General features: G+C 39.6%; 1 protein-coding gene across 5 annotated transcripts; it reads right to left on the bottom strand.

Moving 5' to 3' along the window:
• Positions 1 to 220: 220 nt before the first annotated feature.
• Positions 221 to 44274, bottom strand: LOC113424974 (P-selectin-like). 5 transcript variants are annotated; one of them, XM_087960917.1, is made up of 20 exons: positions 44168 to 44274; positions 41158 to 41227; positions 38826 to 39209; positions 34309 to 34416; positions 33031 to 33219; positions 31003 to 31188; positions 30188 to 30373; positions 28915 to 29100; positions 27490 to 27675; positions 26686 to 26871; positions 15665 to 15850; positions 13369 to 13554; positions 12946 to 13131; positions 9785 to 9970; positions 7725 to 7910; positions 6289 to 6474; positions 5342 to 5464; positions 3997 to 4027; positions 2733 to 2788; positions 221 to 982 (listed from the first exon to the last, which is right to left on the bottom strand). In XM_087960917.1, the coding sequence occupies exons 1-19, from the start codon at positions 44168 to 44170 to the stop codon at positions 2734 to 2736; spliced, it is 3009 nt and encodes a 1002-aa protein (XP_087817043.1). In that variant the 5' UTR covers positions 44171 to 44274; the 3' UTR covers positions 221 to 982; position 2733. The 5 variants fall into 5 exon arrangements, with proteins under 5 accessions (XP_087817043.1, XP_087817044.1, XP_087817045.1 ...); XM_087960918.1 differs by lacking the exons at positions 13369 to 13554; positions 15665 to 15850 and adding an exon at positions 26224 to 26409; XM_087960919.1 differs by lacking the exon at positions 13369 to 13554.
• Positions 44275 to 60948: the final 16674 nt, after the last annotated feature.

Raw genomic sequence — 60948 nt, 5'->3', positions numbered from 1 at the left:
ATCAACACTTTTGACTTTTCATGTATTTGCTACATGTGCAGAATGTGTCATTGATTGCAGCTTACATTTCCCTAAAGTTGTCCTCTTTCATTTGCCTTTGAAAACAAGATTCTAGCCATTATTTAAATTCCAGTATGTGAACAATTTCTAGTAAAGTCTCAAAAGCCACAAGGGTGACTGCAAAAGCTGGATATTGTCTTTCAAAAATATGGAGCACAGATGTCTTCTATGTATTTTTTATATATATTTTTGTATTATGAAAAGCAAGCTTTGAAAGAAGCAAGATTTATTAAGTCTTTACATCTGTATCTTGATACAAGAAAACAGGTAGAAACAATTTTTAAATCTACATTTCTGTTTGTTTTTTAAAGTCAATATTAAAATTAGTACATCTTGGAAAATCAGCCACAATTTCACCAAAAGACTTATTGGCATATCTACAGCATGTTTTAGCAATAATGGTTAGCAATGTTTTGAGTAGTTAAAAGTCCAATAACATGGGAAGAACATAGGTCATTTCAGGACATCTTGCCAGAAGATAAATGACAATGAATTTTGGGAAATTTTGAGATCCTTTAAGTGCTGTAGCTGGATGGTGAATGGAAGGAAAGATTTAACCTGGAAATAAGGATAAACTTTCTGACAGTGAGAACAATGAACCAATGGAACAGCTTAGCCGTCGGAAGTTGTGGGAGCGCCATCACTTGAGACTTTCAAGAAGAGATTGGACTGCCATTTGTCAGAAATGGTGTAGGGTCTCCCACTTGGGCGGGGGGGTTGGACTAGATGACCTACAAGGTCCCTTCCAACTCTGATTATCTGTTATCTGCTCCATGCAAGATATCTTTTAAAGCTACATGTTTCAAATATTAATTTATTTTCTCTGACTTTCAGTGAGCCCAAATCCTAATATTAACAGAACTGAACTGAGGTGTATTCCATTGCATCAGCGTTTTTCTTCATAGCATGTTCCAGATGAGTTCTGTGGGATATAAAGAAAAAAATAACTTGTTTATTAATATGAAAAAATAAGCAAACAAGTGATGTTAAGAAAGCAATTACATCTGACATGGACTCAAATGATCAGGCTTCCCTAATGTGGCACATTCTAGGTAGGTTGAATTTCAATTTACATTCATGCTTTCTGGAATTAAAGGTTGCGGTATGCTGGCTGAGATTTATGGAAAGTGAAATCCAACCCATTGGGCAGCACCAGTTCAGGTAAATAGAATATGTTATAATTAAAACTAATTTTGTAGGAGTAGAAGAAATACTTAAATTGCTGGATTTAATGTTGAAATAATTGTTTAAGGAAACATATTTGGGAACACAGAAGTTATCAGATTCAAAGGTGCTTTTTCAAAAGGCAACTGGACTTTCTTTGTTTTTTCTTGAAGACGTTTCACTTCTCATCCAAGAAGCTTCTTCAGTTCTGACTGAATGGTGGAGAAGAGACGGATTTATATTTTTTGCAGTCATCTGGTCATTAGCACTGTCTCTGAGAGTAGGGTCTCCCACTTGGGCTAGATGACCTACAAGACTAGATGACCTACAAGAACCCTTCCAACTCTGATTATCTGTTATCTGAGAGTTGTTGAAACCACTTGGTCTCATGCCCTGAAGGCTTCGAGCACCTTTGGGACAACAATGACCTAGATGACTGAGAATCTCCATAAACAGAAATTGTCAGGCTGTCGAGATATATTTGTTTATGGATATGGATGCATTTTCTTTGTATAAAATATATGCCTAGTCTAAGGTATATATTGTGATAAATTAAATCAGTAATTTGTTTTTCCATGCAATAATTTATATTATTATTTCATTCATGTAATATGTTTCCATATATTGGACAGTGAAATGGGCATTCAAGATAATTGGCAATGGAAACAGTGCAAAATATCATTTGCTGAGATAGGGAGCTATGGAAATAAAGTAAAATAAATAAATAGTTAAAGCCCATTTTAAAAGCTAACATTGATCTTTGAAGCAGCTGATCCACGGAGAGTGTCATGGTGATTCCAAGTAGGTTATGGATTTTTCAGATGCAATGGGAAAGACATAAAGCCAGTGGATTGCTATTGTGGGAAAGCTCTCAGTCAATAGAGGTTGATGCTGTTGAATAGAAACTTGCACAACTAAGAGTTTTGATAGTCAAGAGTCATTCACAGACCTTGAGCAAGTATCATGTCATAGAATAATCCAACAATCTTGCAGCTTTTAGAAAGGGTAAGACATTAGGCTAAAGGAAGTGTCGAGGCGGTTGACACTTGATTAAGGAACAGATTCAAACTTTGTAATAACAAACCTGTTTTCCTTGACCAGCGCCTTCCTTCTCTTGGATTTTTGGCTTTGATTTCAGGCTAACATATCTCATATTTGCACCAACTTCGTTCATGCTTATGAACTCTTATAGGTGATTCAGAGCAGTTTACCTCATAGCTTCTCATCTACTATCTGGCTTAGACATTTTGACTGTGGCTCAACTTCCTTACCTCATTGTTTGCAAGTTCACACCTGTGAACTATTTTGCACAGGATCAGGCTCATAGCCAAATAGCTAGTTGCCAGGGGAAGGATGGGACAGGAGTCAGCCTTGAACCCACTCCTTCTGCTCCCCATCCAAAGGCCAATTGTGTTACAGATAATTGTGAAAGGTTCTGATGGAGAATGGAGAAGGACAGTAAAGGCCTTGGAAATCAACATGACAAAATAAAGCATCTTTGATCTCACCTTAGGAGACTGAGTCAAATGCCGAATTGGAATATGTACCAGGTACCCCCAACTCACTAAAAGGCAACAGATAAATAGTTATCATTGTACAATTCATGTCACTTAGGAAAATAGAGCTGAATGCCTCAAGGCACACTTTACCAATTAGGGTTCTGAAAATCTCAGAATTAATTTAATATGTAATGATCCTAGTGCTTGAAATTGCTTTTTGAAATATGGAGTGAGGAAAAAACAACCATCCTGTAATTTGCTGCTATTCTCAGTAGTGCAACATCTTTTGTACTGAGCTTCCAGGAACAACATTTTAGACAAAAACAAGAACAAATTTTCTGACACCTTAAAAACTAACGCATTCATATCGTGTAACATTTGCTTAATCAAAATCCACTGAAAAGTTAGTAGTTGACAAGTGCAACTCCTACAAATAAGATCATCCAGAGCATTGACTATTGGCTTAGCTTGTGAATAGATGTTATGCATTAATTTGGGCAGTGAGGTAGTCATCTAGAGTAGAGGTCCCCAACCCTGGGTTGTGGCCCATTACCAGGCCGTGACCCATTGGGAACTGGACTGTTGAAGCCACGAGTGAGCTTGCAAAGCTTCATTTGCACATGCACAGGATTTAGGTTGCACACACAAAACCATTCCCCCTGCCACCAAAGCTGCTGCCAGTCCACAGAATCAAAAAGGTTGAGGACACCTTTTACACATAAGATACCCATCACACAGCAAGATATCTCCTTATCCACTTGTCACTCATCTATTCCCACAGATACCCCCCCCAATTGCTCCAGGATATTTCCAAATCCCTTTTCTTTACTGTGATGATACATAAATAAAAAGCCAATTTGCAAAGTGTTGGAAGAAGCCTTTCGGTCCTAAGCAAATAGAGTACACAGCAAGTTCTATTTATAATAAGAATAAAAGTTCTATTTTAAATAAGGTACATATTTCGATATAGATTTATGCTATGTGTCTGACTACCTTAAATTGTTCAATTCACAAATGAAATATCTGCTTTTCATATATATTTGTTCATCTTTACATGTTTTTTGGGAGGGGAAGTCCCCCTCTATCTCCTATCCTTCATTTTGCAGGCATGCAATTTTACTAACTTAGTATTTCATATGTTTAACAAAGTAGGATAAATCTATAAAATCTTATGCAATGATAAGTGAATTAGACTTTGAATCTTTATGGAAATTTGCGTTGTTCTACAGCTTCATGTAGGAAATTTGATGTAATTTCATATTGCAGTCAGTACCTGGTATGACTTAACAGCTTCTTTTTCTCTTCTGATGGAGTCATAGTTCCCATTGGATGGTTGTAAAAAGACAAAAAGATAGTTTATTCCAACGGATTACAATATTACAATTAAATTATTAATGTAAGCATTAGTAAAAATAGCAGCAGTGATTCTGACGCAAGAGTCAGAATACAAAATACATTAATGTGTTTATATCAGGGAACTTTTCTTTGTTATTCCTCTAATAAGCCTTATTATTCCTCTCTGCTGGGTAACACATAATTTTTCAGAAGATTTGATTAATTGTGACAATTGCTGCTCTCCTAAAAAGCCAATCTATGTTAGGAAGGAATAAGACAGACTGTCAGATTGACCCATATCAATAAACTGAACATGGTAGAGTCATCACATTTGGTTTAAATTTAGCCATTCCCATTGACTAGAGAGTCATTTAATCGCAATAGCACTTAGATTCATATACCACTCCGTTATGGTTTATAGTCCTCTCTGAGTGGTTTACAGCATATTCCCCCAACAATCTGGCTCTTCATTATACTGACCTTGGAAGGATGAATGTCTGAGTAAACTTTGAGCTGGTCAGGATCGAACTCCTAGCAGTGGACAGAGTTAGTGTGCCATACTCCATTCAAACCACTGTGCCACCACAGCTCTCTAAGCAACTTTATGCTGCTTGTTTACAGGAAACCCAAATTCTGAAGAATTCTGGCTGACCATTCGAATACATTGTTTTGGTTCATTAAAAGTGTTATTCTAATGTCAATGCTGGATTTATTTATTTTTATGGTCAGTGCAATGCTGTTTTTGTGAAGTTAAAATTATGTGGTTTTGAACTACAGATTGTCCTCGACTTACGACTACAACTGAGCCCAAAATTTTGGTTGCTAAGTGAGATAGTTGTTAAGTGAGTTTTGTACCAGTTTATAATTTTTCTTGCCACCATTGTTAAGCGAATCACTGCAGTTACTGATTTAGTAACACAGCCGTTAAATAGCTTCCTTATTGACTTTGCTTATCATAAGGTCTAAACGGTGATTACATGACCCCAGGACATTGCAGCTGTCATAAGTATGAGTCAGTTCCGAATTTTAATCACGTGACCATAGGAATGCTGCAACACTGTTTCAGTGCAGTTGTAACTTCAAATGGCCACTAAATGAATGGCTGTAAATTGAGGACTACCTGTTTTGGATAAAAATGTACTTTGGAAAGGCATTTAAATTGGAGGGAATGGGAAGCTGTATTCAGTTTTAACTATTATATCTGCTAAAAATGTGAACCCTAATGAGGATGAGAACACAGGTAACTGTGGGATTCCCCAATTGGACGGTGTGAAACTCCTTACCTCTTTTGCTGAGACGCTTAATTGCTAGAGCTATCAGGCCCCCAAAGATGATAAAAAGAACAAGGGATGCTGTGACTCCACCAGTATAAAGCAAAACTTGCTTTAGGTAAATGGCAGCGTTTTCTGAAATTCAATATATTGGAAATGAAATAAGTCGACTAAGAAGTACATTCTTCTCTTGTAAGACTCCAAAATCTTAATATTAACTCTGTAGCTCTACAGATCTCCATCCATTTACATCAGAACTAAATACCCTTGACCTGAGACTCTGAACAATCTCTCACGTACTTTCTATATTTGGAAATAACATGATGAGGAAATGTGCCAAAATAAACTTTTGAAGAAAACGGGGGTGGATAAGTGGGGAGAATATGACCTTTTACAAATCTTCAGCATTTCTTATCATTATGAGTCATTTTGGAGAAATAAATATTACAGCAAAATAATGCTTTTAAACATATTAATTAGTAAGCGCTTTCTAAGTTATTCTTTGTGATCGCTATGTCAAAAGAAACATGTTAAGTTCTTATAAATTAAAGATTTCCATTTTGAAATGTTGTCTTGGTGCTTCATTATATTTCTAAGATAGGACATAATAACAATAGCTGTAAAGCATAGAGACTGTAAAGAAAGTAAATATAAATTACTTTTTCTCTGAAAAAAATATAAGAGTAAGCCAGCAGAGAGCAGCACCAATACACACATCTTTGGCAAAAGTCCTACCCTCCTCACTACAGAACTGTTTTGCAACTGTTTTTCGAAATTATTTTACTAAGATTTTTTTTAAAAGAATATATATTGGACTACTGTACTATGATCCTTAAAAAAAATAATTCAGTGGATACCAAAACAAAATCATTGAGGAAATGGCAGCAACCGCTGACCCAGTGTTGGCTTAAATGGATACAGATGATGATTGCAATTTGCATAGAAAAAGATCATGGTACCTTGACAAACAGGCATCTCAGTAGACCACTGGCCATCAGGCTGGCATTGCATCTTACTCGTTCCATTGAGAAGGAAGCCCTCAGTGCAGTAGAAGTGACATGTGGAGTTGTAACTGAAGTGGCCCCAGGGATGGGAGCAGTTCTTTTTCATGTTTTCCATCTCTTTAAGGGGGGGACACTTTATGGCTGTGGAGACAGACAGGAATTAAAATTAATAAAAGTACATCACAGGGTCATTTAGAGCTGGACAAAGGCTGCTCAAATGGTCACATTGTGAAGAAACGTCACACACTTGGTGTACAGACCTTGGATTCTATTATTGAAAGAGAGAATAATTCTCCCTCTTGCCGGATTCCAAGATCATCCTATGACCCTGACTGCTGGCAGATTTGGGATGAACAAATGGATGGGTGGATGTGTATTTCAGGAAACAATGCCACCAATCCCTTCAAATTGCATCCAGGGACCACCTGCAGCCACAGAGCCTAAAGTATCCCTACCATGTTAATGTCCAGTTGATCAAATTTACATGTAATTAGGCAAGCTTTTTGGAAAGGGCATTTGATAGTTGGGATGTTATTGCAGGGGGAAAAAGAAACCTCTCAATACTTCTTCAGTGTTGTCTACCCTACCTAAGACGGGCACGTTATTGAAGGAGGGCTTTTGCAGATGGTCTTACACTGCAAGGTGAAGTTGAAAAGTGTTAGATTCTCCTCCACAATTAATATAGGAGGAGAACCACATTGGTCTATGGTGGCAAAAAAATCAGGAGTCTGATAGCACTTTTCTCATGGACTACAGCTCATTTTATCAGATGCCCACTGATATAGGATTTAAACTAAGCAAAGCTTTTCTAAAATAGTCATTTTGAGGTCTGCTATTCTATAGAACCATTGAGCGAGAAAGTGTTGTACTCACAGATACCAAAAAGTTTCAGCCATTTTCAGAATGGGTTGTTAACATATTAGGTTTTTAACACAGTACAACGATGATAAGTTGCCTGTAATCTGTTTTACATCTAATCTGTCTTCCTTTCACCCACCCCAGACTTAGCCCAGTTTAAATCCTACATCTGTCTGGCCACTTTGTGCTTCTGCTAAAGTGAGCTGGAGCTCACAAAATCATGTGGCTGTTAATCATATTTGTAATTGGAAAAAGTGCTACCAGACTCCTGTTTTTTGCCTTCACAGTTACAGCCATGTGGCATGAAACCAAGGAGCAGAACGTCTCCCATAAATCACAGAAAGTGAAATAGGAAATCATCCTAATATATTTTGTTCATGTACATTCATTTATTAAACAATTTTTCCAATTGAAGAGAATGTATGTTGAACTGTGGAATTCTTTGTGCTCTCTGAGCTTAGTTATTTGCTTGCAGATGTTTCCCTCCTGCATTTCAAGCATTATATAGCACTCAATGTGATAAGTTCTCTGACCTTCACAAGACAGTGCAAATCCTTCCCACTCTCCTGTGGCCGTACAGTTCAGCCTTTGGGATCCAATTCTTTTAAAACCCCTCTCACAGGAGAAGACGCAGCTGGAGTTATATGTGAAGTTTCCATAAGATTGAGAGCATTTGAACTGTCCGTTCTTTGGAGCCTGCAATTCAGGGCACTTGATTGCTGGCGAAAAACAAATTGAAACCTTTAGGAGAAAGATCTACAAATGTTGCAGAAAGAAGCAGGAGGAAGAAAATATTAAGCAATTAATAATAGGAACAGCAAATGAAAGAGAAGGTTGTTAGTGACTGATGAGCTACTGCATAATAAATTCACAAACTAGAAACATCTGGGAATATTAGACGCTAGGCCAAAAAAAATAACACTAAGCTTGTATGAAAATTGCTCGTTTATTTTAAGCTTTTTGAATTATTTGCATCATTTCTGCAGAATGTTCATATTCTACCTATCATTTATCACTGGAATGTATTATTTAATTTGATTTTAGAAGAGCACTGCTTCTTTGGTGCTAAATGCTTAAGGCTCAATTAGTATATCTGTAGCTTATTCACCAGGATTGTTCCTTTATGAGAGAGAGGGGGGAAAAGTGGGGGGGAGAACATCAATGAAAAATAAATGTTGTGTTCTGCATAGAGCATTGGCATATGTGCTTTGGTATATTACTTCAGATTGTATTTTAATTTTGATTATTTTATTATGTCAGGAGCGCAGAGTCACTGGGAGGTGGGTAGATTCTAAGTCCAATAAAATAAAATAAAAATGCTTTTGTATAAAGGTAAAGGTGGTCTCTATTTTTCTACTTGCATTTTTTATGTGCTTTCAAACTGCTAGGTTGGCAGAATCTGGGACAAGTAAGCTCACCCCATTATGGGGCACTAGGGATTCGAACCGCTGAACTGCTGACCTTTTGGTCGAAAGCTCAGCATCTTAGCTCCTGAGCCATCATGTCTGTATATACTGTTATACAGTATATGCTTGTAATAAACCAAACATACAGAAAGCGTTTTTGTTGCTAAGATGTGGAATGCTATCAAATTTGTTATTTCTGCTACTTCAATAGTGGGATTCAATTTTTTTTTACTACCGGTTCTGTGGGCGTGGCTTGATGGGCGTGGCGGGGGAAGGATACTGTAAAATCTCCAGTCAGAGGTGGTATTTGCCGGTTCTCCAAACTACTCAAAATTTCCACTACCAGTTCTCCAGAACTGGTCAGAACCTGCTGAATACCACCTCTGTGCTACTTGTTTGGAATTATAAACCAAGAAGCTTATTCAAACAGGCAGTGTGCTGAAAGAGTAAGCTATGTAATGTATCTTTATATCTGTCATATAATGCCTACAAAAATAAGACCAGAGGCATTATAGAAATCAGGAAAATTGACTTGCTGAAAATTAAATATTTATTTCATTTTTTTTGAAATCCTCAAAAAATTATATGACTTTACCAGCTCTAAAAATAAAGCTACATTTGATTTGGAGCAGGGGTGGGATTCTACAGGTTCGCACCTATTTGCTAGAACCGGTTGTTAACATTCAAAGCAGTTCAGAGAACCAGTTGTTAGAAGAAATTACTGGCCTAATCCTTTAAGGAAGGCAGGAAGGAAACATTTTGATGTTGCTTACAGAAACTGCCTCTCTGTTAATCCTTATTACATTCTTGGCAGGACTAGACTTCCTGTCTCAGGAACATCTCTGGAGTTTTTCCCCCCTCCTTTGCTGGTACTTTGCTTATATGGAGTAACCATTCAAAGTTACAATGGCACGAAAAAAGTGACTTATGACCATTTTTCACACTTACGACTGTTGCAGCATCCCCACAGTCATGAGAGGCCAGGTGAGGAGATGCGTGCCTCGATGTGAGTGATATTGAGTTGGCCACGCCCAGCCAATAACATGACCTCCAAGCCATGCCCACCAACTTAGCCACACCCACAGGTTGTTAAAAAATTTGAATCCCACCCCTGATTTGGAGATAAGCCACCATGATAGAGATAGAGAATTTCGAGCCTCCAACCCACACTGTTTCCTAAAACTTACCTTCACAGATGGGTGTCTGTCCAGTCCAGTTTCCCTGATCTGTGCAATTCAGCTTCTCTGACCCAGCTAACTGAAACCCAGAGTTGCAGGAGAAGGTGCAGCTGGAGTAATATGCAAAATGTCCATAAGGATTAGAGCAATTTTCTTTGCCATTTTCTGGGGTTTTCAGTGGTGGGCATTGGACAGCTAAAACAGGTACAAGTACAAATTAAAATAAACTATATCATCTTGGATGAATCAAATAATGCATATTGTTCAATTATGTTTTCACAGGTAATCAATCAGTTCCATACTGTAAAAAGGCAGTTATGCTACTTTCTGCTCCTGTCTTTTATCAACAATAAGTGTTTTCAGAATCACACTTTTATAGAGTCAGTTTTCTTTTGAAGATACAGCATTGCAGGCTTACTGTATTTTAACTATTTTTATTAATTTGCAAGTTGAGTGGAAGGACAAATTTAGACTAATTATTAAAGTTTTATCACCTCTTCTGAAAATAAACCCCATACAGTGCTTGAAGGCTCGCAAAGCTTTCTAATGCTTCTCAGTCAGGTGGTCAACTCTATCATCTTTTTTTTTTTGTCTTCCATTAAATGAATTATTCCATCTCCCACCTGGATAGATGGCAATTCATTCAATCACAGGACAACACTAGCTGTTAAAGCCACTAAGATATGCACACTATAAGAGATGGAATGTTGTTGAAATGGGACCTCCTCCTTTCCTCCCAAAGCATTCAGTGAAAATGGGAAAGAAAATTGGCTCATAAACTTCATGGGTTTCATTGTCTATACATGAATGCTTCTAGCATGGAAATATAATAAGTTTGATCTCTTAGTATACAAGAGCAAATATGATTTAGTAAACATAATGAAGATGGGCTAGGCTGACTACTCTGGTTGAAATAAACTTTGAAGTATATTATTCATTGAAAGAAACTGGTGCCAAGTCTTTAAAAGCTTAATAGATTAAAACCAGCAATTCAGTTATACTTCAAACTGAATCAGTAATAACAGCAAGGCCTGTAGTATGAGAGTTAAATGTTCCCAGCATTTGGAGACTATTAACAAGTGGGCTGCTGCATTCAGGATCAGACATAATTTATAGGTGGTCTTTAAAGACAGCCCCAAGTAAAGCACACTGAAGTAGTCTGTATGGGTGGTGGTGAGAGCATAATTTACTACACCTAAGTCCTCCTGTAAGGTTTTGGGTGATACTCCAGTTGTAGCTAGGCAAAATCCCTCTAGACAGAGTTTACATTTCCCCCTCATGCATCTGCCCATAAGTCCAGAAGAATCCACAAACAGAGAATCTATTGTTTCATAGAGGTGGCACCTGCCCATCCAGAGGCACCACTGGAATTGTGGAGAAGCCAATGTACAAACAGCAACTCGGTCTTGCTTCCATTCAACGTTAGCCCATTTACTCCCATCCAAACCTTTGCAGTCTCTAGACACCAGGATAAAGCATCAGTGTCTCTCCTATCGTCTGGGGTAGCAATATATAATTGGGTATCATCATGGCAGATCAAATGAAAAGCCATAAAGAGCCCTAAAAGACCAGAAGAGGAACACTAACTCCAACAAGGCCATTTAGAAGTCTTCTTTGTCTCCTATCTGAGCCTGAACCCTGATTGAAAAGAATACAGATAATCTGCTTCTTTCAGAGTGTTATGTACTTAATCCATCACCATTGTCTCAACAACCTTTTCCAAGAAGGAGGGCTTTCTAGGATCACAGGAAATAATGTGGCCTTTTCAGAAGAGAGCACTTCATAGGCTCCTTCAGAGCTTCAGGCAGCTCCCCTTCCCTTAGGAAGGAATTAGCAAACTAACATTAGATAAGTGATCACCTTTCTACTTATTCCTTGCCACAGTCAGGATGAACAGTCAGGATGAATATATGTTTGAAGGACAATCTAGAAAACTTTTAGAGACCTTCAGAAAAACACCCAATAAGTTCGCCTTCAATTCTGAATTAAAGAAAATATTAATCATAATCTTAAGAATTTAAAGAATTTAAAATAAACATCCCAAAACTATAAATAAAGTTTGATCTTACAAAGTTATAAACAGACTAAGGGTCAGGTAAGTTTGGAGTATCGAAACTTTTATAATAATATTTTGAAATTAATTATAAAGAACAAACAGCTTCTTGGGATAAATAGATCTTTTTTAGAGATTGGGAACATTGACACAATGTCCACAGTGTCTGTCATTATGTCTGTCTCCATGGACAGACTCTGTCCAAAAGATGTTATTGAATCACAGATATGGAACAAATTTTACCTAACAAGATAGAGATGGTAGTGAAAGTGGATTTACAAATGACAAAAAAGAACACTTGAAAAGGAGTCTCCGTACAAAAACTGTCTGAGTGTCGAGCATATTTTGTTGGGGACTTACTGGGAAAGCGTGGGAGGGGGGGGGGGGGAAAGCGAGTCTACTGGTAATTTCAAAAATTTTGGGAAGCGTCTCCTGAAAGGTTTGTTTAACCCAAAGAAGAAGTGATGATGACAGCGGGAGGAGGAGTCAGGGGGGGGGGGCCCCGGGGGGGGGCGGGGGGGGGGGGGGGGGGGGGGGGGGGGGGGGTTGTCTCTTCCCCCCCTCTCGGCCCCCTGGAGCAAAGAGAACAACTTGGAAAAGGATGTCTCACTGTGTATACAAAATAAACTAGCTGATGTTTTAAAACTCAAAAGGGAACATAGAAATGTCAAGTCCATACAATGACCTGGGTATTTTTTTCTTATTGGGTTTACATGAGAGGTGTAATGTAATTATGAATGATCTTGCGGAAAAAGGGCCTCCAGTGGTCAGAGAAGGAAATGAAGAGAGGACCCATCTTTATAGATCAAATAGTTAAAAGTAGAAGAGAGACGTTTGTACCTTCAGACTTTCAAAATTCTGTTAATGTAATAATGCCTTATGATAAAATATAATTTGTTTATCTAGTTGTGTTTCCTGTCTGGTTTACCTGGAAGGGCAGACATCAGACAAGTCTGAAGTCACAAACGTCCCTTTTCCATCTCCTTCCTCCACTAATAAAAGTATATACTAAATAAAATAATTGTTTGTTTCTAGTTTAGTCTGTTTCTTGTTCTACATACCATATAAACAGCACTGGATTCTCTATCTAACTGCCAAGTTTGTATTCTTTATTTACCTTCACAACTAGGTGTGGCTGCACTCCACTTTCCCAAATCTGTGCACTGAAGTTGACTTGTCCCAATGCGTACAAAGCCTATATCACAGGAGAATGCACAACTGGAATTATAAGCAAAACGTCCATGTGGATGAGAACAGTTTAATTCTCCATTCTTAGGAATATCCAGGTTTGGGCATTCAATAGCTAGAATGAGAGAGATTGTTGGTGAAAGAAAGAATTATAACAGCCAGCCCAATCATTCCAAAAGAAAGTCCAAGAATGAAAGCAGTGCTTAGAAAGTAGAAGCAACTATTCCAGATTACAATATTATGGCTAAGTTTAAATTGTCCAAAGTTGAAAGAACTGACTAATGTTAGAAAGACACTACATTTCATTGCAGAAAACAGCAACAAAAATTAAGGTGAGGAGAAGGAACATTACCCTGGCATGCTGGTAATGGAGAACTCCAATGCCTGGTTGCCAAACAGAAGGTTGTGTTTGCTCCAGTCAAGAGAAAGCCAGGTTGACATGCAAACTGACAGGTGGATTGGTAAGCAAACTCTGCAAATGGGTGAGAGCAGGCCATCTCCCCATTTTTAGGATTCTGCAAATGGTGGCACTGCATAACTGAAATTAAAAAAACATAAATTTTATAAAGACACTGATGGATTTTTCTTAAAAGAAATCATGCTTAAATACTCATTGAGTTGCAGCTATATGAGCTGCAATTACCCTTGTTTGACCAAGATTCATTTCTAATCTTTACTGATGTCTGAGCACTGACTTTGACCAACGTGCCTACCGTCCCTGTCCTATTGTTTCTTTTATTTTTCTTATATGTATCCATGTATTCATAACTATGTTTTTACTTATACCTATTATCTTGTAAGCAATTGACAAACCAAATAAAATAAAAATAAATAAATAAATAAACTTTCACAGAAGGGTGATATTGTAGTCCATTTTCCCAGAGCTGTGCACAAAAATTGTACTGTTCGATCTTTCACAAAACCCTTATTACAGGAAAAGGCACAAGTGAATTAATAAGCAAATTTGCGCATGTGGATGGGAATAGCTTAATTTTTTCTTAGGGACCAAGTTTTTTGGCATTCAATGAATACAATAAGAGATTTCAGAAAGCACAGCTATATCAGAATCTCTCCTTGATCAGTTTCCATCCATTGTTTCTTGTCTGGCCTTTGGATGCTTTGGAAAATAGCTTGACCCCTTCTTCTCTGTGGCAGCGGCATCCCCACAAATATAGGAGTATTGCTATCATGTCACCCCTGGTCCTTCTCTTTAATAGACTAGCCATGCCCAGTTCCTGCAAACATTCATTGTATATTTTAACCTATAGTTCCCTAATCGTCTTGATTGCTCTTCTCTGCACTCTTTGTAGAGTCTCAACATCTTTTTTATAGTGTGGTGACCAAAACTGGATGCAGTACTCTTGGTGTGGTCTTACTAAGCTTTTATAGAATGGTATTAGGGATCTTGAATCAATCCCTCTATTAATGCAATTTAGGTTTGCACTGGTTTTTTTGGCTGCCATCACATACTGCTGGCTCATATTTAACTGATTGTCCACTAAGACTCCAAGATCCCTCTCATAGTTACTGCTATTAAGCCAGGTTTCACCTAATTTGTATGTGTATTTTCTTGCCTAAGTGTAGGACTTTATTTTTCTCTACATTGAATTTAGTTTTGTTAGATAGGGCGCAGTGTTCACATCTGTCAAGATCCATCTAGATCTCGAGCCTATCATCTAGGGTGTTGGCTATTCCTGCCAGCTTAGTATCATCTGCAAATTTGATGAGTTCCCCTTCTATTCCCTCCTCTAAGTCATTTATGAAAATATTGAAGAGTACAGGACTTAAGATGGAACCTTGAGGTACCACACTGCTTCCTTCCTTCCAGGTAGATGTAGACCCATTAAGGACTACTTGTGAGCACGGTTTGTCAGCTACAAATCCATCTAGTGGTGATGCTATCACACTTTTTTCTAACTTATCAAGAAGTAGTTGTGGTCTATGTTGAATGATAAATAACCACTTCAAGCATCACAAATTCAATGATCTATGTATGCCCTTGTCTGTGCTTGGATTAATTTTTGGATTACTTTTATAACATTATGTTCTGTCTAGTTCAGTGGTTGGGAAATGCTGGGAGGCTGATGAAGCAAGTCAATTCATGATTGCCAGTCTACAACTGCTACCTAACAACAGATTCCTCCTCCTTAATTGCATGAATGTCATGGACATAAAAAAGACAAAGATTTCTTAATAAAAAGAGAACAAAATAACTTTGCAGTATCCCTAATTTGTGTGCAAAACACAAGACCTTTGAGAGTAGTTAAGTGGCCAGTATGTTCTCACCAGAGAGGAGTAGTAAAATGAAATGAGAACCTGAGAAAGTGAATACCTTTGAAATGCTGTAACATGAGAAGCATCTTTTTTGGAAGGGAGAAGCCCTCTGGGATGTCTGGAACTCTGAAAATTGCCAGGGATGACAGTTTTCTTTTAAAACAGATTATCTCCAATGCATGGGAGAAATATGCTATTACAAATATAGTGGACAGAATGGGCATTGTCATTAAGCTAGTACATTTTGTAACAATGGGTATGTGATAAATCAGTCAGAAGGCTTCCTTGTCTTCTTGCTGTACATCTACTAAATATTACTCAATTCTCATCACTAACACCAGAATCTTGGAATAGAGGAGACATAGAAAGCAAACCTTGGCAGGTTGGCTCTGAAGTACTCCATGCTCCAGAAGCTTCACACGTAGTGGTCTCTGTTCCGTTGATCAGAAAGCCTTCTTTGCATTTAAAGTTGCAACTAGACTGGTAATGAAATTCCCCGTGGATATGAATGCAGCTGACATTTCCATTTACAGGGATATTTAACGGCTGGCACGGGATAGCTAAGGGCAGGATAGAAAGAAATCAGGTACAATGCATCATACACCACAAAAGTTGTAAACATTCTGGAAAATTTGAAATGCTGAAAAACCATGTTTAGAAAATATAGAAAACTGGAGACAAACTGAAATATACAGAGCACTTATTTTTAGCACATTTTATATATACCAAACATAAAGTGAACTTAATGGAACAAGAAAAAATGGAAATAAATTTGAAAATGACTAAACAAATTTATTTTGAATATGCAAATAAACCAGGAAGATGGCTATCTTATAAACTTAAAAAAAAGAAAGAAAAGAGATTGATATACCAATTAATAGACGAGAAGGGCGACTTATAACGAGATAGAAAAGAAAAAAGACATCATTCACAAATATTTTGAAAAGTTATATAAAAAAGAAGAAGTCACTGAGGATAAAATAAGAAATTACTTAGAGGAAATGAAAGACAAAGTAATTGGAGATGAATGGATAGAATTATTAAATAAAGATATTACATGGTCCGAATTGAAATCAGCAATAGAGAATCAAGGGAATAATAAAACCCCAGGGCCAGATGGGATCCCGGCAGAATTATATAAGGCTATCGCGGAATTAATTGGACCACTGATGATGGAAGTGTTTAATGAGGTATTACTGCCAGCTAAGATGCCAGACTCGTGGAGGGGAGCACTGATTTCGCTGATCCCGAAGGAGGAATCTGACCACAGATATATTAACAACTACAGACTAATTTCACTCCTAAACACCGATTATAAAATATTCTCCTCCATTATAGCCAATAGACTAAAACAAGTTTTAAACCCGTACATACATGAAGACCAAAATGGATTCCTCCCGACTAGACAGATAAAGAATAATTTAAGAACTGTAATAGATGTTTTGGAATTTTATGAAGCCCACCCTGAGAAACAATCCGCACTTATGTTTTTAGATGCAGAAAAGGCATTCGACAACTTAAATTGGCATTTCTTAATCCCAAAAATTTATAATATGAATTTAGGCACCAAATTTGAAAATATCATAACAACAATTTACGATACACAGCAGGCCAATATCTTAATAAATGGGGAACACACAGGTCCAATAAAAATAGAAAAAGGAGTTAGACAGGGTTGCCCTCTTTCACCTCTTCTCTTTATATTTGCTTTAGAAACACTCTTAACACGTATTAGGCAAAATCCCGAAATCAAAGGATTGAAGATTAAAACAGAAGAATATAAATTGCAAGTGTTTGCCGATGATATGGTTTTCTTTTTGGAGGAACCAATAGAAAAAGGATATAAATTGATAAAAGAACTAGAACAATTTGGTGCAGTAGCGGGACTTAAAATCAATAGAAAAAAAACAAAATTAATGACCAAAAACTTAACAGAAGACCAGAAAAAGGAATTAGAGGTAAGTATGGGAGTACAGGTAACAAAGAAAGTTAAATATTTAGGAATATGGTTAACACCACAATGTAAGACACTCAAAGAGAATAACTATGATAAATTGTTGCAACAAGTAAAGAAAGATTTAGAATCATGGAGTAGGTTGCAACTTTCACTATTGGGCAGGATTGCTTCTATCAAAATGAATATTTTACCAAAATTCTTATACCTATTTCAGACAATTCCAATTAAATTGCAGAATTTTTTTTTGAAGAACTTAATAAGATAATACTCTAATTCATTTGGCAAGGAAAGAAATCTAGAATTAACATAAAGGAATTACAGGATTTGAAAAGTAGAGGGGGATTAGCACTTCCAAATTGGGAACTATACTATACGGCAGCTGCTTTATTATGGCTAAAAGATTGGGTGAACTTACTTAACAAAAGAATGCTATTATTAGAAGGCCACGACTTGCAGAGAGGTTGGCACGCCTTCTTATGGGAAGTGGGGAAACCCAATCAGTCATATTTTCATAGACACTTAATTAGGGATTCACTATTAACCAATTGGAAAAATGTACGGAAAAAAACACTATTTAAAAGTACCGATTTGGCTATTGACAATGGAGGCGATGGTTCACCCTAACAATTTGGACATTACAAAAATGATCAAATATAAAGACTTATTAGATGAACAAGGAAAATTGAAAACACGACAAGAACTACAAGAGCGGGGATTTAAAATCGATCAGTGGGTATATCTCCAAATCCATAGTAGATATAAACAAGATAATAAAGATTTTGGAATTAATAACAAACTTCAGCACTTAGGTAAAATTTTACTAGGATCAAATAAAAAATATATAACTAAATTCTATAACTACCTACTGGAAGTAGAATTAGAAGAAGAGACTGTCAAAGGGAACATGATAGCTTGGAGTAGGAATGTTGGACGGAGTATCACGTTAACAGAATGGGAAAAGATTTGGATCAGAAACAATAAAATCACCAAATCCGCAGCTTATAAAGAAAACGCTTACAAAATGTTTTACAGATGGCACCTTCCTCCTTCGAGGTTAGCGAAGATGCACCCCAACACGAGTCCAAAATGTTGGAAATGTAAAAGTATAGATGGAACCTTTTTTCATATGTGGTGGTCATGTAAGGAAACCCAGAAATACTGGCAAAGAGTTAGAAGGTGGCTAGAAGAGATAACAAAAGAACAGATTGAATATAAACCAGAGTCCTTCCTGTTAGGGATTTTTCACAAACAGCTACCTAAAAACGTGAAATATATAACAATACATATCTTAACAGCGGTCAGACTAACATTTGCTCAGTGCTGGAAATTACCTCACATACCTACTGAACAGATGATCATCCAGAAAATCTGACTGCACAGAAATGGACAAACTAACCTTAGCCTTAAAAAATAAAGATTCTTCAATATATTATAACAACTGGAATTGCTGGTATAAATGGTTAGACCAAAGATAGACTATATATTATAAAGTAAAAAAGAATGGGACAAACTTATATGAGTGCAATCTAAATATAGATATGGATAAGATGTGCGTATATGATATAAAATTAGAAGAGAAAAGATCTTACAAACTGTCGAAAATGAGAATGTTTTTAACTGTTCACTTTTTCTGCTTTCTCTTTCCTTCTTTTGCTTTTCTTTTCGCGTTTCTTTCCTTTTCCTTTGTTCTTTTCTGCCTTTTCTATTTGTGTATGTGTTGTTGATTTGTTTTTAATTGTAAATTCAATAAAATTTGTTTTTTAAAAAAGAAGAAAGACACTACATTTCATTGCAGAAAACAGCAACAAAAATTAAGGTGAGGAGAAGGAACATTACCCTGGCATGCTGGTAATGGAGAACTCCAATGCCTGGTTGCCAAACAGAAGGTTGTGTTTGCTCCAGTCAAGAGAAAGCCAGGTTGACATGCAAACTGACAGGTGGATTGGTAAGCAAACTCTGCAAATGGGTGAGAGCAGGCCATCTCCCCATTTCTAGGATTCTGCAAATGGTGGCACTGCATAACTGAAATTAAAAAACATAGATTTTATAAAGACACTGATGGGTTTTTCTTAAAAGAAATCATGCTTAAATACTCATTGAGTTGCAGCTATATGAGCTGCAATTACCCTTGTTTGACCAAGATTCATTTCTAATCTTTACTGATGTCTGAGCACTGACTGCCTACCGTCCCTGTCCTATTGTTTCTTTTATTTTTCTTATATGTATCCATGTATTCATAACTATGTTTTTACTTATACCTATTATCTTGTAAGCAATTGACAAACCAAATAAAATAAAAATAAATAAATAAACTTTCACAGAAGGGTGGTATTGTAGTCCATTTTCCCAGAGCTGTGCACAAAAATTGTACTGTTCGATCTTTCACAAAACCCTTATTACAGGAAAAGGCACAAGTGAATTAATAAGCAAATTTGCGCATGTGGATGGGAATAGCTTAATTTTTTCTTAGGGACCAAGTTTTTTGGCATTCAATGAATACAATAAGAGATTTCAGAAAGCACAGCTATATCAGAATCTCTCCTTGATCAGTTTCCATCCATTGTTTCTTGTCTGGCCTTTGGATGCCTTGGAAAATAGCTTGACCCCTTCTTCTCCGTGGCAGCGGCAACCCCACAAATATAGGAGTATTGCTAACATGTCACCCCTGGTCCTTCTCTTTAATAGACTAGCCATGCCCAGTTCCTGCAAACATTCATTGTATGTTTTAACCTATAGTTCCCTAATTGTCTTGATTGCTCTTCTCTGCACTCTTTGTAGAGTCTCAACATCTTTTTTATAGTGTGGTGACCAAAACTGGATGCAGTACTCTAGGTGTGGTCTTACTAAGGTTTTATAGAATGGTATTAGGGATCTTGATTCAATCCCTCTGTTAATGCAATTTAGGTTTGCACTGGTTTTTTTGGCTGCCATCACATACTGCTGGCTCATATTTAACTGATTGTCCACTAAGACTCCAAGATCCCTCTCATAGTTACTGCTATTAAGCCAGGTTTCACCTAATTTGTATGTGTATTTTCTTGCCTAAGTGTAGGACTTTATTTTTCTCTACATTGAATTTAGTTTTGTTAGATAGGGCGCAGTGTTCACATCTGTCAAGGTCCATCTGGATCTCGAGCCTATCATCTAGGGTGTTGGCTATTCCTGCCAGCTTAGTATCATCTGCAAATTTGATGAGTTCTCCTTCTATTCTGTTGTGTCCGTCGAGAAAGGAAGCTCGGAGTCAGTGACTTGGTTTCAGCTCTTTATTGGCTCCTGAAACAGCTTAAGCTTGAAGGGGAAAACTGCGGCTTTTTATTTCCGAGCCGCGGCGTGTCGTGCCAATGACACCGCTTGAATCTCCTCGATTAGTTTCCACCAATCGCGGGGGATTCGCAACGGGCCAATCAGTGCGGCTCGCCGACCAATCCGGTCGCCGCGCGCTTAACCAATCGCGACGCGGGCTACGAGTATGTAAATTGACTTGTACAGAACACCCCTCCCTCTTGGTTCGGTCCTACGTAACGTAGTCCCGTAGGTAGGCGGGCTTCGTACTTGTCTACTTGACTTGCGCAGCTTAGTTGTTGTTTGGTTCCCGGCCGGTTCGGTCGGGACTTCTGTTTCTCTTGGCCCTGTCGATGGAACCCCTGGAAGGTGTCGCTGGCCCTCTTGTTGCAGCTCCCTCCCGGTCTACCCGGTTGGTCGAGCTGCGACTTCGCCGCTCCTGCCTGGTCTTTCCGGGCTGGTTGAGCTGGCCTGGCTGTTCCTTCCTGGTGAGACTTCGGACTGGCTGTTGACTGGTGAGTATTGCTGGTTATTTCCTATTTGATCCCCTGTATCTTCCTCCCCTCTTGGTTTGTGTTATCGGGGTCGTCTGTGTTTGGTTGCGTGTCGGTTGTGTTTTTGTTCTTGATCTTATTTGATCGATGTGGCGTTTCCATGTTTGTCCGTCGGTTGTCTGTAACCGGTAGGAGTGGGGTCCTGTCAGTTGGGTTATAGTTGCCGGTACCCATAGTGGGTCTCCGGTAAGGTTTCTTGCATAGACTGCGTCGCCTGGTGCAAAAACCCGGTGCTTGCTAGATGAGTCCGGGGTTTTTCCGGGTTGTATGTGGGGTGTAGTCTGTCGAGTGGTGACCTTAGTTTTCTCCCCATTAGTAATTCTGCCGGGCTTTTGTTAGTCGTTGTGTTTGGGGTGATATGTTGTATTAGGAGCATTTTATTTATTTTTTCTTGTATGTCCCCGTGTTCGATCTTTTGGAGGGTTCTTTTTGTAAATTGAACCATCCGTTCTGCCCTACCATTGGCCGCCGGATGCGCCGTCGCTGTCAGTGCGTGTCGTATGCCTCGTTCCGCTAGGAATCTTTCGAATTCCAGCGAGGTGAACTGGGGTCCGTTGTCTGACACGATGACATCCGGGAGACCGTGGGTTGCGAAGAGTTTGTTTAAGACCTTGGTTACCGCATCTGTTGTGGTGGTCTTCATGTTGCTTACCTCCAGCCAGTTGGAGTAAGCATCCACCGTGATGAGGAATGTGTTCCCTTTTGTGGGCCCGGCAAAATCTATATGGAGTCTCGACCATGGTCCCTGGGCGTTTCCCATTCTAATATTGGTGCTGCGGGGGATTTGGTCTGGTTTCTTGGCAGCGCGAGCACTTGGCTACCCAGGCCTCGATCTCCTTGTCCATACCTGGCCACCAAGCATAGCTTCTGGCCAAAGCTTTAGTCCTCACAATCCCGGGTGCCCTTCGTGTAATAATTTTAATACCTTCCCTTGCAGTTTTTCTGGTATGACCACCCTGTCCCCCATAGCAAACAACCTTTCTGTAGTGACAGTTCTGTTTGCCGGTTTCGGAATGTCCTGAATGCTTCATCGTTGTCTTTCTCTGGCCATCCCTTTTCTACCCAATGTAATACCCGCGCCAGACGCTTGTCTTTATTAGTCTCTCGGGCAATGTCTGACGCGGTTATGGGTAGGTCCGGCAATGTCTCTATGCTGAGGGTGGCCGTCGTGGGAGCTAGATCGTCGCCTAGGTCGGGAAGCGGCGAGCGGCTCCGCGCGTCTGCATGGGAGATCGTCTTACCGGGTCTGTGTGTGAGCCGTAGTCGTAGGGCGGCGAGGAACTCAGACCACCTTGTCATCCTGGGGGATAGGATGTTCGGTGGCCTTGTTCCCCGCCAGGATGCCCAGCAGCGGCTTGTGGTCCGTGATGAGGGTGAATCGGGCCGTAGAGGTACTCGTGGAACTTCTTTACTGCTGCGACGATGACCAGTGCCTCCTTATCTAATTGGCTGTAGTTTCTTTCGGGTTTGCTGAGTGTTCTTGAAAAGAAAGCGATGGGTGCTTCTTTTCCGTCTGGGAGTGTATGGCTGAGGACGGCGCCGACGCCAAATGGTGAGGCGTCGCATGTGACGGCAATGGGTAGGGTCTCATTATACTGAATGAGAACGGCATCCGAGGTGAGCAGGTCTTTGGTATTCTTGAATGCGGTGTCCTCCCGTTTCCCCAGGTCCATTTGGCCGTCCTGTCCAGGAGCCTATGCAAGGGCTCCGCCGCGGTCGCTTTTTGGGGCAAGAACACATTGTAAAAATTTAGCAGCCCCAGAAATGCCTGCAGCTCTGTTTTGTTCTTGGGTGTGGGGGCTTCCTTTATGGCTTTGACCTTGCTTCCGGTTGGGTGGATGCCATGTCGGTCTAGGAGGTACCCCAGAAACTCGACTTGCTCTGTGTATAGCTGGCATTTCTCTTTCTTCACCTTTAGCCCGGCCCCTTTGAATTTTTCTAGTACTTCCCTTAGGCGACCCTCTAGTTCCTCCTGGTTGGCTGCTGACACCAATACATCGTCAAAATAGGGGACCACCCCTTGATTCCTCGCAGCAGTCTCTCCATGAGGCTCTGAAAATTCCTGGGGCTACGCTGACTCCAAACTGGAGTCGGTTACAACGAAACGCTCCCGGTGGGTAACTATTGTTTGCGCCTCGGCGGTTTCTTCATCGACCGGCAGTTGCTGATATGCTTGCGCCAGGTCGAGCTTCGCAAAGACCTTGCCCCCAGCGAGTGTAATAGGTGTTGCACTACTGGGACGGGTAGGCGCTTTGTTGCAGGGCGCAATTGAGGGTGGCCTTATAGTCCCCGCAGATCCTTACTGACCCATCTGGTTTGACTGGGGTGACTATAGGGGTCTCCCACGGGCGTGGTCGATTGGCTGCAAAACCCCTGTTTGACGAGCTTGTCAATCTGCTCGTCTATTTTCTTCCGGAGTGCAAAAGGCACCCGTCTGGGTTTTAGGCGATGGGGGCGACATTTGGGTCTAGGCTAAAAGAGATAGGGGCCCTTTGTACTTGCCTAGGGTGCCGTCGAATACTTCTTGGAAGTCCTCGCCAGCTGCTGCTCCCAGTCGGCCTCTGTGGTGTGGTTTACTCCCGTGACCTCGATCCCGAGTGGCGCGAACCATTGGAGTCCTAAGAGGCTGGGTCGGTTCCGGTCCACGATAGTCAGGGAAGTTTCGCGGTGCGGTTTTTGAAAGTCACCTCGAACTGTCCGGTCCCAATGACGGGATGCGGTTCCCCTGATAGTCCTTGATGATCAGCTTCTGGTTCTCCAGTCCTCTTTTCTGGATGTTCGGCACCAGGCGCTTGAGTTCTTTCCAGGCGACCATGGAGAGGTAGGATCCGGAGTCTACCTCCATCCGGCATGGCTCGCCTCGATGCTCACCTCCACGTAGACCTTCCGGGCATCCGTGGTTTCGGCATGGCCGATGGTGACCGTCTGGTGGGTTTCTTCTCTCTGGCGGCCTTCCCGCTCCGCCGTCCTCGGTTGTCTCGGTTCCAGCGATAGTCGGCTTGGCGATCTCTGGTTCTCGGGGGTGTCGTCTCGCCCCGGTTGCTTGGTTCTCGCCGGCGGGGCTGTGTGTCTTTTGAGTCGGCAGACTCGGGCGATGTGGCCCTTCTTGTTGCAATGCCGCAGATCGCGCGATAAAACGGCACTCTGATCGAAGGTGATTTCCCCGCACCGGCGCACTGGTTCCCGACTTACGACCCCGTTGATCTCGCCGGTCCCGTCCTGTTTGTAGTCGGTGGACGCCTTCCTCCTCGTCCGTGGTCTCGGAGGCGGAGTCCAGGTCCCCGTGGTGTGTGTGGTGGTTTCTCGCCGGCTTGTCTCGGGTTTTCAGTGTGGTCCCCGTTGTCTGCCCTCCGAAGTCTGGCTGCTGACTTCCGGGTGGCTTCGGCTGTGGAAGCTTCGGCCAGGGCGTCCCCGAGGTCGATGTTGCCTTTCGCCATCAGTCGACTTTTTAGTGCCTGATCCCTGAGGCCTAGGACCACGCGGTCTCGGAGGATATCGCCCAGGTCCCTGAACTCGCACATCCCCCTAGGTCTCGCAAGGCGGCTATAAAGTCGCTAATGCTCTCGTCCTGCCGCTGGTTTCGCCGATAGAACTCATCCCGCCGGATGAGGATGGGCACAGCGGGGCGTAGTGGTTCCGAAGGAGTGGCTCGAGATCGCCCAGTCCATCGCCTTCACGTCCTCGGGCTCGCGAGGGCTTTGGCCATCTTAAACACTGCGGGCCCGCAGTGTGTGAGGAAGACGGCCCTTTTCTTTCTGCCCGTTCGCATCCTTCAAATTGCTACTTTCGAGGAACATCAGGAATACTATCCGTGTACGATTCCCAGTCCTCGGTAGCGGGGTTGAAGGGTGCTGGTGGGGTCATGCTGGCCATCTCGTCGGTCTTTGTCTTCCTCGGGACACGTGCTCGGTGGTTATTCTCTGATCCCATCCTCGTCGCCAGTGTTGTGTCCGTCGAGAAAGGAAGCTCGAGTCAGTGACTTGGTTTCAGCTCTTTATTGGCTCCTGAAACAGCTTAAGCTTGAAGGGGAAAACTGCGGCTTTTTATTTCCGAGCAGCTGCGGCGTCGCGCCAATGACACCGCTTGAATCTCCTCGATTAGTTTCCACCAATCGCGGGGATTCGCAACGGCCAATCAGTGCGGCTCGCCGACCAATCCGGTCGCCGCGCACTGTAACCAATCGCGACGCTGGGCTACGAGTATGTAAATTGACTTGTACAGAACATATTCCCTCCTCTAAGTCATTTATGAAAATATTGAAGAGTACAGGACTTAAGATGGAACCTTGAGGTACCACACTGCTTCCTTCCTTCCAGGTAGATGTAGACCCATTAAGGACTACTTGTGAGTACGGTTTGTCAGCTACAAATCCATCTAGTGGTGATGCTATCACACTTTTTTCTAACTTATCAAGAAGTAGTTGTGGTCTATGTTGAATGATAAATAACCACTTCAAGCATCACAAATTGAATGATCTGTGTATGCCCTTGTCTGTGCTTGGATTAATTTTTGGATTACTTTTATAACATTATGTTCTGTCTAGTTCAGTGGTTGGGAAATGCTGGGAGGCTGATGAAGCAAGTCAATTCATGATTGCCAGTCTACAACTGCTACCTAACAACAGATTCCTCCTCCTTAATTGCATGAATGTCATGGACATAAAAAAAGACAAATATTTCTTAATAAAAAGAGAACAAAATAACTTTGCAGTATCCCTAATTTGTGTGCAAAACACAAGACCTTTGAGAGTAGTTAAGTGGCCAGTATGTTCTCACCAGAGAGGAGAAGTAAAATGAAATGAGAACCTGAGAAAGTGAATACCTTTGAAATGCTGTAACATGAGAAGCATCTTTTTTGGAAGGGAGAAGCCCTCTGGGATGTCTGGAACTCTGAAAATTGCCAGGGATGACAGTTTTCTTTTAAAACAGATTATCTCCAATGCATGGGAGAAATATGCTATTACAAATATAGTGGACAGAATTGGCATTGTCATTAAACTAGTACATTTTGTAACAATGGGGATGTGATAAATCACTCAGAAGGCTTCCTTGTCTTCTTGCTGTACATCTACTAAATATTACTCAATTCTCATCACTAACACCAGAATCTTGGAATTGAGGAGAAATAGAAAGCCCCAAACCTTGGCAGGTTGGCTCTGAAGTACTCCATGATCCAGAAGCTTCACACATAGTGGTCTCTGTTCCGTTGATCAGAAAGCCTTCTTTGCATTTAAAGTTGCAACTAGACTGGTAATGAAATTCCCCGTGGATATGAATGCAGCTGACGTTTCCATTTACAGGGATATTTAATGGCTGGCACGGGATAGCTAAGGGCAGGATAGAAAGAAATCAGATACAATGCATCATACATAATTCTAAACAAAAATGGGTTAACTGAATATTCGTTGTACTTGAATTATATCTACTGAAATCTACTGAAATTCCTGAGAGCAATTATTCATGACTAATCTAAATCTCATTGATTTGCATGGATCTTATAAAAAATCTTCAGACATAACTCAAGTGATGAATAAATAGACTGAACATCATATTTAGACGTCATATTTCAGAAAAGGTCCATACAATTCCATTAGATACCATACCCTGACATGTTGGTACGGGAGAAGTCCACTGACCAGATGCGTTGCAAATCAAAGGCTGGGAATCATTAAGTTCAAAGCCTACTTCACAAGCAAAGCTGCAAGTAGAGTTGTAACTATAATCACCAATTGGGTTTACACAATCTATCATTCCTCTTTCAAGTGGATGAATTGGCGGACATTGCTTAACTAAAAATAAATAAATAAGAAAGAATGGGGATGGAATTAGAATATATAGAATACATAAAAGCAAAACATGTAAAAAGACTATGCAAAATACATTTTCATATAATTATATGTTTAATAAATGGGAATTATAAATTATTACTACATTTCCTAACGTTCCTAGCCTTTCCTCATACCAGCATGATAATTTCTCAATGAACCCAAATTTGTAATATTTCTTCATCATTCATCAGGTCACAAATTAACATCTTTCAAATCTAATTTAATCCAGTGGATAGCCACACATTTTCCTGGAAGCAAAAATTATTGCACCAATTGATTGACTTCTCAAAGCATAGTTCTCCTCTATTAAAAGGGTCTTTTCAAAACTTAATATACCCACTATTTGTTTATCTGTAACACTATAGCGTAATGCTGTATACTTCTAGGCTCCAGGTTCTAAAAGAATTGCAACATGTCTTTCTTGGCTTTTAAAACCTGACGTCAGAACTCGTAAATTTTGTAACAATGGGGATGTGATAAATCACTCAGAAGGCTTCCTTGTCTTCTTGCTGTACATCTACTAAATAGTACTCAGTTCTCATCACTAACACCAGAATCTAGAAATAGAAAGCCCCAAACCTTGGCAGGTTGGCTCTGAAGTACTCCATGCTCCAGAAGCTTCACACATAGTGGTCTCTGTTCCATTGATCAGAAAGCCTTCTTTGCATTTAAAGTTGCAACTAGACTGGTAATGAAATTCCCCGTGGATATGAATGCAGCTGACGTTTCCATTTACAGGGATATTTAACGGCTGGCATGGGATAGCTAAGGGCAGGATAGAAAGAAATCAGGTACAATGCATCATACACCACAAAAGATGTAAACATTCTGGAAAATTTGAAATGCTGAAAAACCATGTTTAGAAAATATAGAAAACTGGAGACAAACTGAAATATACCGAGCACTTATTTTTAGCACATTTTACATATACCTTATATGTAAAATACATTAAGGGCATAAAAGAGATACAATGGTTTAATACCACTAAAGATGTAAAGATTTTGAAAATTTGAAATAATCAACAATACTTTTATTATGTTGAAAACATAGAACACTGGAGACAAAACAGGAATATACAAAGAACTTATTTTTCATACATATATTATGTTCTTATAAAAATATTATTTCATATATTTAGCCTATAACACAAAAGTATAGCTTTATTATTATAAATATATTTTATGTTTTTCACAAATGGGAACTGCAAGCTGCTGAATTTTACATTATACAGCATCACTTCAACTATGTTGGGAAAGATACGTCTGTAGTAAAGCTTGGGATCATACTCATGGTACATAGAGAAGGAAATAAGAGGGGTTGTAAGACATATAAGCATTGGCACCAAAGCATACTGCTCTATCATAGCATTCAATGCACCATTTTGATCTGAAAATCATTCAAGAAGTGATTTTTTTAATTATCTAAAGTAAAAAAACTTTTCAACTACTAGATCAGTCAATTGCTCTCCCCTGATATCAACTACTAGATCAGTCTGTTGCTCTCTCCTAATATGCATAAAAATCAGCTCAAGGATATGTATTGGCTATCAGTTAATGATCATTAGCTAAGACAAAAATGCTTTCACCACCCCAAAAATTGTGGGGGAGTCAGCTGGGTCGCCTCTGGTTCTCCCTGAAGATATATCAGGTTCTAGGATCAGGTTGCCAGGAGTATTATTTCCAATACCTTAAGCAAAGAGAGCCTTGCTTGTATTAATGAATGACTAGAGGAAGGAAGGATACTGAGAATCAGCCTATAACAATTCTAACTTATTCTCCAAATCTACCTTTAAACGACTCACTGTTATTCACTGAGATAGTAAACTTGATGTTACACCATCTATGCAGCATGCACAAGACTCCTGTCTGTAATTCTGATCTACGACTGTAATAAAAATTCTATTCACACAAATCTCCTTCCTACCTCTTTCTTGCTTTCCTACTTTCTGTTTTTTCTAAATAATTTCTACATGGACAAGAAGGGCCTTAAAAGGAAACTCCCAACCTTGGCAAACTGGGGCTGGGGCTGTCCATTCTCCAGAAGCTGTGCACTCGGTGACCTCTTTTCCAAGTAACTGAAAACCTTTGGTGCAAACAAAAGTGCAGCTGGATTGGTACTGAAATCCCCCATGGAGATGAACACAGGTGGTATTTCCATGAGCAGGTGCCTCTAGGGACTGGCACTGAATAGCTAAAAAGGGGAACAGAAAAGTCAGTCAGGATGAATACAGATAACAGGTTTAAAGAGCATTGAAGATGGTATTTATTTGCTTCTTTGTTTGTTTATTCATTTATGCATTTGTATACCGTCCCTAGTCACATTGTTTCATCTGGAGCTTAAGATGAGTCACATGATACTGGTAGCAAAATGGATCCTGCATCAACCAAAGAATTCATCTTTGTTTTTCATTGCAGGAGGACAGCCATGGTGGCAAAAATCAGAAGCATAGCAGCAGCTCTTCTGGCTAGCAAATATTAAAAGGCATAAGCTTCCAAAGAGCAAGTTCTAACTTGCACCTGCATAACAACCTGTATTCACCTTTCCCCACCCTATCCCTATTCACCCCAATTTAAGTCATACATTATTTTAGGCACTTAATGCATTTGAAGTGAGTGTAGCTCACAAAAATGTATTCATTTTAATTCACTGGTCAGAAAAGGTGCCACCAGATGATTTCTGATTCTCTGCCTTTCAGCCAACTCATTTGCACTTTAAATCAATCCTATCACATGAAGATACACCTATTCTACTGTATATGTAATTGGAAGGACTTGATTTAAAATTGATGTCATTTTATCCAAGTAACCAACTTCTGTATATTTTAAGTACTTGTGCTAACAGGACCTGGATTTCCTTAAACACAAACATGTTTTTTTAGGTTCAGTAATGAGTTCATGTTGGTCTTCTCCTTCTCACCAATTAGTTCACAACATCAGTTCCACCATTTAACTATAATGTAAATAGCTGCAGAAGGTTAATACACTTTAAATGAATTGTAATCTGGGAATTCTTAATATTAAAGTGTAATAGGACTTAGGGTTTGTTTAATTCTAAACAAAAATGGGTTAACTGAATATTCGTTGTACTTGAATTATATCTACTGAAATCTACTGAAATTCCTGAGAGCAATTATTCATGACTAATCTAAATCTCACTGATTTGCATGGATCTTATACAAAATCTTCAGACATAACTCAAGTGATGAATAAATAGATTGAACAGAAATTTAGACGTCATATTTCAGAAAAGGTCCATACAATTCCATTAGATACCATACCCTGACATGTTGGTACGGGAGAAGTCCACTGACCAGATGCGTTGCAAATCAAAGGCTGGGAATCATTAAGTTCAAAGCCTACTTCACAAGCAAAGCTGCAAGTGGAGTTGTAACTATAATCACCAATTGGGTTTACACAATCCATCATTCCTCTTTCAAGTGGATGAATTGGCGGACATTGCTTAACTAAAAATAAATAAATAAGAAAGAATGGGGATGGAATTAGAATATATAGAATACATAAAAGCAAAACATGTAAAAAGACTATGCAAAATACATTTTCATATAATTATATGTTTAATAAATGGGAATGATAAATTATTACTACATTTCCCAACGTTCCTAGCCTTTCCTCATACCAGCATGATAATTTCTCAATGAACCCAAATTTGTAAAAGTTCTTCATCATTCATCAGGTCACAAATTAACATCTTTCAAATCTAATTTAATCCAATGGATAGCCACACATTTTCCTGGAAGCAAAAATTATTGCACCAATTGGTTGACTTCTCAAAGTATAGTTCTCCTCTATTAAAAGGGTCTTTTCAAAACTTAATATACACACTATTTGTTTATCTGTAACACTATAGCGTAATGCTGTATACTTCTAGGCTCCAGGTTCTAAAAGAATTGCAACATGTCTTTCTTGGCTTTTAAAACCTGACATCAGAACTCGTAAATTTTGTAACAAGGGGGATGTGATAAATCACTCAGAAGGCTTCCTTGTCTTCTTGCTGTACATCTACTAAATAGTACTCAGTTCTCATCACTAACACCAGAATCTTGGAATAGAAGAGAAATAGAAAGCCCCAAACCTTGGCAGGTTGGCTCTGAAGCAGTCCATTCTCCAGAGGCTTCACACATAGTGGTCTCCGCTCCGTTGATCAGAAAGCCTTCTTTGCACTTAAAGTTGCAACTAGACTGGTAATGAAATTCCCCGTGGATATGAATGCAGCTGATGTTTCCATTTACAGGGATATTTAACGGCTGGCACGGGATAGCTAAGGGCAGGAAAGAAAGAAATCATCATTCACCACAAAAGATGTAAACATTCTGGAAAATTTGAAATGCTGAAAAATCATGTTTAGAAAATATAGAAAACTGGAGACAAACTGAAATATACTGTTGGAAGTTAAAGCCCACCCCTCTCCTAGGAAAATGAAATATTTTAGAATATACTAAAAAGGCAGAATATTTCCCCTAAAAAGAAAAGTAGAAACTCAGAGAGGCAGAAACTCAGCCCCACCACCACCACCTTTGCTAATAGACCATTACTCCGGCTTAGGCCAGTCTATTTTACATAACAAAGATCTACTCCAGGTAGAGCTATTATAGAAATTGCCCAAAGCTCTTTCATTACATCATCATCCAGCAAGGCTCAACCAAACCTGGGACTCAGGACAGCCTATAGAGTTGCCCCTGTATGGCCTCATGGGAGTCTGACAATCAAACAGAATACAAACTCAAATTCAAATTGCAACAGAGGGTAAAAAATCAAGGGACTCTCAACATCTCTGCCTTTCTTTCTTCACCCAAGGCATGTGATCCTGTCCACCATTAAACCATCTTTCCAAGCAGTCACCATGTTTCCAGTGTCTTTTCCCCCCGTTTGGAACTGAACCCAGAAGGCTATTTCTTACAACAATATAGAGTACTTATTTTAGCACATTTTACATATACATTATTACTTTATACAATATTAGTGTGTAAAAGTATATTTAGTATAAGTTTGGCTTTATAGATATAATTATTTGTTATTGTTGTCACAAATGAGGCTACAAGCTGTTGAATTTTACAGAATCCAGAATCCAGTACAGCCTGTTTAGCAAAGGTAGGTAGGTAAACAGTTAACACTGGATTTCTCGCACATCTATGAACATGGCATGGCATAAAAACTAGCATTCTGAGCTAGAAAAACAGGAAATAAAGATGAATTGCAAAACAGGTGGAAAATGAGAAAGAAAAATAAATAAATAGCAATTATTTTAAGAATATTTTATTTCATTTGTGCATTGATATGTAATTTTTAAGGCCTATTGCCAAAATCAAAATACACGGTCAATATATTTCTTCTATTACATGTGTCTTTATATACAGTTTTCCTTTGAAATCCATTTTGATAAGCAAATGGCCCTATCTATGGAATTATTTTTGCACTGCTGTATCTCTTTCTATTTATAGTTTAATACCGAATTCAGTACAGATCTAGAAGATAACAGCAATTTAGTTCACATAGTAGTTTGGGAAATATGGTTAAGATTTAAATTTTCACATTAAAATACAATCTGTATAAATTTTGTTTTTATCCCTTCTTATTTTCTAAATAATACAATAACAAAAATAATTGTCAGATGAGAATTTTACCTGATTCCCCAACATAGCAAGGTTGTAAAAGCCTCCATCCATTTTTGCTCAGCTAACTCACAATCAATTAATGGTCTTGGCAAGGATCCTTCAAAAATTTTAACAAGAGGTTCTCTGCCTGGTTGATGGGTGGGTGTGGCCATGATGATGTGGCCTAGTTGGCCTCCTGCTTTCCTCGAGCCTCTGGGAGGGTGAAAATGACCTCCCCGGGCTCTGGAGTCTCCCTGGAAGCTGGAAACCGACCCATTCCTGCCCTCCCCGAGCCTCTGCACACACCCTGCGCTTATCTGCATCTAAAATAGGCTGCGTGGGGAATCCTGGGAAAGGTGGGGTGGGCGGTGCCAGCCAGGAGTGGGATTTGGGGGTTCTCCAAACTGCAAAGAATCTTAGCTAGGGGCTCTCCTGAATCCCTGCAAACCCCCAGCAGCCCACCCCTGTCCATTATGCCAATACTTGGCACCAATTATGTTAGGTCATACCTGCACACTGAGGTACTTCTGCTGTCCATTGCCCAGATGACAAACATTGCAAGTTGTCCAGGCCAGTCATTGTAAAACCTTTGTCACACCTGAAGCTGCAATGAGATCTGTAACTGAACTGCTCCAGCGGATGAATGCAATTCATGAGCAGGGCTTGATGGAGACGGCCAAACGTGTTGCATTTTACAACTAAACAAAGACATGGAAAGATAACGTTAAACTATCAACATCACTGACAAAACTGTTTTTCCTATATTGCAACAAAGATAGGGATGTTCTTGAAATTCTGATGAATTCAAGGGTTTGACATCTAAATTGTCTATTAATACAAAACCTCAAGTAGTTTAAAAACTCCCAAAAGAATATGATAATTATTTTAATAGCAAGAGATTTAATTTTATGGAAACATGGGCTCATCTCTTCTTCTGTTGAATAAAATTGCTGAAAGAAAGACCACTTATGATCTAAAATATCTTGGGGCACTTCTTGACAATCTTTACCCTAAGGCCTAGGCCTATAAACCTAACCTGCAGTATGAGGAAGCACAATCCATGTTGCTAAGGAAAAACTGCTTGAGGTGTCCTGTCCTGTTTTCAGTGCGGCTAGAATGACATTTCTTTAAGACACTGATATTATGCTTGCAAATAACTTAATAGAAAAACATATGTTGTTGTTACTTTTAATAATTTTAAGTTCTGTTGCATTATCAGACTTGAAGATCCCTAAAAAGAAATTCAACTGGTTATTCAGTGCTAACCATAGGAATCCATGTTCTCTTCCCCCACTGCACCCCTATGATATAACTGATACAGCTTGACTGATGCTATTTGCAGGGTTTTTCAGAATGTTAGCACAGTGAATTCCTTTAAATATTGTTTCAAATAAAAGCAATAGGTTTCATCAACACTAAACAAAAACCACAACATAGGAGTTCCCACTCACCAAAGAGAAAACATTTTTTTCCCCTTTGTGACCAAGGTCTTCTTGGAAAAATAACTGGGAGGCTGTTCAGCCTATCCCCCAGAGAAAATAATAGAGCTGAAATAGAATGCTTGTAATGCTTTAAAGACTGAGGACCAAAGTGGACGTGACATTTTTCATGTAGTTTGGTCTTGCACGAGGGAATCATATTGATTGTATCTGTACTGTGTCATGGAAACCAAAATACTTATTTCTGTTATCCTTGCTGAGAATATGCCTCCCCCCACCTTATGATCACTGCCTCTATACCACCTAATCACAATAGAAAGAAAATGTCATTGGTTCCAACGGACTCACCATTTTCACACAAAGGGCCATAGAAACCAGGGTAGCATTGGCAGGTATAGTTCCCAATGGTCTCCACGCATTCACTACGTTTGTTGCAGGAGGAAGGTTGACAAGAAGCTGTATAAAACATAGAATTGGATTAGCATTACATAGTGAGCTTTTTTATTGTTCCATTCAATCATGTCCAATTCCTGGACATGTCCCTGCAGCTTATTTAGCAAGGTTTATCAGAAATGATTTGCCATTGCCTCCTTCCTAGGGCTGAGATAAAATGACTGGCCAATGGTCTCCCAGATGGCTTCGTGCCTAAGAAGGGACGAGAATTCAGTCTCCCACTCTCTAGTTTGATGCCTTAACTACTACACCAAACTGTCTCTTGTCATGAACATACTAGAGATTTAAAACATTTTTGGCTTCTTTCAATTACAAGATTTCTTTTGGAAGAAAAAGTCATGTCAATAAAAGGGAAATAACTTACATCGGACTGTAAGATAGATACAAGAATCTTATGACTAATTTCTCTTGCATACAATCCAACAGGTGATCATTCACAAATGGGATCCATTGTAATTCTGCCATATCAAAGTGATGGTAAACTAAGATAAACAGGGGGCTTTGGCATGTATTATCAGTATTTTACCCATAAAAATAATCATTCTCAATTAGTAACTTCTGAAAATCAAAAGGTGACAATTTTTTTGTTTTATTTCCACTCACTCCTATCAGATTGTGGAACTGCTAGTCTTGCATCTATCAAAGATTAATGTGCTATATGAATACATAACTATGGTATAAAAGACAATATTTGACATGGCTGTCACAACAAGTAAGATATGTTACTGTTTTCAACCCTCACTAATTTCCCTGTCCTGAGAACAGAATGTTTGTTCAAGAACATTCTTTAGAAAATTCCATTAGCAACTGAACTCTTGCTAGCATTTTCATGCTTCTTTATTTGTGTCAGAAGCACCTAAAATTATAGACAAATTATGTCTATAATTTTCATGCTAAGAATACACCTATTTAAACCTTAACACCGAAAATAACTTTCATCTTTGTACTATATTGTAGTACTTCTATTTCTTTAGATGTCAACCTTATCATACATTCAATAAATGCAATATATATTTTGTTATATATTTCAGATAATTCTCAATGTTAATTTTTTCTTTGACTCAAAAGTGCCTTTTGTTTTATTGTTTACTTTTACAGAAATAATTTTCAACACCATGCTTATTAATGGATACAACATATTTGTTCAGTTCCTAAGAGAGACAAGCTTCTATTAAAACACGGACCAAGACCCATGAAACAAAAAGCAAAGAATATTAGAGTCTTTTGACGTGACATTTCCTCTTTTTTCTGTTGATTGCATTATAACAACTAAATCCAAGTAAATCCAAAGTCCATAAATTTGTATTTTTTTCTTCCCTCACTTCAGTTCTATATGTATATTGGATTCTAGTAGCCTAACCTATGCTCATGAACATTTGTTTTCTCTTTGGAAGAGTACTTTCCATTTCTCATCACCTCCAGATCCATCTCTATTGGCCTATTGTAGAAGAAACCCTGAAATAAATTTCGTGCAAAATCTTCAATGGGTTTGCAGATTTGAATAACAGCCTTTTAGAATGAAGTTGAATTGTCAATGTGTTAACAGTTGGTAACAATTTCAAAAATCACTCTTCCCCTGCAAACTATTCCATGTAACCGCATCAAAAAGAATGCTTCGAAAACTACTAGACAAAATATATTCAGGAATTATTTGAAGATGGAATGGCTGGTGATGAGGTAGTGTTGCTAGTATTTCCGTAGAGATTGCAATATTTATCTGAAAGTAACCACAAAAGAAAGTTCAACGTAGTTTGGTTGTGATTGATTTTGATTTTGATATTGATTTTGATATTGATTTTCTTATGACCCTTATGAATTTTTTGTTGTGATTGTTAATGGGCAGAGTTACCATTCCAGAATACTTCCAGTGAAGTTATGGGCATATCTACAGTTGTGCTATTGCCAGAAAAGACAATGACCATTTTTTGAGGGCAGAAATGGACAGTGCCAGGGATTACCCATCTCCCACTGCAAATTTCATACCAAGCAAACTTTTCCTCTGAAAAGTAGTCTTTTCCTCATAAGGTGCCCTTGATTGCTTTTGTTCTCTTTAGTGGAGACTTTTTCTTCCTTACAGGTTAAATCCAATAGTCCATTGGCTAGTGGCCTTCCAGAGGAAGAAAGGTTCCTTCAACCGAAGCAATAGTTGCTCTAATCCAGACATGACAAACAGGCGGCCCAGCCAACGATAGGCTCACAGTTGTCCCACGGGGCCATCCCGGAGATGGCAAGTCGGCCGCAATGACCAGGCCACGCCCACCCCAGCCCCCAAGAGCAAACAAAATCCTGATACAGCCCACATTGGGAGTGAGTTTGATACCCCTGCCTAATCAAGGAGTATTCTCACCTTCACAATCACTATTAAAATAGCACAATAGCTAAGAGCATTGCCTAGTATGAAAAAAAGTTGCTGTTTTGAAACTCAGCACTACCTTTTAATTTTGAATTTTTATATATTCAGGCATATACATTTTATATCTGTGCATCTTTTTCGGTTGATATTTATGAACACATAAAAATATGCCCAGAAAGGAAAATTTTCCTGAAACAAAAGGAAGATAACACAGCAGCCAAAGAATTGCCCTTTAGAAGGATGTGACAGCCTGCAACTGGTCTGAAATTGGTTTGCAAGCTGCTTTAGAGCCTTTTAGTCTTGACAAGTTTCTTGATCCAGCTTAAATTTAAGTAGCCATAAGCACAATACAGGAATAACTTCAATCATAAGTGCAAATATGCCCTATGAGGAAAGGTGGATAATAATTATGGATTATTTTCATATGATCATTTTTATAGTTTAAGAGAATGCAGGGTTGATTTCTGGATCCCTAGTATTTTTTCCCCAGGGTTCTATGGCTTTAGAGGTGCAAATTCTAATTTCCCAGTTATTATCTTGTTGCCTGTAATTGGATTTTCTGCACCATGAGAAACCTGACAAGCATGGGACTCATTATAATTCTGATAGCAGGAAACTCTGCATCTCTTTCATTGAAAAAAAAAGTTACTTGGATATGAACAATTGTAATGTTCTAAGATCGTATCTGTTTAATCTTATCTTGGTGGATTATTTGAAGCTGCAGTTCCAACTATGGACAAACTTAAAATCAAAATACTTTAAATTTCATTGCAGTCTATCTCCCTGTGCCTAACATTAGCTAAGATTATATTCATGCAAGACAGTGCACCACAAATTTACCCAAACAAATGTTGACCTAGCATTTTTGGGAACTCAGCTTATGCTGTCAATTTATAGTTCAATGCATCAAACAATCCCAGAAAACTGAGTTGGGTCAATCATGCCCAAACTAATCCCAAGCTAGTACATCAGGCAAACAGATAACAGATAATCAGAGTTGGAAAGGACCTTATAGGTCATCTAGTCCAACCCCCTGCCCAAGCGGGAGACACTACACCATTTCTGACAAATGGCAGTCCAATCTCTTCTTGAAAGTCTCAAGTGATGGCGCTCCCACAACTTTCAAGGGCAAGCTGTTCCAATGGTTGATTGTTCTCACTGTCAGAAAGTTTCTCCTTATTTCCAGGTTAAATCTTTCCTTGCTCAGTTTCAATCCATTATTCCTTGTCTGGTCTTAGGGTGCTTTAGAACATAGCTTGACACCCCGCTCCTCTCTGCAGCAGCCCCTCAAATATTGGAAGACTGCTATCATGTCTCCCCTGGTCCTTCTCTTCACTAGACTAGCCAAGCCCAGTTCCTGTAACTGTTCTTTATATGCCTTAGTCTCCAGTCCCCTAATCATCCTGGTTGCTCTTCTCTGCACCTTTTCTAGAGTCTCAGCATCTTTTTTATAGTGTGGTGACCAAAACTGGATGCAGTACTCTAGGTGTACTAAGGCTTTATAGAGTAGTATTCGTACCTCCCTTGATCTTGATTGTATCCCTCTGTTAATACAATTTAGGATTGCATTATCTTTTTTGGCTGCTGCTGCACGCTGCTGGCTCATATTTAGCTGGTTGTCCACTAAGACTCCAAGATCCCTCTCACAGTTACTGCTATTGAGCCTGGTTTCACCCAGTCTATATGGGTACTTTCTTGCCTAAGTGGAGGATTTTACTTTTCTCTACATTGAATTTCATTTTGTTAGATACGGCCCAGTGTTCTAGTCTCTCAAGATCCATCTGGATCTTAAGCCTATCTTCTTGGGTGTTAGCTATCCCTGCCAGCTTAGTATCATCTGCAAATTTGGTAAGTTCCCCTTCTATTCCCTCATCTAAGTCATTAATGAAGGTATTGAAGAGTACTGGGCCTAAGACAGAACCTTGTGGCACTCTACTGCTTACTTCCCTCCATGTAGACTTAGACTCATTAAGGACTATTTGTTGAGTATGGTTTGTCAGCCAGTTGCGAGGAGTATATAGAAACTCTTATAACTACTCGATAAGGAATATTTCACTACCTTTATAGCAGAGTGCCCGTTTCTTCTTCCCACAAGGCTCATCATTCCATTTTCCAGCTTCGAAGTCCCTCTTAATATAAATCTCAACACAGTCTTGGTTGGACAGCCTGTTGTTAGGTTCCCGATAAGCCCAGTTTTCTGCCTCTTTGGTCAGGGCTTTTCTGGTTCCTACCCATGTCCAGATATTGTTTATTTTCCGGATCCCAATCCAGTAGTACTTTGAATGTTTCGGTAAGTTTTCATTGAGATAGGCAATTTCTTCTTTGTTCTGGATTGCTACCAGGTCAGTATACCAGGTCTGGCAAAATGTCCGAGCGTCTTTCCAAGTTAGGTCTGATTCGGCCCCATAGTGGTAAGTCCAGGCATCCACATGAAAGAGGAGTCCTGCCAGAGGAATAAATAGCATCAGGAAAGAAGAAGCTTCTTTTAATACAACTGTATTAATATTATTGCAAATAATAATATACCAGGCCATTTAAAGACCGCAAGGCTATCTTTACCCTGAAAAGCGCAGAGCGATTTAGTACTTTTTTAATAATAAGAGAGAGATTCTCTGATCCTAATAATTGCTAAACGACAGGAGTTCAACAAGTGAAATTTTTCTGAAATAATATAAAACAATTGCTGTTAATAGTTTCTGGCAATTAAAACTTCTTAAGGGAGGAACACATCACTTACAAAAGAATTATCTCTAATTAACAATTCTTTACTCAAATGTGAATAGATCAGACTTGTGTAATGTTTCAGTTTTGTGCCTTATATCTGTTCTTCATAACCTTCCTTAGACTTGAAAAAAATCTAGTATGCAATGTACGTAACTAGGCAAGTCAAAATCTATGAAATCTACAATCAATTGTTTTATATGGTTTTAAACAGGAGTGGGATTCTACCAGTTTGCACCTATTCGTTAGAACCGGTTGTTAACATTCTAAGCAGTTTGGAGAACCGGTTGTTAGAAGAAATTACTGGCCTAATCCTGTAAGGAAGGCAGGAAGGAAGCATTCTGGTGTTGCTTACAGAAACTGCCTCTCTGTTAATCCCCACAGTCATGAGAGGCCAGGCAAGGAGAAGCGTGCCTCAATGTGAGTGATATTGAATTGGCCACGCCTAGCCAATAACATGATCACCAAGCCACATCCACCCAGTCACATGACCACCAAGCCATGCCCACCACCTAAGCCATGCCCACAGAACCCGTTGTTAAAAAATTTGAATCCCACCCCTGGTTTTAAATATTATTTTAATAAAGTAAAATGACTATCCTTAGTTTATTAGAAAACAGAGATCAATTTGTCTCTGAATAAAATAAATAAGCATTCTATTTTTATTATTCAACTAGACAACCATGATCCATTCTTTGGGTCATCCTTTCAGATATATTTCTTCTCTCCTCAATGCCTTCAACGTACTGGGAACCACTGGAAAAGCTACGATACATTTAGAGATGTATCTGCCTTTAAAATATCCCATGTTGAATTATACAGCACACAGTAAAACATCAGTGCAGGAAAATCTTTTATGACATCTTGTATTACATCAAAAACTGTTTTAGGATCATTTTTATGTCATAAAATGTCTTCTAAATTTGTCAGATTTCAATTCCACAGGAGTCCCCGAACTCAGATTTTTGACATTTTTGACATTTTGGCATTCTGTAAGTTAGCTCATTTGACATCCCTTGATTCAAAATGTTTTGCCCTGTGTTGCATTTTTTTTCCCATTTAAAAGTTATAGGAAAGGTTTTTTTAAATTAGTGTATAGATTTTTAACACTCCTATGAAACCACTGTTAGGCATTAGCATTTTTTAAAAAATGCTTTATTTGCACTGATGATGTTACATAGTTCGGGTAATGAAATACCTGCAAGAAAGCCACCAACCTCAGAGAGCACCAAGGAGCCTTATGTTTGATTTTTTAAAATTTACTACTTCTTTGTAAACTTTTAATTTTTTAAATTTAAATATCATTTTATTCTGATCAAAACCACTTTGAACTCAGAAAATAGCACATAAGATTTTGTATTAATGAATTTTTTTCTAATAACTTTGGGAAAGAAGACTTTGCTTTCTGAAAGATTGCATGCTACATGTGACCATTTCAGGAAATTGTCCCTGATAATAAGAAGTAAAACATCTGGTTTAAAATGATTTCCAGTGCAATATACTATTTTTTTCTGGAATGGTGCCCATATCATAATCAAGCCAGCCACAAATACATTTTGGTTACACAACTTCTAACCTAGAGTTGGTTCTCTTTTTACTGCATAGTTTGTGCATTTTGTTGCATAAAACCAAAACGTTATTTTCTCTAAGTTTAAAGATAACTTACTTACCCCAACTAATAATAATAAGCAAAAAGCAGTCATTTTCCCATCTGTACCAGAACTGCCCATTGACCAAAGACTGTGGATGAAAAATAAACATTACTATTCAGGCATGTCCTTTAGGTCCAAATAAATTAATGGAAGTCCAGCAGCCTCTGTTTTTATTAGTAAATTATAGATGTCTACAACATTCATTGATTGGATACACTCAGAGAATATCTTGACTACTGAACAAACAAGCTTTAGATCAGGATGCTTTACCAAGGAGCAGTGGTGGTATTCAGCCGGTTTGCACTGGGTTGCTGAACCGGTAGTAACTTCTGGCTGGCCATGCCCCCGAGTCAGTCACCCAATCATGCTTGTTCACTTGCCCCACCCGCCCGATGTTTGCTCACCCTGCCTCGTCTGCCTGATGCTCGCCCGCCTAGTCACTCCTTAAGGTATTTCCTTTTTCTCTCTCCCGACAATCAGCTGTTCCTAAGATCAGCTGTGTCAGGATTCCCCTCACTTACTTACTGCTTTGCCCAGGAGGCTTCCCTGAGGCATAGGAAGGCAAAAACGAAGCGTGGGGCTCCCTGAGGCCCAGGGTGGCCCCAAAATGAATTGGGGGGTGCTGTGCTCCCCCATGCTCCATTTTCTGCCTTCCTGAGCCCAAGGGAAGCCTTCTGGGAGCAAAAACGCCCCCTCCCAGGAGGCTTCTCTGAGGCCCAGAAGGCCCAAAAAACTGGGGTGATGATGGTGCTGCAAAAAGCAAATAGCAAAAAAATACACCCCATGTCCACTCAGTCACATGGCCATGCCCACAGAACCGGTAGTAAAAATTTTTGAATCCCACCACTGCCAAGGAGCAATGTCCAATTCTATACTATTTAGCTGAAAAATACTTTAGCACTTCTAAAGTGGCCTATGTTGCCTTTATTGATTTAAAGGTGGTCTTTCACTCCATCCCTCATGGCAGGTTCTGCAATAAATTAGCCAGAATATCTATTGACCAAGTCCATCGGTCTTCTCAGCTTGATAATTTCATTATATCAAACCTCTGTGATGCAGAGTCTGTTAAGGACTTAAAGTATCTAGGCACTGGCTTCTAATATCTCTTGGAATAATACATTGGGTGAGTTCTATTAGATCTCAAGAAGTCATACTTAGTGTGCCTCAATCAACTTCAAATGTCCATACTCGGTTAACATCTTAGCCACATCTCTCCTAAGGCCTGCCTGAAGCACTGCTAGCTCAGATTTTGACTGAAACAAATTTTGCACACTGAGCCCCTTGTTCACTTTAATCTGCTGGATAAATTTTCCCTTCTCTCAAAAGATTGACTCCACTCTGATTTCTTATAGCTTTGTGTTTCTTGCAACATCATCACCTAACCCAGCTAGATCATTAATATAACTTAGAGCAGTGGTCCCCAACCTTTTTGTGCCAGGGACCAGTTTCAAGCACAAACACTTTTTCAAGGACCGCGGGGAGAATCCGAGTTTGGTGGTTTGCTTGCAGACGTTTCATTACCTGACCAGGTAACATCTGATGTTGTTACCTAGTCGGGTAATAAAACGTCTGCCAGCAAACCACCAAGTTCAGGAGCGCCTTGGCCCCGCCTCGGCCCACTGATTTGGAATGCGCGGCGGGCGGGGTGGGGGTAAAACGGGCGCTTCAGAGGAGCTGCGGCGACAGGAAAGCCACCCCCACCCGGCTTCTTTGAAGCAGTTTCTTCCTGGGCTGGTGGAGCAGCGAGAGAGCGACTGAGAGAGGAACGAGGCAGGAGGAAACCGAAGCCGCTGAGCCAGAGAGCAGGACAGGCTTTGGTTGCTTCCTCCCTCCCCTTCTTTCATTTGTGTCCTTGATCCCCGATCCCAGCAGCATTCACCGAAGGCGAAGAAAGCCGCCATTTTTTAATTTTTTTTTTTCTTTGCGGCCCGGTACAGAGTGCTCCACGGACCGGGACCGGTCCGCGCCCGGTGGTTGAGGACCCCTGACTTAGAGGATTCGGGATTTAGATCTTCAAAATTATAGGACCAAAATAACCCACCTTATTGTGGTGTGATTGCAGGTTCATCATGGACAATTCATAGTTTATAGTATCTTAAGTTATAGAATCAAATTTAAAAAAAGTTTTTTTTTACTCTAGCTCAACTTGATCCATATTATGAAGATAGTAGGCTATGTACGACTTTCCTATAAAGTAATCATATGTTTGCTCCAATATAAAGGTTGAGTCAGTATCTCACGTATTGTTATACTGATCTTTGTACTATCTATGGTATCTGGCATTCATAATCCAGATTGTTAAAAATTTTACTTATCTCTGAGAACTTGCTGTTTTCCTTCTGCAGATCTGTGAGGAACTTTTCTACACCATCAGCCATCCCCAATGTCACAGGCCAGGCAGCAGCAGAGCCAAATTTTCAGGCTTTTCTAGTTACTACTCCTATATTTGTTATTAATGAATTTGAATATGGTTTTTAAACTTAAATCAGAGTTAAATCTAATATAATATTTTCCAGTTGGATCAGATCATTCCAATTTGGTTAGGCATATAAACACATAAGTCATATTGGTTACCATCCAACTGTATAACCTAGAGGTACATACCAATACACATCTGGCTAATTATAATTGTATTCTGTGCTGTTCAGTCACATTTCTCCCCAGCCCCTATTTCGCATACTTGGAATCATAGCTGCAGAGTTGACTGCATGTATCTAGACCAGGGGTCTTCAAACTTGACAGCTTTAAGACGTGGACTTCAACTCCCAGAACTCCTCCTCCAATCATGTTAGCTCAGGAATTCTGGGAGTTGAAGTCCACAAGTCTTAAATTTGCCAAGTTTGAAGACCCTAGATCTAGACAAAATGCTTTAATGCATTCTTCTAATGAGAACAATGAGTCCTTTAAAGTGGATACACTGATTTTTCCCAATTGCAGTGCTATTGCAGAGAGGAGCTTACACCATCCCTTGACTATTTAACCACAGTCTTTGGGCTATGTCACATACCTAGGAAAAAAGAGTACTTACCATTTCAATGGAAATTATTTTGATTTCTTCTTACACACCTTTCCTTATGCAGCTTCTTATATCAGCACTTCCTCCAAAAGTGCCTAGAAGCTGATTGCATCCTTTTCCTATTGCCTTCTTCACTGGACCGCCCTGCCACAGCCACATGCAGTTAACTCCTTGCCAGCTATTGGTCTGAATATTTAAGCCCTGCTTTTCTCAGAGTGGGGCATAAATCTAGCTACATGGTAATATACTTCAAACTTGTTTTTCAAAGTAATATTTTTATTAGGGCTCTTTGCCGTTTCACACATTTCTAGAACTAAATGCTGAGTTAGTATGCTTGCATGTTTGTAAATAAATTTTGTTTTTCTCAATCTGGACCTTGCACCAGTGGTGATATTCAGCAGGTTCTGACCAGTTCTGGAGAACCGGTAGCAGAAATTTTGAGTAGTTCAGAGAACCAGCAAATGCCACCTCTGACTGGAGAGTTTACAGTATCCTTCCCCTGCCACCCCCACCAAGCCACGCCCACAGAACCGGTAGTAAAAAAAATGTGAATCCCACCACTGCCTTGCACTCTTCATTATTCTATGCTTAAATACCAGCTATATCAAGGCATGCAATCAATCCTAAATATGCTTTGAATGTTATGCCCAGACCTAAATTAAATATAATTCTATATTGACCTACAGTTCCGTGTTGTGATAAGGATGGTACAGACTTTTACAACTGCTGTAGGAAGAAAATATTTATCAGAAAATATTCTGATTAAAAAAAATAAGAGTGCAACAATGTCACTTTATTTTGGCTTGCATTTGTCACCTTGAAACTGTGCTAAATGTTCTCATACTAAGATCTTTATTTCAATACTATTTTACAAATCTTCCATTCTATATTGTGTTTGATTCCTACATTTGTTACAGCTTACACATATAGATGGCATACATCTGACTGACGCTTAGAGGACAGTAAAGGCATAGAGGAAACAAACTCTTCACTACCTATCAGAGGGATACAATCAAGATCAAGGGAGGTACTAATACCATTCTATAAAGCCTTAGTAAAACCACACCGAGAGTACTGCATCCAGTTTTGGTCACCACATATAAAAAAGATGTTGAGACTCTAGAAAAAGTGCAGAGAAGGGCAACCAGGATGATTAGGGGACTGGAAGCTAAAACAGTGGTCCCCAACCTTTTTTGTACCAGGGACCAGTTTCAAGCACAAACACTTTTTCAAGGACGGGGGGAAGGGAAGAATCCGAGTTTGGTGGTTTGCTTGCAGGCGTTTCATTACCTGACTAGGTAACATCTGATGTTGTTACCTAGTCGGGTAATAAACGTCTGCCAGCAAACCACCAAGTTCAGGAGCGCCTCGGCCCTGCCTCCCTCAGCCCCATCCCTCAGGTGTCTCCCTCCCTCCCTCAGGTGTCTGCCTCGTTCCTCTCTCAGTCGCTCTCTCGCTGCTCCACCAGCCCAGGAAGAAACTGCTTCAAAGAAGCCGGGGGTGGTGGCTTTTCCTGTCACTGCAGCTCCTCCGAAGCGCCCATTTACCCCCACCCCACCCGCCCGCCCACGGTTCAACCCAGTGCTCCGTTCTGCCTGCCTGCCTGCCTGCCTTCGTTCGGAGCAGCTTCGGCTGATAAAAAGAGGCGAATAGTTATTATTCTCAGCCAAAGCTGCTCCCAAAAAACCAGACAGGCAGGCAGGCAGAACGGAGCACTGAATTGAAGCGCGTGGCGGGCGGGGTGGGGTAAGGGCGCTCGGAGGAGCTGCGGCGACAGGAAAAGCCACCTCCCCCGGCTTCTTTGAAGCAGTTTCTTCCTGGGCTGGTGGAGCAGCAGAGAGCGACTGAGAGAGGAACGAGGCGGGAGGAAACCGAAGCTGCTGAGCCAGAGAGCAGGACAGGCTTCGGTTGCTTCCTCCCTCCCCTTCTTTCATTTGTGTCCTTGATCCCCGATCCCAGCAGCATTCACCGGCGAAGAAAGCCGCCATTTTTAAAATTTTTTCTTTGCGGCCCGGTACAGAGTGCTCCACGGACCGGTACCGGTCCGCGGCTTGGTGGTTGAGGACCCCTGAGCTAAAACATTCGATGAACGGTTGCAGGAAGTGGGCGTGGCTAGTCCAGTGAAGAGAAGGACCAGGGGAGACATGATAGTGGTATTCCAATATTTGAGGGGCTGCCACAGAGAGGAGGAGATCAAGTTTTTTCCAAAGCACCTGAAGGCCAGACAAGGAATAATGGATAGAAACTGAGCTCGTAGAGATTCAACCTGGAAATAACAAGAAATTTTCTGACAGTGAGATCAACTAATGGAACCACTTGCCTTCAGAAGTTGTGGGAGCTTCATCAACAGTTTTCAAGAACAGATTGGACTGCCATCTGTCAAAAATGGTGTAGGGTCTCCTGTTTGGGTGGGAGGGTTGGACTAGATGACCTACAAGGTCCCTTTCAACTCTGTTAATCTGTATCTGTATTTGATTGAGATTTCTGCAAATTAGATCTGATCACTTGTACTTCTTTGCAAACTATTATGCTATTGCAACCCATAGGAAACATCAATATATATTATACATGCATACAACCCCCCACACACACACATACACATAAAACAGGATTAAAATAGAAACAAAATCCAATACAGCATAAGCCAAAGACATTACCAAAAAAATTCCTCTGAGTCATATTGGTACAGCTTTGGCAAATGGTTTTGCAATTTCTATGATTCTGGCAAGACCTAATAGATGACTTAGATAGGTCAACCTCTTCTTACTTTCCTTTCTTTCTAATATGGTGGCAATCTCTTTTAATGTCTAATGGGCTGATCTCAAGGGATCTCCTCTGATGAAGAAGAGAAACAGAAAGATTCACTGCAAGAATTTGGACGCTGCACTGCCACATTATACAAACCAGGAAGCAGGCCTGTTGTCCCTGCCATTGATTCAGCAGACTGTAACTATATGCATACATGCACTGGGATCCAGCTGATTCTGATCTACACCACGAACCTTTCCCCCCAACCTTCAGCAAGAAGAACTAAGGCTTAAGAAGACCTAATGATCCAAAGACAAGAGGAAGAAGAGTGCTGGACTACACTAGAGACCACTAGACTTTGCAGGACTCCTGACAGGTAATTTGCTGAAGGAAACCAGGCCTAAGCAGTAGTCAGAAGCTGCTGATATTTAAGGAGCAACCTGGGTTTGTTAAGATTTGCGGGAAGGGGTGTGTGCCTCAAATCTCCCAGCTGTAGACAGCTCCTGGAAATGGACTTGGATTGCCTATGAACAATCTCTCTTTTGGGTGATATCTTTGGGTACTGTCTGCTTAGGTAAATCTGCTTAGGTAGATGAAGCCTGAGATGAATTCATGATTTGATGAAAGATTTACTACAAGTGTACAACAACTAAAGATGCTATTTTTAAGGCCAAGAGCAAAACATCAATACAGGTTGACCTGTAGAGTGATAGTGTTGCTTGTTATTATTCGTCTTTTCCTGACTTCTCATGCTGCACCATCTAAAAAAAGAAGGGAATTTTTCCCTTGCAATAGAACTGAAATATAAAAAAACTAGAAGCATCAGAGCCTCCAGTGGCACAGTGAGAAACAGGATATATACACTCATCTTTGACTAGCTGAAACGAGCACTACCCTATAAGTAGTTGCTGAAATTCTCTTTATTTTCACAAAATAATTCTAAAGCAAATTCACTTTCAACAAATTACATGAGAAGTAGTAGAAAAAAATGATAAGAGGATAGGAATTGGCAAGAACTGGCTGCAACATTGATTAAGAAGACATGATAGTTACATAGCTATGTGTCATAGAAAATGAATTTGTGCTGCAATGGGTTCATTTTGACAAAAGGAGATTTCTTTAGAAATCAAATAATTTGTTGGAGTGTTAATGCTATGAATCTTTTTCTTATGTTCAGCTGGCACGTTGTTCCTTTCATGGAAAATGTGTCTGGAATAAGTCCAAAAATTATTATTGCTTCTAATGATTAACAGAATAATGCTGGAATGTACCCAAAACCTAGCTTGTTATGACTCTTCCAATTTATTTTTTCCTCACTTGAAATGCCTTAGCTCTATAGGAAGCGCTTTGATTCATCTGATTTTTTTCCACTTGAATTAAAACAAAACAACCATGTTTCCGATATTCTCAATCAGTTTTGAGTAGACAAAAGGAGGATGTGACGTTTAAATGTACTTTTTAAAGATGTCTTTAGTAGATTCTTTAGTAGACCAGACACAAAGGACATGCAAGGAAGACAGAAATTCTCCACAAAGATTGTTTGTTTGGATTCAGAGCAAGAACAGGAAAAAAAAAAGCTGATGAAAGACAGAGAATGAAAACAAACAGTTATAAGTGATGGGGGCATTCAAATGGATTTGGGGATTATACACTCAGTTGTTTCCAGCAGCATATTATATGTGATAAGGAATCAAAATGTGATGCAACAAATGTGAAATATTTTGTAATGCTCAGGATGAGTATGGTTGAAGGCCTTTGAATTCTCATCTCCTGAAGTCTATCAGTTCAGGCACTTTTTTTTCACACTGGTTCATTTTTTGTATCTGAGTAGGCTGGGATTACAGAGAAGAAGGAAGGGATGGAGATGAAAGTAACTCTTTAAAGTTATGGCTTAGGTATCTGCTTGACTACTGCCTCTTCAGGGACAACCATGCTGTCTGGTGTGATCAGTTACAAGGAGATGCTAAGAAGACTGGAGGAAGCGTGGGTGGGTAGAGTACACTGGGTTTTGTGTTATGCCCACATGTATGAAACAAGATGCTGCTTAGATCCCAAATTTCATTCTAGAAAGCAGTAAAGAAAGCTCAAACATTTTGTAGTGCCTTTGATGTCCATACTTCAGACACTAGGATATGGCTTTATATTTGGGATAATTTATTTCTATTTGATGGGTTTTTTTTAATGCTTGAAACTGCCATGAGTTTAAGTTGTTAGTCTATAAATTAGGTATGTAAGTTAATACACTTATTTAGTCTTCTATTGTACTGTATTGAATGTACTGTATGTACATCTTTATTGTTATAAAACCTCAAACTGTACTTGATCAGAAGTAATAGCCACATAAATATAAAGTCCTGGGCAGCATTCAAATTATCCTTAGTTTTCTTTAAAAATAGCTACTATGCATACAATTAGTCTTTGCATTTCAAGAAGTACAGAACACATAGATCTGCTGGAAATGATAGGAGTTGAAATCAGCCTTACTCAAAGGGTACTTACTACCTGGGGAGACCTAGTGTATAGTGACATGAAAAAAAAAAAAGCTTCAAATTCAATGTAATCTTTCTTCGGAGTAAGTCTCATTAAATAGAGCTAAACTTGATAACTGAAGTGAACATTTGCAAACATATTTCTGTAGTTTGACTTTTTTTTTTACATGCTTCAGAATGAAGAATACAAGCTGCACTAGTTGCCACATGGGCCTATTTGTTTAAGGGTCCACTTTATCTCCTGTAATTTCTGCTGATCCGGTACAAGCTGATAGAATCAGGGTGCTGCAAGCCCCCTCAGTTAAAAAAACATCATCTTTCGCAACCTGGGAAGCACTCCTCCTCTTCTGCAGCCTCTGCCTTCCAGAACGAGGTCCCCTCTGAAATGCTGACCCTGATGGCCTTGGGGTAGAGTGAGTGGAACCCTTGTTAGATATGTTTGACGTCTGTTGCACATATCGCGGACTTGGCTGCCCAGATCTCCCAACTTCTTTATTTTCTTTATAAGAAAATACATTTTTATTTTCATTATTGGGCTTTTGTCTTGTTTATTTTAATTTTGTTTGCTCTCCAGAGTCAGTTTGGAGCTGGACAGCAACAAAGTCAATTTTTTTTTAAAAAAAATCCTCTGCTAAACTGCATTTTGTTTTTCTCCTCTTGCCCAATTGCTAGATGGTTTGGAGAAGCTGTTTGCAATCTCTTATATGACTTTGCTGTAATATCTTTTTATTTGTAAGCAACTACGAATGAAAGTTTCTTCAACGCAGAGAGGCAGTTCCAAGTCTTTGCTTTGCTTCCAATATGTAATGCTGATAGTTTGCCATCAGCTAACACTTGCCTACTCAAAAATTTCTATAGAGAGCCATTTAAACTATAGAGTATAAACACATACATGCAATGGTTGGGAGGGGGTGGAATTAACAAGAGTTGCCAAGAAATCTGGAGTTGGCACAGAGGAAGTTTAAAAAATTGCATAAAAACTATTGCACAGGACAAAAGAAGGTGGCACCCATCTATTTTAGAACTGTCAGTGCTATCTCACAATTTGAGGAAATGAACTTTTGCTCTTTTCTGTAAATTTAGGTTCTAAATGAAAGCTGACTATTTACCTTGCCTGCTCCTACTCTCTTTCTTTGTGTAACAAACAAGAAAAGTCAACTGGGAAAGCCAAATTCACTTAATGACTGCAGTGCAACTACAGCAAAAAAAAGGTCATAAAATTGGCAGGATCTCAGGGATTGCATTGCTTAGTGGTAGAAATTCTGGTCTCAGTTATGGTTATAAGACAAAGATTACCTGTACATCACTTCCATTCACAGAACTGTTTCTTTCATCTGATATTCATCTGATATTCTATTTTCCATCTGTATACTGCTGCTGTTTCATACATAAAAAGGTTAAGGCCCACTTTGGGACTCACTCTCTTTTAAAAAATGTTTATTTTATTTTGAAAAGGCCCACACAGATAGACAAATCAAAAGAAAATAAAGTTATGAAATATGACTTATGACCTTCTTTTCCACAGTTACAATAGTCCCACCTCCCGCTTAGATATTACAGAAGTGCTCCTTGCTCCTCATTTTATCTACATCTTTCTTCAAACTTGCAACTCTTGATGTCATTTCGCCACTTTGCGATTGTCCGTGCCAATTATTGCTTGCAGTGGTCCCAGGGTGCCTTTTGATAATGTAAATTGTTGCTTGGCATTCATTTCTCTTTCTCTCATTGGTTTTGTCTGTCTTTTGTCCCATTTTGCCAGTTAACTATTTTGATGTTTGCTGATTTGTAATAAATAAGTGTTAAGCTACATTTTTGCTCACTGAGGTTGTGGCGTTCGGAAAAGACTGAGCTGAAGTCTTCACTCCGGTCCGTGTTTCCAGCGGGAACACGGACCGTTCCTATTGGCTGATGCCATTTGACAGCCGGCTATAAAAGGGAGCTGTCAAACGGCATCAGCTGTTGTCTGCCGGCTGGCTACCTTGTTAGTGAGGCAGCTGCGGCAACCCTTTATTGCTACAATAAAGTAAAAGCTGAAGTTTGCTCCGTGTTTGCCTCAGGTTATTCCGCCGCTCCACAACAGAGGTGAGAGGCATGTGTGCTTGCTCTGATCTGGATATAAGGAATAATTGGGAATGAGCTCACCCAACTACAACTTTTGCAACTAGAAATCACACACAACAATTTCCCAACAAATATTGCCACAACTTAAGCGATTTTAGGATTCCTATCAGATATAAGGTAACTCTTGTAAAAGTATAATGCCAAATTTCTTTCATAAAGGCTGCAGTAAGAGAGTAAAAAGAGTAAAAGACACATTTTAAAAATCACACCCCAATATGATCTACATGGGCATTGCCACTGTAATACTGATTTCTTGGGGGAATCTGCTCTCCAAGGTGGCAAAGGAAGTGCCTAGCAGAAAGTTAGGTACATTTTACTTCTGTACATCAGCCCTATATACAGGGGTGGGATTCAAATTGGCTTAGGTGGTGGGCGTGGCTTGGTGGTCATGTGACTGGGTGGACCTGGCTTGATAGTCATGTTATTGGCTGGGTGTTGCCAACTCAATATCACTCACATTGAGGCATGCATCTCCTCACCTGGCCTCTCATGACTGTGGGATGCTGTAACAAAGTCGTACGTGTGTAAAATGGTAATAAGTCACTTTTCCCGTGCCATTGTAACTTTGAATGGTCACTCCACACAAGCAAAGTACCAGCAAAGGAGGGGGAAAAAACTCCAGAGACATTCCTGAGACAGAAAGTCTAGTCCTGCCAAGAATGTAAAAAGGGTTAACGGAGAGACAGTTTCTGTAAGCAACACCAGAATGTTTCCTTCCTGCCTTCCTTTCAGGATTAGGCCAGTAATTTCTTCTAACAACCAGCTCTCCAAACTGCTTAAAATGGTAACAACCGGTTCTAGCGAATAGGTGCAAACTGGTAGAATCCCACCCCTGCCTGTATACCTAAATTATTATGTATTATTAGAAAAATCGGATTGGACATAACCAGGTTCCTCTTTAGTCATGATTAAAATGGATTGCCATAGTCTCACCTCCACTCTAGGGAACCCTGCTGCCACTCACAACTGCCCTAAGCACACATTTGGGTAATGTATTGGTAATGAAGGTCTCAAAACACAGGCTGCCCTTCTTCATAGGATGCAAAACAGGAACAGGTCCCAGCTATGTCCCATAGATGGACAGATGGGTGGGTGGATTATGTGTCATCAAATTATTTTTCACTATTAGCAACCCCATAAATAGAGCCACCTGGAATATCAAATGATTACCAATATATTTACTCCATTATCTGTTTTATATTTTGCTTTTTGTTTTGTAAGTTTTGACATTGAAAAGTATGTAAATAGTTTTAAAGGGTTGCATTGAAACCTGCTTTAAGTTTGATGAAAACTCAGAAAATCCAAGCCAGCTCAGAAAAAAAAAATGTAATATATCTAATTTTTACCCAGAATATTTTCTTTCCATTTGAAATTCCCACTGCAGGGGGGGAAGAATTAAGAACTGCCTGAGGGAGAACTGGCAAGGGAGAACTGGCAAGGGAAATTGGTGGTCAAAGCGAGAGAAAAGCAGGTCTATCTACATGTGGCTCCAAGGTAGGATTAAAACAAAAATACCACTGGTTCTATGGATGTGGTTTGGTGGGCGTGGTGTGGCTTGGTGGGCATGGCAGGGGAAGGATACTGTAAAATCCCCATTCCCTCCCCACTCCTGGGGGAAGGTTACTGCAAAATCCCATTCCCTCCCCACCCCACTAACCTGCTTTCCAGCTCCGTTCTCCTGTGCAGGGCAACAAAAGAAGACCCAGCCAATCAGCTGGGACTCGGGAGGCAGAGAATAGATAGGGGAGGGGCCAGTCAGAGATGGTATTTGTCAGTTCTCCGAACTACTCAAAATTTCTGCTACCGGTTATCCAGAACGGGTCAGAACCTGCTGAATACCACCTCTGTGTGGCTCCTTCTCTGAAAACATTGTCTACATATTTGTTGTCAACTTCGAAATGTGCCTATGCTGTCGCAGCCATCTTTTCGTTTCTCAGCTTGCCACAGACTATGAGGGGAGGGAAAGATTTGGATTGCTAGTCCCAGACAACAATAAGAAATCATCCCATGGGAACCAAGGTCATCTCAATAGATGTTTGGCAAGGACTTGAAGGAGTTGCCATAGAGACACCATAATGCCTAATTGGACAATGTGATTTGGCCAACGGAGGGGAGGAAATAATTGATTCTTTAATGAGATGAACACCACAGCAACTAGCTAGAGTTGGTTTTGTTTCATGCGTGCCGAAATGATGTACTCAATAAAGTTATGCTTAAAGAGATCTGGTCGTCCGAACATGCTGGCTTGGTTGGGTTTGTCAAGTCAGAACTTTGACATCTGTATTAAAAGGAGAAATTCAGGGCAAAAACTTCTCATGTGGTCCTGCAGAAAAAAGCAGGATAACAAAGCAATGCTTTTTTTTTTTTAACAGTGCTGAAAAGTTTGGTGTAATGTGATCTATTTGGTTCTTATAGTTTTTGATTGTGAAAGCCCTTCTCCTTCTCTTTCTTTGTTATAAAGGACCAAAGGGAATGAAAAATATCTGAATTCAAATATTCCTCTTCCTATTTAGGCTATAGGAAATTCTAGGAGAACTTACGTATGGTGAAGTAGCGGTCATAGGCTAATAGAAATGGAAGGATCCTACAAAAAGGAGGAAATGAAACAAATGCCATATAGCAAAACAAGGCAAAACAGGGTGTAGCAAACCGCACAGGAAGCCAGTCACCCTGGCTTAGTAATTGGGCAAGGCTTGTGTGATACTGAAAACAAGAGTTGATAAAATTATTTTCTCATAACCCAGTACCTATATATTTTTTTCTGCTAAAGTCAGATATGGTACTTTGATGCATTACTACAATTTCATCACTATTGCACGTTAGCCAGGAAAACAAAGCAGTTCTGAAACAAGTCCACTTCCAAGCATAGTAAACAATCAAAGACTTTCTATTCTGTATCCTGTACAGATGATGCTGATAGATAACTCCACAAAACATCCATAACAAAGTACTTTTATTGGTTCATCAGGTATCCTCATATCTCACATTTGTGACAAAGTTCTTCTTTAATGACCAATCCTTTGCATATCTGTCTTGTAGGTAAAAAGATGATTTATCTTCTATCCTTTTTCCCTCATGTTGTAGCGATAGAAGTAGAAGAGTTACCACGAGTTCATGAGTTCAGCCAAGAGTGAGGAAAACCTCCCCCAACCCCTCGAGGGTCAATTTAGTGACCAATCAGGATTACAGATGTGGTCACGTGATATGGACTACATTTCCCAGGATACCTTAACTACATTTACCATGATGCATTCCCTTAAGGGGACAGCTCACAATTGCTACCTAACTATCCAATTCCCATACACTGGCTGGACACTTTCCTTTCAATTCTCCAAACAGAATAAGGGGTTGCTCTTGCCTGGCCAATCCTTTCCATTCCTTCTTTCAAAGCCTGTAAAATCTCTGGTTACAATTTTTCTTTTCTGTTTTCTGGCATAAATTCTTAGCATAATTGTACGTTTAGCTCAAAAGGGACTGGAGCTTCTATGGTAACTTCTTATCATGTTTTCTAGAACTTCCCTTGATGTACTGTGGGCCAGTGTTGCCTATTTCTTTTCCTTTCCTTAGTTTAAACCATTCAGTTGTTTCATTTGATTAAAGAGATCTGTTGGCCAGTTATATGCCAGAACAAGCACACAGAATCTAAGGAATAGCTTCCAGCATGGTGTTGTGCAGCCTGAGAGCTCCTGTCTTTTTCTTTTCTTTCTTTTCTTTTTTTGTAGGGAGCAGTACTGCAGCTGGAAGCATTTGCATATTACCAGAGGATTGTATGCTTATTCTTGGGGTGCTATTCTTTTGCTTACTGCAAGCAAAAAAGAAGCAAGACTTCTTCATCTCATCAGAAGTAGCTAGTGGTCCAGGAACTGCCTCACTAGGGGTGCTTGCATACCACTGGAGGATTCTGGGAGAGGAATTCACCATGAGCAACAACAGAGAAGTGGGACTTTGTCTCATTGGATCAAACTACATGTTGTACACCATTAGAGAATTCTGGAAGAGTAAAGAGTTCACCACAAGCAATAGTGAAATGGACTTTGTCTCCTTGGAAAAATAGTGGACTAAGGAAATTATGCGGATATTGTATACTTAGATTTCAGACCACTTCCTGGTAAGATAGGATAATGCAAGGTAGATTGTACTGCAGCCAGGTGGATTTTCCTTAATTGAACTACATCTATGTGAATGAAAGTATGCAGATTGCTTACATTTCTGCCTTGGGCCCAGATCTTCATTTTCATAAATGATATAGATGAGGGGATTAAAGGGGTGCTCACCAAATTTACAGTTGCCATAAAGTTGGGGGAAATTGCTCACATTTTGGAAGATTTTGGACTCAAAATTCAGAAGGATCTGGATGTCAACTCGGAACAGGCATAGGAATGATTTACGAGTTGACACTGGACAGACTTGAGCCTTGGGTCTTATCCAACAAGGTGCAATTCAGTGGTGAGAAAAGTACGTTCTGCACTTAGGCAGGAAAAACCAAATGCACAGGTATAAAATAGGCGGTACCTGGCTCAACAGTGGTACCCATGAGAAAGATCTCATTAGTAGTATGGTACTACTCATTCCTTGTGTATCCAATAATATTTAGTCAATAAAGAATATACTATTTTATTCTATCTAGGTGTCCCGGTTGACCATCATCTAAGTATGAGTCAGCAGTATTATGCAGCTGCCCAAAACCAACCAGTCCTCGGCACTATCAATAAAAGGGATAGTACCAAGATCACGTGTAGTAATTGTACTGTTCTACAGTGCACTGGTACGGTCATATTTGGAATACTGTGTCCAGTTCTCATCATCACAGTAAAAGATGCTGAGGCCCTAAAACAAGTGCAGAGAAAAACAATAAATATGATAAGAGGTCTGTAGGCTGAACCCTGTAAAGAAGGGCTCAAGGAACGAAGTGTGTTTAGATTAATTAATAGAAGCCTGAAAGGAGATGTGATAGCTGTCTTCCAGTACTTCAGAGACTGTCACAGGAAAGAGGGTGTCAATTTATTCTCCAAAGCACCTGAGGGTATGACAAGAAGCAATGGGTGAAAGCTCATCAGAGAGAGATCCAATCTGAAAGGAAGGAGGAATTTCCTGATAGAACTATTAAGCAGTGGGACAACTTGGCTCCTAGAGTTGTGGCTGCTCTAACACTGGAGATTTTCAAGTAAAGATTTGACAAACATCTGTCCCAGATATATGAAGACTCCTGCCTTGACCAGCAGGTTGGATAAGAAGACTTCCAAGATTCCTTCTAACAGTATAATTACAGTATATGCTTCTATGATAGGTTTTAAGCCCAGTGATTGTGGTGAACAAGCAGGAAATTGAAAGCATCTTTGGAACTTATTACCTGACATCCTGAGAGAAGTGCATTTAAAATCTGTTATGAACAAATATAAGCAACTTTAATAACAGTCTCTGCTTGACTTCCTAATCACTGACTCACTGGCAGTGAAAGCCAATATTTATGAGCAACTTGGAAATTTGTGATTTCAAATGTAAACTGGGTAAAAGATGAAAAATGTAAATTACCAAAAGGAGAGATGATGTGTATCTGTGAAACTAAGTCAAACAGGCAGTAGGTAGTAATTTTTATGAACACTGGGCCTGTGAAGTGGGTAAGTCAATCAATCAATCAGAACAGAGCTGGAAAGAACCTTGGAAGTCTTCTAGTCCAATCCCCCCACACCATCAAGCAGGAGACCTTATACCAGTGGTGGGATTCAATTTTTTTTTACTACCGGTTCTGTGGGCATGGTTTGGTGGGCATGGCAGGGGAAGGATACTGCAAAATGTCCAGTCAGAGGTGGGATTTGCCGGTTCTCCGAACTACTCAAAATTTCCACTACCGGTTCTCCAGAACTGGTCAGAACCTGCTGAATATCACCTCTGCCGTATACCATTTCAGACAGGTGACTGTCCAGTCTCTTCTTAAAAGCCTCCAGTGGTGAAGCACCCACAACTTCTGACATCAAACTATTCCACTGGTTAATTGTCCTCAATGTTTGGAAGTTTCTCCTTAATTCCAGGTTGCTTCTCTCCTTGATTAGTTTCTATCCATTGTTTCTTGTCTTGCTTTCTGGTGCTCTGGAAAATAAGTTGACCCCCTCTTCTTTGTGGCAGCCCCTCAAATACTGGAATATTACTATCATGCACCTCCAGTCCTTTTTTTCTAGACTAGCCAAATCCTGCATCCATTCTTCATATGTTTTAAGTCTCCAGATCTTTAATCATCTTAATTGCTCTTCTTTGAACTTATTCCAAAGTCTCAATATCTTTTTTGTAATTTGGTGACCAAAACTAGTGTCAGCCTTCAAGATTTTCAATATTTTCTTCCTTTGCTTTGCATCTTTCGGCTGTCATAAGTAACAGGGGAAGGAGGAGGGACATGGTTATGGGAAGCAAGCTGGAGGTTATACAAAACAGAACTGTATAAGTTGGGGGGGGGAGTTTCTTGCTTAGGCTTCTATTCTATGCTAGGCACAGCCATAGCTCTTTATCAAAATATGTCAAGGTCAATGGACAGAGGCCTCATCACCACCTAGAGATGCCCACATGATGTTGTACATAACTTTTTACTGGATGAACAAATTGAACTATTGTGGGTGGGAACGTTGCCATCACTTTGTATATGTGATTTATGCGCTCATTTTCTCAGATTCAGAATTCTTTTGTTGCTACCACTTGACTTCCAGTAAAAGATATCTTTTCTCTAATTAATGGAGTCTAAGTATTTCTTTCTTGGATTTTGAATGGAGCATCATCTGACATTTAGATATAGTATTCCAGGTGTGGCCTTGCTAAAGATGTATAAAGCGGTACTAATGCTTCATGCAATTTTGATTCTGTGCCTCTGTTTATACCACCAAGGATTGTATTAGCTTTTCTGGCTGCTGCCGCACACTGCTAACTCATGTTTAAGTGATTGTCCACTATGACTCCAAGGTCCCCCTCACAGGTACTGTTTTTGAGCCAGGTTTTGCTTAATCTGTATTTGTACCTTTGGTTTTTCCTGCCCAGGTGTGAAACCTTGCTTTTCTCTACATTACATTTTATTTTGTTGGATAGGATCCATTGTTCATGCAGGGAAATAAATGTGTGATATAAATATTAATGGAAGGACTAAAATCTTTATCATAGAAAAGGCATTGATATCATCTATGTCACAGGTGTCAAACTCACAGCATCACGTTGCCATCATGTGATGTATCGTGATGTTTTTCCCCTTTGCGGAACTGGGGTGGGCGTGGCCTGTACATAATGCATCCAGACTGTGGGCCGCCAATTTGACATCCCTGATCTATGTTATAGGGTGTGCATATGAAACATGAAGTCCATAAATTTCCTAAATGGTGGTCAGATGTTACTGTCTCACACTTCACATTTCTAGAAAACAGTAGACCTGCTTTTAATTTTAATTGCATTTGAAGTAATTTATGCAATAGTGGTTTGTCTTATAAAAACAGCTGCATTTTAACAAGCAACATAATGGACCTGTTCTTAAAAATGGTTAACATGGGGTGAAATGGGGGGGGGGGGTATTCTGGGAACACCAAGTGTAGATCAGTTGATTTAGTTCACCAATCCCATGGAATTAAATTTAGCTCCAAACAAATGCAATGATGTACAGAGTTAAATTCCAACTAGTTTGTAATTATTTATTTTGTCTATATAGTCTTTCAAAAAAGCTGGAAAAGGTTATCAGAAGAGCAGTCCATTACTGACTTAGAGTTTTGAATCTATATCACCCAAAATAGGAATATGTTACTGAATTTCAGTGACAACTGTATCTGCTGTTGTATAACAAGATGGCACCATGATAACTGTATATTGCAGAAACATAGAACAGAATTAGAATAAGAGAAAAAGTGGATGTAACACTTTCACAAGGATGACATGATTTGGAAGAACATCTAAATGTACTCTTGCAGACTGAAGATGGGAAAGAGTTGTGCAAATTAAATTGTGAAAGACGATTACATACATGTTAGTAATGCAAACTTGTGCTGCCTTTAACCTGGGCTGAAACCTTTGGAGCAGTTAATGGACTTTATAGAAGCCATCCCAAAAAATTTCAATGAGCAATATACATGAACACTAAATGTATATGTGGTCCCTTTTGCTTGTTAGAGAAAAAGTGTCAACTAAGCCATGAGCAGATCTAACATTTCTTTTATTAATACAATTTGTATCATTCACTTTATAAGCTGGAAGGAAGTTTATTTCACATTGTAGATGAGGATCCTGTTTTTTGTCTCTATCTTTAACATACTTCTCTAAATGAAGCATGAGCCAAGTTGTTTCTTCTTTGCCATCTAGTGGTGAAGTTAAGTTCAGCAACTGCACACCACTGCTTGCTTCTCCCACATAGCACTTCTATGTAATTTATTAATATCCTTTTATTTGCTTATGCTCTGAGATAGATAAGTGCTACAGAGAAAACTTCCAGGCAAGGTTTCCATAGAATTCTTGTTCTGCTTCTTTCAGGACTTTTACAGAAATTCTATAGACTTCTTCATCAAGTTGTAAAAACTATAATGGTTTTCCTATCTTCTTTCTCAGCAAGAACATTTTCATACTGGATTGCCAGCAATTCTACCTACATATCATTCCTAGTAGACTTTAAAATGTCCAGTACTTTATCTTTGTCTTCATCATATGTAGCCATCAGAATTGCACTGAGCAATTAATGTGAAACCTTGTGATCCTGGAATTTGCAGAAAACATTTTCAGCCAGCCATTGAGTCAATTATTGAGTTGACTGATCTTCAGTTGGCTTCCAGAGCCCCCTGCAGTAACAGCAGCCCTCCTTCGTCCTTTGTAGAATGAGAAGCAAATATGATTCTAATTCTTCCTTCCTTCCTTCCTTTTCCCATTCAATGCATTTGTGTGCGTGTACAATTGCCTTATCATTTGCACAATATTCATCCCAATATTGCTATTATTAATCAAGTAGCTGCCCATCTTAACCAAGGCAATTCTGGGCAATACACAGCAATAGATAAAAAGTGTGAACATAAAAATAGCAAACACAAATTTAACAGATATAATAATAAATATCCTTAAAAAACTGGAAATCCCATCGTTGAAGGAAATAAAAATGGTCCCTTCAACAATGGAGCCAATCTACATAGGTCTCTGATTCCATGGGAGCCCCAAACCTTATCACATAATCAGGTGTTAAGAGCCTTCCAGAATATCAAAATCAATGAGGACAATATAATTTGAAGTGGAAGAATATTTCATAAGGCAGGCATCACAGCAAGGCAGGCATGTTTCCTGAGACCTACCAGATGCACCTTGAATTGGACCCCAAGGCAACTAGCAACCAATGCAACTCCCAGTACTGAGATCTAATATGTGTTACCTTATGAGTGCACATAACTATTCATACTGCTGCATTCTGGACCATCTGAAGCTTTCAGATGCTTTTCA

The sequence above is a fragment of the Notechis scutatus genome, chromosome 3, assembly GCF_049901735.1.
Source record: "Notechis scutatus isolate UNSWTSFEM ecotype Mainland chromosome 3, rNotScu1.2, whole genome shotgun sequence".
NCBI classification, from domain to species: Eukaryota; Metazoa; Chordata; class Lepidosauria; order Squamata; family Elapidae; genus Notechis; species Notechis scutatus.
The sequence above is the reverse complement of the archived record's forward strand: the minus strand, read 5'-3'. Positions and strand labels throughout refer to the sequence as shown.

What these genes read in the sequence shown, in the direction of transcription:
- LOC113424974 (XM_087960917.1), bottom strand. An exon ending in AGAAGTACCTCAGTGTGCAG is followed by an intron (nt 31,189 to 33,030) that starts GTATGACCTAAC and finishes TCCTGCCCTTAG; the next exon opens with CTATCCCGTGCCAGCCGTTA. An exon ending in TAAGCGTCTCAGCAAAAGAG is followed by an intron (nt 4,028 to 5,341) that starts GTAAGGAGTTTC and finishes TGACTCCATCAG; the next exon opens with AAGAGAAAAAGAAGCTGTTA.